Below are 72,089 nucleotides of genomic sequence, written 5' to 3'. Positions count from 1 at the left end.
GGGTCCTGCAGGGGTATTAAGGTATGGTTACTGCTTCTGTGTGTGGCATTTCGTGTGATGGGTGGGTGTCCGTGTACCCAAGTGCAGGCATTCCCTTGTGGGGGCTTTTGTGAGGGTGGCTTGTGGGGGTGATGTGTGTGTGCAGTGGGCATGCTTTGGTGATTGGTGTCCATGCTTTGGGGACGCATGCAGGGCTAGGTTTTGGGATGGGTGGGTTGTGATGGTGAGCCAGTTGCAAGGAGTTGGTGTGATGGGGGTGGGGGTGAGGGTGGGGTATGATTTGACATGCAGGTGGGGTGGGGGGAATGAAGTAGTGAAGATTAGACTTACCAGAGTCCATTCCTCCGCCTACTCCTGCGAGGCCCTCAGGATGCAGGATGTGCAAGACTTCCTCCTCCCATGCTGTGAATTCTGGGGGAGTAGGTGGGGGTCCGCCGCCAGTCTTCTGCACCACAATGTTGTGCCTTGATACCATGGAACGCACCTTCCCCCGTAGGTCGTTCCAGCGCTTCCTTATGTCATCCCGATTGCGTGGATGCTGTCCCACCGCGTTGACCCTGTCCACGATCCTTTGCCATAGCTCCATCTTCCTGGCAATTGTGGTATGCTGCACCTGTGCCCCGAAGAGCTGGGGCTCTACACGGACTATTTCCTCCACCATGACCCTGAGTTCTGCGTCACTGAACCTGGGGTGTCTTTGGGGTGCCATGGGGTGGTGTGGATGAGGTGTGGGGTGGCGTTTGTGGTGATGAGTGTGGTGCGTGTGGTGGTGTGTGGTGTTTGGTGCGTGGATTCTGTGTGGGTGATGGTGTTGTGTGCCTCTGTGTTGTGGGATTGTCTATTCTGTGCTCTCTCTCTAGCCTTCGTCAATATTTTCGGGTCGTAGGGGTTTGTGGGTGATGTGGGTGTGTGTTTTATATTGTGTTGGGTGTGTGGGAGTGGTGTTAGTATGTGTATCAGGTGTGTGTGTTTCAAAATGACCAATGTGGCTGAGTTTTCTATGTGTGTGTGGATTCGTGTGTCGTGATAGTGTGGGCGTATTTGTGTTGGCGTGACGGTGGAGGTTTGGTCATCGCCATTTTTTCGCCGACCTTTGGTATGGCGGACTTTTGTGGATGTCGGGTTTTTGGCAGGTTGGCAGTTGCGGGTCAGAATGACTGTGGCGGTTTACCGCGGCCGCGGCGGTGTTATGGCAGTCTTCTGACCGGCTGTATGCGCCTTTTACCACCGAGGTCAGAATGACCCCCTAAGTGTGCTCAGAAACATGTGAAATTTAGCGATTCACAAACGTTAGAACTTTGTGAACAGTATATAGACTATTTATTCAGTAAACTTGAATCATTGTTGTACATTGCGGTTACTGTGTGCTTTATTTGGCTACCAATTACCACAAGTTAACTGTTTCACTTGTGAGAGTATAAATTCATTGTATCATTAGTGTCTGTAAGAATTTGGGTGACTGGTTAAGTTTACTCAAGCAACAACCACAATCCTGGTCAGGGTGAACCACAAAGGACACTAAATTAACCTGTGCTTAAGCTCTGGTAACTTGGTGCAACAGCAATCAGGTTTATCTCAGGGGCAACGTATTAAGTATTTACGCAACACATAAACAGTAATAAAGTGAAAACACAACACAAGAAAAATCCCAAACTAGTTCAGAAAAATTGGATAAATGTTAATGAATAAAAGGACACCAAAACAAAGTAGCCCCCAATCAGTAAAAACTGATTTTTGATATATTTAAGATTAAGTGGTATCCAGCACCTAAAAGATCAAGTTACCAACTCGAGGTATCTGGTCGTGCAAGACTGGATTAAAGTCAGAAGTTAAGGCTGACTGTGATGGAGCATGGTTGGATACACAAAGTGGATTGGGCCCTATCTCAGCTTTCCTTTGGACTTGGAAAACATTTTGAAGAAAAGTCCAGGAGAAGCTAGAGATCAGCGGGCAAGACAGCAGGCGGTGTTCAATGAGGAGTAATTGTCACAGGGGAGCACTGAACAAAGTTTTGGTGCAGCTGTTGGTGATTGCAAGAGGAAGCTCTGACCAAGAGAAACCGGATTTTCAGGAGGTCGATACAGAGCCTTTTTAGCTTTGGACTTAGACAACTTTTTAGAAGATGACAACCTCCAGTGGGACAAAGCTGCAAGCTGTAGCCAAAGAGAGCTTCATGAGGCCTTTGCTCAGAGTCCGACTGAACACAATTTTCTGCTCCGAAGAAGAACGTAGTGGGAGTTTCTAAGAAGTCAGGCTGACTGATGATGTGTCTGGGTTGGAGAGGCTAGTATGTATTCTGTTGTTGCTTCTGGCAGGTAGTTAATGAAAATCTTTCCAAATTCCAACTTCAAGGTAAGGCAGGAGCAACATCTCTAACACAACTTCCAAGGGCCCAGGACCTGGGGTAACCAATTGGGGGGTCTGGACTCCCTCCAGCAGAGGCCAGCCAGGCTTCTTAGTCTCTGGAGCTGGTATCTCCATGTAGCTCAAACAAAAGGCCAGCTAACTAGTCCTTGGAGTCACTCTGGTAGTCCTAGGTTCAAGCAGCAAGACAGACCTCTTGCAGCAGGGTAGTCCTCTAGCAGCACCCGGGCAATTTTCTGGAGAACAAAGCAGGCCTTAAGCAGTAGTGCAGCCTTCTGGGGTTCCAATGAGTCATTCTGAAGTCTTCCACTGGCCCAGAAGTGGACTAAAGAGTTTCTCTGAGAGTCCAATATTATTAGACCTGGCATCCCCTGTCTTTTTTGCCTCTGCTTCCTTTGTTTTGACTGTGTGATGCACTCTGTTTTTGCTGTTTTTGGTACTCTGGGCACTTTACCACTGCTGACCAGTGCTAAAGTGAAAGTGCTCCTGTGTAAAATGTATGTATAATTATTTTTTCCATGATTGGCACATTTGATTTACTAGAAAGTCCCTAGTAAAGTGCACTAGAGGTGCCCAGGGCCTGTAAATCAAATGCTACTGGTGGGCCTGCAGTACTGGTTGTGCCACCTACATTAGTAGCCCTGTAAAAATGGCTCAAACATGCCACTGCAGTGTCTGTGTGTCCAGTTGTAAACTGCCAATTCGACTTGGCAAGTGTACCCACTTGCTAGGCCTAAACCTTCCTTTTTTGTATACGTAAGGCACCCCTAAGGTAAGCCCTAGGAAACTCCATTGGAGGGGTGCAGTGTATGTTAAAGGTGGGACATGTACTGATGTGTTTTACATGTCCTAACAGTGTGAAATACTGCTAAATTCGCTGTTGCAAGGCCTATCTCTCTCACAGGTTAACATGGTTAACAAGGTTTAAATAACTTTAAAGTGCGGATTCCCTTTGAGAACAGATAGGAATATGAAGTTTGGGCTCTCTGAACTCACAATTTAAAAATACATCTTTTAGTGAAGTTGGTTTTTAGATTGTTAGTTTGAAAATGCCACTTTTAGAAAGTAGGCATTTTCTTGCTGAAACCATTCTGTGACTCTGCCGATTCCCTGTCTGGATCAGCTGTTTGTGAATCCCCTCTAGACAGTGAGACAAAGGGAGCTGGGGTGTAGCCTACATATCCTGATGAACCATCCGTGCTAGAGTGGAGGGAGGAGTGGTCCCTTACCCCTGAATGGGCTGTGCCTTCAATCCCACAATGCAGTCTCCAACCCCCTGGTGTGTGTCTTGGGCCTGGCCTGGGCAAAGCAAGATCTTGCAAACAGGAGAGACTCCCCTTTGAAGTTTGCCAACTTCAAAGGCAGAAAGGGGTATAAGTATTGGACCCCAAACCCCTGAAAATTAGACCTCTTCTGGATTCAAGAGAAACCTTTGCCAAGGAGAAGAGCTGAAGTGCTGAGGAGAAGTGCTGCCCCTGCCTGTGACTGTGCTTTGGCAGGCTATCCTGCAGTTGCTGCTTCTGCCCGCGAAAGGGGACACAGACTGGACTTTGTGGTATATTCCTCTTTGTGAAGAATCTCCAAGGGCTTGCACTGAGCTTGCATCCTGTTTTGCAGTCTCAGAGCCATCAAAGACTTCCTCTGCCAGCAGCTGGACTCTCTGCTGAGACTCCTGCCATGCCAAGTGGTGTCCTATCCAGTCCCTGGGCCCTTGGAAGGTAAAGTTGGTAAAACAAGAGCTGAAAATCCTCGCACAGAAGGCTGTGCGGGGAAATTTTCGACACACCAGTTCCAGAGTGGCTGATGAACGATGCACCTCCAACTTTGTGGCTAAAATCGACGCTCCTCCTGCATCACGGCTGGGAGATCGATGCATAATGGCTGGAGAAACTAAGCGCAACACCCGCTTGCGACTGCTGATAACAACGCAAACCCCATGCAGCGTGGTTTTCTAACACTGTGCAATCGGATTTTCCATGCATCGTCCCTGGGCATCAAAGTCAACCCGACTCTGCAAGGATCCAGGGTGCCCCATCTGGAAATAGACACATTGCTCTCTTGTGAGGGAGAAAAATGGTGCATTGCCGACCTGACCGGAGAAGAAATGACTCACGGCCTCCCTTGCAAGGTAGGAATCGACGCATCGCTGACTTTTCCGATGCACTCTCATCCGTGCAGCTTTATTTTTGATGCAAACCAGGAAAAATCATCGTTCCTATGGTTTTCTACAGAGTAAGACTCTCATTCTTTTGAAAATTCATATTTTAACTTGTGTATGTTTGATTTTCGTGGATTTGCTCTTGTTTGATTTAAATACAAATTACCTATTTTTTAAAACTGGTGTGGTGTCCATTTTGTAGTGTTTTCACAACTATTACTGTGTGTATTGGTACAAATACTTTACTCATTGCTTCAGAGTTAAGCCTGGCTGCTCATGCCAAGCTACCAAGAGAGTGAGTGGGGGTTAACCAGGTGCATTTATCCTTTGCCCTGACTAGATTGAGGGTCCCTGCTTGTACAGGGGGTAACCTGACTGACTAACAAAACCCCATTTCTATCAAATATTTATACCTGGTGCAAACATTTGAAGTGGTGGAATCTTCATTTTGTCTCATTGTCTGGCAGGAATACAAAAACCATAACAGCGGAGTCATTCACAGGCATGTGAATGAGGACACTGGCAGAGGCACAATAATGGTTACAGAAGGTAAACATCAGCTTTCTAAAAGTGTCACTTTTTTAGATGTGCAACATGAAATCCATCTTTACCATTAAAGAGAATTTTAAAATAAAACCCATTTGAGTCTAAACATGGCATTTCTATGTGTTCCCAATTAAAAGTTAGCACTTATTAAATGTAATATGGTAACCCAAAGTTATCCTGTGGGAGAGGCAGGCCTCACAATAGTGAAAAACAAATGTAGGAGTTGGTTACTGCAAGAACACGTAAAACCTAATAATACATGTCTTACTTTTTTTTAATACAATGCATCCTGTCCCATGGGCACTTTTAGGGCCTACCTTAAAGGTGACATATGGGTATTAAAATGAAGCTTTAGGCCTGGCAAAAGGTTTATTTGGGAGATTAAAATTGCACTACAGGTTACAATTGCAGGACTCAGACATGTTTCAAAGTGATACTTTAGTAGTGGCACAATTGGTGCTGTAGGCCCTCAAGCAGTATTTCATTTACAGGCACTGGGTACATGCTGTACCATTTTACTAGGGACTTACAAGTAAATTAAATGTGAGGTTTGGGCCTGGCAATAGTTTTTTTCCCAGGTATTTATTTTACAGGTCTTGAGTACATGTAGTACCACTTTATAAGTAAATTAAATATGCCAGTTGGGGAAGAGCCAATATTACCATGTATTTTAGCACTAGCAGTGGTAAAGTGTGCAGAGGCCTAAGGCCAGCAAAAACTAAATCAGCAAAAATAGAGAAGGCAGCAAAAGGTGTGGGGGAAGACCACCCTAAAGCTGAAAGATCTAACAGTACAAATCAGCTGTAGGCCGATTTTCAGATGCTTTTACTGGGATATGTACAAGCAGTTCTGCAATGCATAGCAGTGGTAAAAACAGTTGAAATGGCAACAAAAAAAATCAGAAAGTAGGAGGGGTGAAGGAAAAACGTTTGGGGGTGACCCTGCAGAGAGGGCCAAATCATCATTGTCTCACATTTATATGTTGTGTTTTGCATGCCTTTTATTTTCCGCGTGTTGATTTGACTGTTTTACTGTAAATATTTGTAATATTGATGAGATGTTCTTAACCCCTCGGGTGCCCAGGACAAACTGGTCTTGCCCTCGGCGCTCCGGTGCCGTGGACGAGACCAGCTCATCCTGCTATGGGCCCTTGGGGGGGAGCGCTAGTGCTCCAACCAAGGGCGTGGCACCCCTTCTGGGCAGGGATGGAAGGGAAATCACTTCAAAAGCATTTCTCCTCCGATCACGTAGGGGGGGCGAGAGAGGCATAAAATGAGAGGAAAGGCCTTTCATCTCCTTTCATGTCTCACTCAGCATTTCTGCTGCCCGATTGCGATGCGATCGGGCAGCAGAAATGCCCACTAGACACCAGGGATTTTTCGAATTTTTTTTTATATCCATAAGGATCCCTTGGGGGCAGATCGGCTTATTTTTATTAGGCGATCTGCCTCCAAGGAGGGCAGAAACCACTAGACACCAGGGATTTTTTTTTGCGCTAATTTCACACAAGGGTAGCGACCCCTTAGGCAAGGGTCACTCCCCTGGCGGGGCAAATTTATTTTAGACCATTTCTGCTCCCCTTGGGGGCAGAAACCACTTAGGCACCAGGGATTGGTGTGTGTGTTTTGTTTTGAGGGGCAGCTCCTTGGGTAAGGGTCGCTCCCCATGGGGGCACATTACTGTTGGCCATATCTTCCCCGACCTACTTTTGAAAGGCCTATCTGCCCCCCAGAGGGGGCAGAAAGCCCACCAGAGACCAGGGAAGATTTTCTTTTTAAAAAGAGGGTGGGGGTATGGCCATACCCCCCCCCAAAAAAAAGGGGCCAAAGTTGTTCTGCCCACCGCTGGGCAGATGAGGCAATTACCCCCGATCCACTCCCCAAGGGGGCAGAAAGCCTACTAGAAGCCAGGGAATAATAACAAAAAAAAATAGTGGGGTGGTGGCTACCAATCAGTATGGGCATGGTTATGCCCCCACCCTAACTGAAGAGGGTAACAGTATTTCAGCTCTCCCCCAAACACTAAAACATTTTATCCCATGGCAAGCAATAGGACATTTGATTATTTTGGATTTTGGTTTTACATTTGGGCCATGAGAGCTTGTCTAACTCTCAAAATCGTCCCATTTGGAATGGTGAGGGATGCACTTTTTGGACTTTGGGACGCTGCCATGTAGAAAAATCCACAAGACCTAGACACATCTGAAAACTAAAGATCTAGGTGAGCCCAGGGTGGTGTGCTTCACATGCACGCCGTACCATTTTCTTACCCACAATGCCCCGCAAACCTCCAACTTTGCTGGCAATCTCACATTTTCCCCACATTTTTGTGATGGAACCTTCCGGAATCTGCAGGAATACACAAAATTCCTACCACCCAGCACTGTTGCATCTATACCGATAAAACTTCTGCCCCACTTGTCAGCCTAAAAATGTTTTTTTCAAACTGCCCTTTTGGACCCGCTTTGGTTCCCCCTCAATTCCAACATGTTTTTGGCTCTTCCTTGTCACAGGCACTTGGCCCACCCACACAAGTGAGGTACCATTTTTACCGGGAGACTGAGGGGAATGTTAAGTGGTAGGACTTTGTCCCGGTGCGATGATCCCACACAGAAATGTGGGAAAAATGTGATTTGTTTTAGCTAAATTTGAGGTTTGCTGGGGATTATGGGTAAGAACACACTGGGGGATCCATGCAAGTCACACCTCCGTGGATACTCTCGGGTGACTAATTTTCAGAAATGTTTGGGTTTGGTAGGTTTCCCTAGATGGCTGCTGAGCCACTCCCCTGGCGGGCAAATTTATTTTAGGCCATTTCTGCTCCCCTTAGGGGCAGATCGGCCTATTTCTATTAGGCTGATCTGCCAGGGGTGGGGGGCAGAAACCACTTAGGCACCAGGAATTGGTATGTGTGTGTTTTCTTTTGAGGGGCAGCCCCTTGGGTAAGGGTCCCTCCCCATGAGGGCACATTACTGTTGGCCATATCTGCCCGGCCTACTTTTGAAAGGGCTATCTGCCCCCGAGAGGGGGCAGAAAGCCCACCAGAGACCAGGGAAGATTTTTTTTTTTTTAAAGAGGGTGGGGGTATGGCCATACCTCCCCCCCCAAAAAAAAATGGGGCCAAAGTTGTTCTGCCCACCATTGGGCAGATGGGGCAATTACCCCCGATCCACTCCACAAGGGGGCAGAAAGCCTACTAGATGCCAGGGAATTAAAAAAAAAATAACATAGTGGGGTGGTGGCTACCAATCAGTATGGGCATGGTTATGCCCCCACCCTAACTGAAGAGGGTAACAGTCTTTCAGCTCTCCCCGCACACTAAAACATTTTATCCCATGGCAAGCAATAGGACATTTGATTATTTTGGATTTTGGTTTTACATTTGGGCCATGAGAGCTTGTCTAACTCTCAAAATCGTCCCACTTGGAATGGTGAGGGATGCACTTTTTGGACTTTGGGACGCTGCCATGTAGAAAAATCCACAAGACCTAGACACATCTGAAAACTAGAGATCTGGGTGAGCCCAGGGTGGTGTGCTTCACATGCACACTGCACCATTTTCTTACCCACAATGCCCTGCAAACCTCCAACTTTGCTGGAAATCTCACATTTTTCCCACATTTTTGTGATGGAACCTTCCGTAATCTGCAGGAATACACAAAATTCCTACCACCCAACATTGTCGCATCTATACCGATAAAAATTCTGCCCCACTTGTCAGCCTAAACATTTTTTTTTCAAACTGCCCTTTTGGAGCCCCTTTGGTTCCCCCTCAATTCCAACATGTTTTGGGGTTTTCCTTGTCACAGGCACTTGGCCCACCTACACAAGTGAGGTATAATTTTTACCGGGACACTGAGGGGAATGTTAAGTGGTAGGACTTTGTCCCGGTGCGATGATCCCACACAGAAATGTGGGAACAATTTGATTTTTTTAGCTAAATTTGAGGTTTGCCGGGGATTCTGGGTATGAAAACACTGGGGGATCAACGCAAGTCACACCTCCCTGGATTCTCTCGGGTGACTAATTTTCAGAAATGTTTGGGTTTGGTAGGTTTCCCTAGATGGCTGCTGAGCCCAGGACCAAAAAGCAGGTGCCCCCACCGCAAAAACAGGTAGTTTGGTATTTGATGATTTTGATATGTCTACATAGAGTTTTGGGTCATTTCCTTTCACAGGCACTAGGCCTACCCACACATGTGAGGTACCATTTATATCGGGAGACTTGGGGGAACGCTGGGTGGAAGGTCATTTGTGACTCCTCTGAGATTTCAGAACTTTATGTCACCGAAATGTGAGGAAAAAGTGTTTTTTGGGCCAAAGTTTGAGGTTTGCAAAGGATTCTGGGTAACAGAACCTGGTGAGAGGCCCACAAGTCACCCCACTTGGATTCCCCTAGATGTCCAGTTTTCAAAAATGTACAGGTTTGGTAGGTTTTCCTAGCTGCCGGCTGAGCTAGAGATCAAAATCCACAGCTAGGCACTTTCCGAAAAACATGTCAGTTTTAAATACAAAAATGTGATGTGCCGATGTTGCGTTTCCTGTCGTAGGTATTAGGCCTACCCATGCAAGTGAGGTACCGTTTTTATCGAGAGACTTGCAGAAACACAGACTAGCAGAACAAGTATTATTGCCCCATGTCTTTCTGTACATTTTTCCCTTCCAAATGTAAGACAGTGTGTAAAAAAGACAACTATTTGATAAATGCCTTGAAATTCACATGCTAGTATGGGGAACCCGGAATTCAGAGATGTGCAAATAACCACTGCTTCTCAACACCTTATCTTGTGCCCATTTTGGAAATACAAAGGTTTCCTTGATACCTATTGTTCAATCTTTATATTTCACCAAATGAATTGCTGTATACCAGGTATACAAGGAAAACCCATTGCAAGGTGCAGCTCCTTTATTGGCTCTAGAAACCTAGGGTTCTTGATAAACCTACAAGCCCTATATATCCCCGCAACAAGAAGAGTCCAGCAGATGTAACAGTATATTGCTTTCACAAATCTGACATCGCAGGAAAAAGTTACAGAGTAAAACGTGAAGAAAAATGGCTGTATTTTTTCAGCTCTATTTCAATATTTAGTTATTTTAGCTGCTATTTTCTGTAGGAAACCTTGTAGGATCTACACAAATGACCCCTTGCTACATTCAGAATTTTGTCTACTTTTTTAGAAATGTTTTTCTCTCTGGGATCCAGCATTGGTTTCATACCCATTTCTGTCACTAACTGGAAGGAGGCTGGACATTCAAACCATGTAGCAACATTGATAATTGTGTGCTATATAGAGGCTCACCCCAGACACTGCCCTGAGTTAAGGCTTGGCTGCTTGCTCAAAGCAAAGATAAACAGGTTCAAGTGAGGCACTGTGCTTCACACTGTGTTCGTGGGTATGTGCTCCACATATATGACAACGTGTACATGAGTATTACAGCATATTTCAAATCTAAAAAGACTGCCATTGACATATTGATCTTCCGAAGTAAAACTAGATATACTGCAAAAAGTGACATTTCCTCAGTTCATCCTCAGTCTATGGAAAGCAATTACCACGCTGATATTTAATTTAAGGGTGGTTGTATATGATTCAGTATTATGCAAGGTGCCTTTACTCCTTTCAGTAAATTAGATTGTTTGTATCTGAGTACTTTTACTAGGTATACTGCATAGGCAGGTAACATGAGTATGCATTCTTCAATGATATTTTTGCAGGCTGTCAAAGGAATCAAGGTGCTTCACTGTTTGTGATGGAGTCTTGCCAAAGGGACACACTATGCAAAAACACCCTGTTATTAATTGAAAGTGGTATGGATTAGGGGCCAGCCTGTTTCAGTTAGATCGGACAAGAAATATTCATGGAAAACATTCCAGACTGTCACCCAATGAAAGAAACAGACCAACAGTAGCATTCAAAGGGGAAGCAAGAAATATGGTCTAGTTCCCTTCATGACAGAAAGTCAAGCAATACAAATGAATCTCGCACCTCCTATCCTTAAGCTTTCTAGTGACTAGATACCCATAAACTACTAGTGGGTGAAGTCACACTTGGAGGTGAAATTTCTCATAAAATACTAAAATCAGTGCAGCAAGTCAGTCATGAAATCAAATGCACCGGAATGAGCAAACTGCTCCAATCCTTTTGTGCTTTTGGAAGATAATGTTTAGCATTTTTGGATTTGCTATTTTAAAACAGTTAAACTTATCCTCACTTATGAAGTCTCTATCCCTCCAGTTATCTTATCTAATTTTGATTAATGGCCTGATTTAGATCTTGGTGGTAACAATCCCACTGTCGGTTTTACGACTGAAAACCTGTCAGCCACCATAAAGGTCTGCCCACTACCTTTATATGTTGGTGGTCCCACAGACTTTAACCTGCCTGAACCACGCCGATTCTGCCAAGGAATCCCATCAGCCACCACTGTGTCATTGGGAAGAGTGGTTAACAGCGGGACTCCAGCCAGACTTACCGCCGAGGTAGATTTGGATGTGCCTTACCGCCAAGCTAAAAGTGGTGGTCCGACCTTCATATCTTACTTGGCAGATTTGGGGGAAAAAGGGGAGAAAACTCACCTTTTCTCCCGATTCAACTCCTGTTTCTGGCTAAACACGACTGGACAGGATCCTCTGTCGCTACTGCCACAGGACCCCAGAGAAAACACCGTCCCCCCTGTTGCTGGACATGAAGGTAGGCAACCCGCATTGGCTGTGTACATTGGGGGGTCACTGCATATGGACACGGGACAAATGCAGACATACATTTTACAGTTATTAAACTACAGCACATTCAAAACACCTCAGCCAGACTCATCCTGAACATTCCCCACTGCAAACACATCACCAATCACCTAAGAGACATCCACTGGCTTCCTATCGAGAAAGGAACTAACTTCGGACTCCTCATCCACACATACAAGGCCCTCCTCAACCTAGGACTTGCCTACCGCAACCACCTCATTACTGTCCACTCCCCCAGACCTCTCCGCACTGCTCAACAAGCATTAGCCATCGTACCCCGCATACGGAAGGTCTTGGCTGGAGGAAGATCCTTCACCTAGCTCATGGCAAAGAGCTGGAACACCCTTTCCCTGCACCTCAGGCAGTCACCACTGTTACCTCAAATCAGGAAGGTCCTTAAAACCTAGCTCTTCAACTGTAGCACAGATGACAAAGCCCCTCTGTGCCTTGAGCCCCCTATGGGAGAGTAGTTGTACTCTATAAATCCTGATTTGATTTGACGACAGTAATGTTTTTGAATTGCTTTCACATGCAAATGTCGGGGACATGGATGGGTCAGAAATGAGTGGGGACACACTGGTACACAAGACATCTCGAACTCATACACAACTGTCATAATGGCATTAGTACTTATTGCCAAATGAATTCTGGCACCAGAATGATGGTACATTCACACTTGTCAATTGTGCTGATGTGTGCACATTGCAAGGGAACCTGTACCTATCATGTAGTGCTTGAGTTGTGTATGTGAGTCAGTGCATGTATATGTGTGTGCGATGGGAATGGCTGGGTGAGGTGACGGGTGGTGTAGTGGGTGATGTGATTGAGTTAGTATGTGTGCCACTGCATATGGTGTGGATGTTGTTGTGTATGTTGTTTTGTGTGTTGTGTTGCTGCATGCAGAACTCAGATGCATGTTGTGTGATGGTCGCTGCTGTGATGTGTGTTGCTGTTCTTGGGTGTGTGTGTGTTTGTGTAGATGAGTGTGTTGGTTGTTGTGGTTCTGTCATGTTTGGGTGCAGTGTCACTAGTGTGTATATGTTGTGTGATGGATATAGGTGCATGTGTGTGTGGCATGTATGTATTGTGGTGTAATGGCAATGGATAATGATGTGTATGTGGTGTGTTGTTTCGTGTGTATTGTAGGGGGACACATATGCGAATGATAAGAGTGTGTGTGTGTGTGTGTGTGTGTGTGTGTGACTTATCTCTTTTCCAGACCCATTGGTATTGTCGGATGTCCATTGGGTCCAGTGATGTCCTACCTCTGTCAGCAAACTAGCGCCAGTACACCACATGTCCAACTGTGACATCTAAATATGGCCGGTGGGAACCCACCTGCCTGCTATGAAGAGCACTCTGTCATGGTGGTCTTTGGCTCAGCCACAATACATCTAAATACGGTGGGCAGAAGACCGTTGACTTGGCGATCTTCTAGGGTTCGCCACTAATGTATCTTGGTGGTGCAACATTCAAGATCTAAATCAGGCCCTAAATCTTTACTTGGTATGTGGAGTTGGGTTTTCCTCAATGTTGCATAATATATTTTACCTGCTAACTGGTGATAGATTTCGTTCACATATTGTTTTTTTTTGGGAGGATTAGGACAGTCCTAATTTCATCAGCAGGTTTGACAATAATGTTCTCATCAGTTTGAAGATTAGCCTTTGATATTTGTTCTCCCTTAAATAAATTCTCAATTTTGATGTTGGGAAACGTCTGACGTTTACATATATCTTTCCTCACACATTCTAAAAACACATAGGCCCTCATTGAAACCCTGGCGGTAGGTGATAAAGCGGAGGTAATACCGCCAACAGGCCGGCGGTAACAAAAATAGAATTATGACCACGGCAAAAACCACTCAGACAAACGGCCACTTTAACACACCGACCGCCACAGAGGAATCAATAAGCACCACAGTGGTAACCGCCAACAGCAAGGTGGAAGACAATGTACTGCCCACACTATTACGACCAGCATATCCACCACCTTTCCTGGGGCGGTACCAACGACATCAAAAGCCTGGTAGAAACAGATCTAAGAAGTCAAAGGACTCTCCTGTGGAGACTCAGGGAACAACCACAACACCATGGAGCCCAAGCCGCAAATATTCCCCATGCTCGTTTACCTTCTGCTGCATTATGAACATCAACGCCGGTGACGACGACCATGGTGAGTACTGCCACCTAGCACACAAGGAAGGGGGGAGGAAAAAGAGAGTGACACACACGCAACATGAAACACCCCCACCCCCAACACCATACACACAACCAGATACAGTAACATTACATATTCACCCCACTCCCCTCAGGAATAATGCAAGGACAAAATGATTTGAAGAAAGTGAGTGTAATACGACAAAATACTATGAATCAGTGCATCAGAATCCAAACGTATATACATATTTACAAATGTAGGGACACTGCGCCACAGGGCCACATCACGTAGGCCAAGGCCGCACCTCACTCCTGCAACAACACGGAGAGAACACTGGTGGGGCATCAGGTCGAAAATAGACAAGCACCTCAGTGGGATGGGGAACAGGGGGGGCACCTCAGCCTGAAGATGGTACAACGCCACTGGTCCTGGATGGGGCTAGATGCCCACTCCTTGGTCCTGGGGAGTGCAAGGCCACAGTCTCTCAAGTGGGTTTTTTGCCCACTGCTTGGTCCTGGGGAATGTAAGCCCACAGTCTCTCAAGTGGATGGTTTGCCCACTGCTTGGTCCTGGGGAGTGCAAGGCCACAGCCTCTCAAGTGGGTGGTTTGCCCTCTACTTGGACCTGAGGAGTACAAGGCCACAGTCTCTCAAGTGGGTGGTTTGCCCACTGCTTGTTCCTAGGGAGTGCAAGGCCACAGTCTCTCAAGTGGGTGGTTTGCCAACTGATTGGTCCTGGGGAGTGCAAGGCCACAGTCTCTCTAGTGGGTTGATACTTCCACTGGTTCTGGGGGGAGCATTTTGCCCAGTATGCTTCATCCTGGGAAGGATGGGGGGAGTGGATGGCTTCTCCACTGGTTCTGGAGGGGGCATTGTGCCCAGTGTGCTTCATCCCGGGATGGATGGGGTGAGTGGATAGCTTATTCCACTGGTTCTGGAGGAGGCATTATGCCCAGTGTGCTTTATCCTGGGAAGGATGGTGTGAGTGGATGGCTTCTTCCACTGGTTCTGGAGGGGGCATTGTGCCCAGTTTGCTTCATCCTGGGAAGGATGGGGTGAGTGGATGGCTTCTTCCACTGGTTCTGGAGGGGGCATTGTGCCCCGTGATTCAGATCTTGGGGAGTGCAGGGTCAAAGTCCCTCACCTGGGTGTCAGACCCACAGGATTTGCATGGGCCAGGCCGCACAGCAGCCCATGGAGGCATGACTACACACTGCCTGCCGGCGGTGACAGCTGCTCAGTGGCGGTTGTGGCGGTGCAGGTTTCACTGCTGGCAGTGGTGGGGGGAGGCCCCAGCCCTTCTCCTGCAGCCTCAGACGGCTGCCCACTGGGGATGCTGCTGCTGGTGGCGGTGGTGCTGGTGGCTGTGCTGCCGGTGGTGGGGGGAGGCTCCAGCCCTTCCCCTGCAGCCTCAGACAGCTGCCCACTGGGGCTGCTGTTGCTGGCGGCAGTGCTGGTGGCCGTGCTGCCAGTGGTGGGGGGAGGCTCCGGCCCTTCACCTGCGGCCTCGGACGGCTACCCATTGGGGCTGCTGCTGCTGGCGGCCGTGCTGGTGGCGGTGCTGGCAGTGGTGGGGGGAGGCTCCAGCCCTTCCCTTGCAGCCTCGGATGGCTACCCATTGGGGATGCTGCTGGCGGTGCTTGTGGCAGTGCTGCCAGTGGTGGGGGAGGCTCCAGCCCTTCCCTTGCAGCATCGGATGGCTGAACCACCATGGTTGATGGTGGGGGCTCCAAATGAGTCCCAGCACCATACCTCCTGTCCTTCCTGCCTGCTGGTGCAGGCCACTTGCTCTTCCTGTCAGCAGCCAGGGATTGCCACTTGCCCTTCTCTGTAGCAGCTGGGGGTGCCTCCTTGCCCTTCCTAGACACAGCTAGTGGTGCCTCCTTGCCCTTCCAAGCCGCAGCTGGTGGTGCCTCCTTGCCCTTCCTTGAAGGACCAGGTGCAGGCACCCTTTCAGTGTGGCTGCCTGGTGCCTGGGATCCTCTCCCACCTGGAGTAGCTGTCGACACTACTGTGGCCGTGGCCTATGTGGCTGAGGTGCTCGCCTGGGTTCTGACCACCCTATCCTCACGTGAAGGACGGGGGGGATTGGTAGAGAAGAGGTCAACGGTGGAGAGGAAAAGCTTCTTAGGGACATTGGGGCGGGAAGAGGATGAAGGTTTGGGAGTGGAGGAAGAGGAGGTGGTTGTAGGAGGTGTCTGTCTGCTGATTTTGGGTGCAGGTGCATGGGCTGGATGCTGTTGTGAGGTGAGATGGTTTTTGTTGGGTGTCTGAGTGCTTGCGCCTGTGTACTTTGGGAGGAGGGGGCACAGACACAGTGGAAGAGGACACAGGGGACGTGTGCATGGATGTGGTGACTGCCAGTGAGGGGCGTGTAGTGTTAGCGTGATGGTGGTAGTGGATGAGGATGTAGTGCGTGCAGGTGTGAGTGTAGATGCTACTGGGAGGGAGGTGGACGAGGAGGAGGAGTAGGACACAGTGGAGGCAGTGGATGTTGGTATGTCTGCATCTGGATGGTGTTTGTGTGAGTGCCTGTGGGATGATGTGTGGTGCTTGTGTTTGCCTGAACCACTCCTGTGTGTTGTCCTGTGTGCATGCTGGTCTGCCTGTGTGCTTGGGATAGGTTGGGGTTGAGGGGAATGGGATTGGGTAGAGGAAGTTGGAGGGGGGAGGCTACAAACAGGGACAATGGCTGCCATCAGAGAGGAGGCCAGAGCCTGGATTGATCTCTGTTGAGCCGCCATGCCATAGTGAATGCCCTTCAGGAATGCATTTGTCTGTTGCAAATGGGCTGCCAGCCCCTGGATGGCATTCACAATGGTTGACTGCCCAACAGAGATGGATCGCAGGAGGTCAACAGCCTCCTCACTCAGGGCAGCAGGGCTAACTGGGGCAGGGCCTGAGGTGCCTGGGTTGAAGAAGATGGCCACCCTCCTGGGTAAGCGGACACGGGAAACACGCTGAGGGGCTGCTGGGAGGGCGGTGCTGGTTCGGGGGCGGCAGCTGTACCTGTAGTTGGGGTGGGCACAGAGGTATCCACCACCACCAGGGAGCTTCCATTGGAGGAGGAATCACTGTCCGAACTGTCCCCTCAAGTCTCCGCCGTGGTGCTCCCTTCGCCGCCCTCCGTCCCACTGGTGCCCTTTGCTGTCGGTGGATTTGGCCTCCTGGGCCCTGTGGGATGCAGCTCTCCCCATCGCCGGTGCCTCTGCTCCTCCACCAGATGATGCTAATGCACATAAGGACAGAGTTACAAAAGAAAAAGGGGGGGAGAGACAAAGGATACACTTGGTCAATGGTGGCAAAAACACCACCATTGGCGTACCTGACACACACACACAAGGATCAGCCCTACGCACTAGGCAATGCACTAACAGTCACAATGCTAGTCACCAGCTTATGGACACGGACACCTAATGCCAATTGCAGCTTACCTGAGACCCACAGACCCCTGCCCAGTAGTGGATGCCTACTAGCTTGGGTGGAGGAAGTTTACATCAGACCCTGCCCAACATGGGACCCACCCTGCAATGTCCGGTCTGGCCTAGGGGCACCCACAGGCCCACATCCCCCACTGGATGCCACCCCACAACACGCAAGTAGTATATTGAGGCACTGTACTTACCCCCTTGTGGCTGCTGTGATGCCCCCAAGCGCCCATCCGGCTCTGGATAGGCCACTGCCAGTATGCGGGCCATCAGGTGGTCAGGGTTCGACGGGCACCCCTTCCTTGTTTGAAGGCCATCCCCAGCTGGGCCTCCGCCGTCTTCCATGTCAAGCGTCTCAGGTCCTCCCACCATTTCTGACAGTGGGTGCTCCCCCTCCCGTAGACCCCCAGGGTCCGCACGTCCTTGGGGATGGCACACAATATACCCTTTTTCTGATGGGTGCTGGCCTGCAGAGAAATACACATAGGAAAAGGTATCAGTCAGACCATCCTGCCTGTTACACTCATGTTCCACCATAGCCCTCACATCCCCTTATGCACAGACATGGCCCACCATACATGCAGCACGCTGCCCATGGCGATTCCACCAACCCCCCTCTACACGTGGCCTTCACACACCACTCCATGCATTTATTCTCCGTGCATCGTGCTCACAGAGTACTCACCTGTTGGTCTGGAGGACCATACAGCATTCAGTACTGGGGTAGGACCCCATCCACCAGTCTCACCAACTCCACCGCGGTGAAGGCAGGGGCCCTTTCCCCAGTGACACGAGCCAAGGTCAGTTCCAGACACAGGTCACAGCAGCACATGCAGTGTAGGACCGTCCTGTTGAAGGCCAGGTAGCAAGTGAGTGAACAGATAGAAAATGGCTGGCACGTCTGGGGCGGTGCATACGGTCACCGCCAGCGTACGTCACCATTGGCCACTGTAACCCATAGGGCCCAATGGTAACCAATGAGGAGTTGCACTGCGGTTCTCAACCGCCTCTGGCAACGTCGCACAACGACTGCGAAATTACCTCATTTCCACATGTCCCTCCCAACAGGACAGGCGGACGACATTTCGGGGGGGGGGGGGCAGGCCATAGCACCTAACTGCATCACAGTACACATAAGCACCATTTGGGCCTATCCAACAATATACTGTTACAGTCACAACATGCAATGAAGTGTAGTGTTTGGAAATATGGGATACTGACCAGCTGCTCACCGTTTTGCCCCCTAGATTGCAACCACTGCGGATGAATAGGAGATGGAGACATCCCCCATGTACAGGCCCCTGGTGGACTTAGCAACAATGGAGGACAGGCACATTATCCTCACATATAGACTGGACAGGGCCACAATCACAAAGCTGTGTGCCCAATTGGATCCTGACCTGATATCTGCTATCCATCATCCCACCGGGATCCCCCCTCTAGTGCAAGTCATATCTGTGCTCCAATTTTCTGGCAAGTGGCTCCTTCCAAGTGACAGTGGGCCTGCAGCAGGAATGTCACAGCCAATGTTCTCAATAGTGCTGACCAGAGTGTTGTCTGCCCTGATTAAACACATGCGCAGCTACATTGTTTTCCCCCAGGTGGAGGATTTATCCACAGTGAAAGCTGATTTTTATGCAATGGGACATATCCGAAACATTATTGGGGATATTGATGGTACACATATTGCATTTGCCCCCCCCCCCCTGGAGAAATGAACAAGTGTTCAGAAATTTAAAGAGCTTTCACTCAATGAATGTGCAGATAGTGTGCTGGCGGACCAGTACATCTCCCATGTCAATGCAAAGTATCCTGGGTCTGTGCATGATGCCTTTATCCTAAGGAATAGCAGCATCCCATATGTGATGGTGCAACTCCATAGGCACCGGGTGTGGCTTATAGGTGAGCCCTAGTTCCCACCCAGTGGATGTTGGTGTATGGGTATGGTGTGGGCCCTAAGGGTTAGTGTGTGTCTAACAGTTTTCCCTAGATATTTGCAGGTGACTCTAGTTATCCCAACCTCTAATGGCTACTGACCCCTGTGTGGAATACCAGGGTAAGGGCAGAGGAACCTTACAATGAAGCACATGGGCGAACAACAAGAATCATAGAGAGGACATTCGGCCTCCTGAAGGGCTAGATTTAGTTGCCTCCATCTGACAGGTGGTTCCCTGTGCTACTCACCCAAGAGGGTCTGCCAGATCATCGTGGCATGCTGTATGTTGCACAACCTTGCCTTACGTCGTCAGGTGCCTTTTCTGCAGGAGGATGAGGCTGGAGATGGGTGTGTGGAAGCAGTGGACCCTGACGACAGTGAAGATGAGGAGGCAGTGGATGAGGATGAGGACAACAGAAGTGCAATCATTTGTCAATACTTCCTATGACACATAGGTAAGACAGTGTAACTTCACTTCTAATTGACAGTTTTGTGTTTGACATTGTCACTGGCAGGCTCATTTTCCCACTTCTATGGCCACTTACTGTACCCTTTGGCATCTCTATTTGCAGATATTTGTGCCCCACTATCACTCCTGGTGGTGTGTTGACTGCAGCCAACTACAGTTCATTCATATGTATACATTACTGTAAAGGTGTATTGCAGTGTTTAAAGCTTGTTAAATGAATACATAGTTCAATTATTTGACAGACTCCATACTTTTTTTCAAATTATGTTTATTTAAGTGCTAATAAGTAGAGGGGGTGTGCAATGGGATGGGGTGATGGTGGAGGAAAGTCCAGGATAGAGTCCAGTCTATGTGGATCACAGGTGTATTGTCCAAGGGGGCATAGGAAGTGGATCAATGGCAGTTCAAGGTTGACAGGGTGACAGGGTGGGACACAAGGGTGACAATCAGGAGAGTCTTATTTCCTGGTGGGGTCTTGGCAATAGTCTCTGGCTTCTGCCTGGATCACAGGAAACATTTGCAGGGTAGTTCTCCTTCTACAGGGTGAGGGGTGCTAGTGGCCTGTTGGTCCTGTGGCGGGGCCTCCTGTCCACTAGCGGCAGTGGAGGTGGAGGGCTGTTCATCGGTTCGGCTAGTGGGAGGGGCCCGGTGATGTGCTACTGCCTCCCTCATACTGTTGGCCATGTCTGCCAGCACCCCTTCAATCGAGACCAGGGTGGTGTTAATGGACTTCAAGTCCTCCCTGATCCACAGGAACTGTCCCTCCTGCAGCCGCTGGTTCTCCTGCATGTTGTCCAGTATCTGGCCCATCGTCTCCTGGGAATGGTGGTATGCTCCCAGGATCTTAGTGAGTGCCTCCTGGAGAGTCGGTTCCCTGGGCCTGTCTTCCCTCTGTTGCACAGCAGTCCTCCCAGCTTCCGTGTTGTCCTGTGCCTCTGTCCCCTGAACTGTGTGCCCACTGCCACTGATCCCAGGTCCCTGATCATCCTGAGTTTGTGGGGTGGCCTGGGGTCCCTGTAGTGGTGGACACACTGCCGATTGACGTGTCCTGAGGGCAGAGGTATGGGCCCGCTGGGTGGGTGCTGTGGTGGTGTTTCCCGAGGGGGGACGGTCTGTGGTGGTATGGGACTATACCTGGGTAGATGATTGTCCGGAGATCCCGGATGCGCCAGGTTGGTCATCCAGATCCAGGCGTCCAGAGTTGCTGTCATCACTGTGGGCCTCTTCTGGGGGGACTGGATGTTGCTGGCACCCACTCTCCAGTGTTGTTGGCTGGGGGACCTGTGGGGATGTAAATGCAGTGTTATTGTTTCTGCATGTGACATCTTGTGACATCTTGTGCATGGTGTGTTGCCTTCTATGGTTGTAGTTGCCCTGGCAGCTTTGCCTTGTGTGAGTAGTTATTTGGTGGGCTTGCTGTTTCCCTCTAGTATGCATGCTTTTGTGATTGGTGTCCATGCAGGTCTGTGATGGGGGTCCATGCATTGGTAGAGCATGCATGGTTTGGTATTGGGAGGGGTGGTTTGTGACGTGGAGTGTGTGGGAGGTGGTGGCGTGATGGGAGTAAGGGTAAGGGTGTGGTATGTGATGACATGCAGGTAGGGGGGTGATAGTAATAGAGATTTGACTTACCAGAGTCCAGTCCTCCTCCTACTCCTGCCAGGCCCTCATGATGCATTATTGGCAAGACTTGCTCCTCCTATGTTGCTAGTTGTGGGGGAGGAGGTGGGGGTCCACTGCCAGTCCTCTGTACAACTGGTGTCTTGCTGCCACGGAACGCAGCTTCCCCCGTAGGTCGTTCCACCTCTTCCTGATGTCATCTCTTGTTCTGGGGTGCTGTCCTACGGCATTGACCCTGTCAACTATTCTCCGCCATAGCTCCATCTTCCTAGCAATGGATGTCTGCTGCACCTGTGATCCGAATAGCTGTGGCTCCACCCGGATGATTTCCTCCTCCATGATCCTGAGCTCCTCCTCTGAAAACCTGGGGTGTCATTGTGGTGCCATGGGTGTAGTGTGAGTGGTGAGGGTGTGTGAGGTGATGTGTTGGGGTGTGTGATGTAAGGTGCGTGGATGGTGTATAAGTGATGCTGGTGTGTGGCTGTGGTCTTGTCTGTGGTCTTGCTATCTCTCCTGTGACACTTGTTTGTAGTCATAAAGGGTTGTGGGTAATTTGGGTGTGTGTTTCATAGTGGTGTGGGTGTGGTGTGTGTATGGGTGTCAGGTGTGTATTATTTGAATTGTCCAATGTAGTGTTGTTTTGTATGTGTGTGTATTTTGAGCATGGCGGTATGTAGCGGCAATGGTTTACTGCTATTAAATGTCCACCGCGGTGATTAGTGGATCATAATGTTGTGGGCATAGTTCTGTTTGCGTAACGGTGTGGGTTTTGCTACCATCAGTTTATCACTAACCTTTGGGCTGGCGGACTTGTGTCTGTGGCTGTAAAGTGACAGATTGCTTTGTGTGTGTCATAATATAGGTAGCGGTAATCTGCTGCGGCGGCTGTATGTTGGCTACAGTCAGCATGTTGGTAAGCGGTACTTACCACTAATGTTGTAATGAGGGCCATCATTTTTAATACCTGCTGGTTATGGTGGATTGAATCTGGATTTATCCCTCACACCATGCAGTCATCTAAGTTTAAATCAGCCAACATTGTATAATATGAATACATTGTCTTCATCAATTATTTGGTAGGATGAGCTTTGTAACTCATCCATTACTGTCAACACCAGAGCAGTACGCGCTCTATTGGCGACAAAAATGCAAAAACCCAGCACTCTCAAAACAACGTAATTTATGCATTGTGCTGATATGGTGTGGTTTAACCTTTGGCATTGCAGAGTTCAATCCTGAAAACTTATTTTTAATATGCTTACAAATACTGTTCCTTTGCAATGTATTGCTGCAGGTTTTCAGAGTGTGTTAGGGTGTGGTCCCTTTCCAGGGCCTTCCAGAGACTTTCCCTGCAACATGCCTGGGCGTGGTTCTGGGCTGGGCCAAGACTCTATAAAAGAGAGCCAGCCCAACTCCCAGTGCTCACTATTCAGAGGTCCTGGTGCAGAGCAGCAGCTTCTTCCAGAGCTCCTGTCCCGGCGGCCTATTTGGATCTTCCAGTCTTCTGCCCTTCATCCTTCATTGGTGATCATTGTTCCAGGCAGTAAGACGGTGGTTGGACTATCCCGACACTGTTATTGAGAATTTTCATATTCTTGGTTTAATTCTTAAATGAGTAACAGATTACCTGCGCGCTACCATTTCTTGACATTTATATGGTAGTTTACAAATAGGCAAGACGCGCGATTTGTTTTATAAAGGTTTGACTTTGTTATTTATTGCGTGCTACCATTTCTTTATATTGGCATGGTGGCTTAAGAATCGGCAAGACGCGCAATTCGTTTTATGGTGTTTAAACCTTGTTGTCCATTGCGCGCTACTATTTCTTGACATTTACATGATGTTTTACGAATTGGCAAGACGCGCAACTCGTTTCATGAGGATTTAACTTTGTTGTTCATTGCGCGCTACCATTTCTTGACATTTACATGGTGGCTTAAGAATCGGCAAAAGAAGCGCGATTCGTTTAATTGTACTTTGATCTTGTTATTTATTGTGAGCTGTTATTTCTTGACATTTACATCGTGTTTTATGAATCGGCAAGACGCGCGATTCGATTAATGATGATTTGACTTTGATATTCATTGCGTGCTACCATTTCTTGGTATTTTACATGGTGACACTCGAATCAGCAAGACGCACGATTCTCTCCTCAAGTTTAATTCATGTTGTTTATTGTATGCCACTATTCTAAGATATTTATTATGTAATATTCAAGTTGACAAGTTATGTGATTTGTTTCCTGAATCCATATTGTGTTATTCATGGTGCACAATCCTTTTATGGTGTTTACTATATATATATATATATATATATATATATATATATATATCTGCAATATGCGCAATTTGTGTTGAAACATTTTAAGAGTACACAGAAGGCCAGAGTTTCTAGAAGCAATATTGTATGGTCCTAGTATACATTCTCAAAACAGGATTTATATGACTGGTTTAAAATTTAGTCAGATAGTTTTTCTGATTCTCATGTAAAGGAAAGTACTTGAATAAGAAAGTTTTTATTTAATTCATCTTGATTCCCCTACAGGTATCCGGCTATCTTGAAACTTTGTCATTTTAAACTTAACTCTTAGATTGTTCATGTTTTCAGAGTGACTAGGCTTAGAATCATAGTCTAGTATTGATTTCAGGAGATATAATTTTCTTATGTGTTCTAACCTTTTTTCTTACTACAGGTCTCCTTCCCAGCTGTTCCCTTCCTAATCCCCTCTTCCCCTCTTGAACTCTCTCAGTCTCTGTGATTTCTCTATCAGATCTGGTGACTCTGACAATTACCTTCAGGGTAAACAGGTCTTAAACTGCTGGGTTAGCTTTTCCTTCTTTTTCATACTTTTACTTGTAGAGAAACCATGTGCTTTTTAAAAAATTGTCATGATATTTCTTCAATTTTAATTTTTGAATGAACTTACTTCTATCAAAGGTCAGATCAACAAGACTGACATGTTTGAGACAAACGTGTGACAGTTTCTTGACTACACTTTGCTCCTCTTGTTAGAGGTTCTTAAATGATGAATTAATGACAGCCCTTTTTAATTCCCATTGGCTCCCATTTCCCACATGAACTTTCCATACTTTAATTTTCAATATTTAGATCTGGATTTGTCTGCATGTATTGTTTTTCTTTGCAGTATCTACCTCTTGCAATACTTTGCCTGGTTTCACATCCCAATGGAGTAATCAAGTCTTGCCTAAAAATGTCAACATTAATAGTTACTTTCCACCTCTCTTGATGTCACTTCATCTGTGAAATCCACATCAGAGATGCTCACAATTTCATAACTTTCTTGGAGTTTACCAGCGTGTCATGCTGCTTTATTGAGTTGAGCCTAATGGAAAGCCGTGTAGATTTTCCTTTTTGTGTATTAATTCTTGTCATGCATAAACTTGCACTGCCTTCACTCTTTCAGTTATTCCTCATACCATTCTAAGTGTCCCTCCATCTCTTTCAAATGTTTCTTTTCACTTCCTGTTTATCCATTTTATTTAATTCACTTCCAATTTGCACCTCTGTTTTTGAAATTTAGTTTGATCGGATTTCACATATTATTTCAATCTTTTGCTTCAAGCATACCATGTTGTTCTCTCTCAATTCTTTCAACATGGCTAAGCAGGTATCCTAATGAACATGTATGAGGAATATTATCAGACCTCTCAGATATCTGCTGAATATAATGTATCTATTCCGTGATTTTATGTACTACCACTTATTTATTCATTTTTTTTAATTTTTCCAACAGGTTAGCTTTTTGTTTACAGTTTGACATTATTTTTTTTTGTTTTTAAGTTTTCTTTTTTTTATGGTCTGGCTTGACAGAGCATCTGTTGCCAGACCTTTATGTAAGGACATCAGTAGAGGGACTTTGGCTCCGTCCACATGTTGGGAGCCAGGTGTACTTGTTTTGATTGGACAGTAGTTGTGTGCTTCCACAAAAAAGTGCTTGCTCTCCACACAAAGCAGCGTTCATTTTGTTTAGCAATCCAAATGCCTGAGGTTGAACTTTCAAGGCCATACACATATACCAAATTGTCTTAGTAACTAGATAATTTACAGTGTTTTAATCCGGCAGTAGCACAGAAGGGAGGTGGGCAATCATCAACCTACATGAAATTTTAGGTCTGGCTTGACAGTGTAAATGTCACCTGATTTTATAACATACACCAATATTAATCTAAAATGTTTTGCTTCTGCACAAATACATACACATTCCACACTATCTACTTGTAATTCTTCATGTTACTATACAACATTGTTGCAAAGACAGACCTATTAGCATTGCCAGTGCTTGTTTCTTTATTGGTATCTATTCATCAAATAAATCATCTTCTACTTTGTCTTGTTTGGCTTCTCATGGTTCCATGCTGTTTTCTTTATCAATTAAAATGATGTAATCTATCCCCTGTTTTCCACACTTCCCCTTGCTCTGAAGAGGCTGAAGAGGTGTAATGGCCAGCTTCTCATACACCTTTACTAATTCTTCACCCACACAAACCCAAGGAGACAGTTAAACTGGATTTGCCCTCCTGCAACAACACTCCTGTACTCAGCTGGATGACTGAGATTACCTCCACTTCATTTCCTGTGGTATCACTAGTACTACAGTACTACTGATTGTTGTGGTCAGGCATTGTGGTAGGCAATTCCACTGTTTTGCAGTAGCGGTGCTCAGTTGTACAATGCTCTACTTCTCTGAACACCGAATAGCTTACTGGTGACACCCTCCCTTGTAGATCCTTAGCTACTTTCTTTCATCTAAGAAATTGTAGCACCACGAACCATATGGTTAATTTATTTTCTTTTAAAAATATTTTTTACCCATGGTGCACTTGAAACATTTGTTCACCACCTGCTGATGAAGCGATTGTATCAGATTGTTTGCTGCATGACATAAACAATAAATCAATCAATCAATCAATGTTCTTATATAGCTTTACTATTTACCCTTTAGGGTCTCAAGGGGCTAGGGAAGTGCAGTTGCAGTTCGGTCAAAGAGCCAGGTTTTGAGGTCCTTCTTGAATTGAGGCAGTGAGGGTGATTGCCTGAAATGTAGTGGAAGACCGTTCCAGGTCTCCGCAGTGTGGTAAGAGAAGGATCTTCCTCCTGCTGAGTTCTTCGTGTAGAAGGACAGGCGATGGTTGAGGTCCGATGTTGTGGAGGGCCTTGTAGGTGTGCATGAAGAACTTAAAGGTGATTCTTTTGTTAATCGGGAACCAGTGAAGGTCTCTCATCTGAGTGGTGATGTGGCTGCGGCGGGGAATATCCAGGATGAGTCTGGCCTAGGTGTTCTGGATTCTTTGCAGTTTCTTTTGTTTTTTTGGGTGGTGCCAGCTTAGCGTGTGTTGCCGTAGTCTAACTTGCTGCTGACGAGCGCCTGGCTGACTGTTCTCCTGGACCCGATGGGTATCCATTTAAAAATCTTTTGGAGCAGGCAGAGCACGTGGGAACAGGAAGATGAAATGGCGTTGATTTGGTGGTTCATTGAGAGCGAGGAGTCGTGGATGATGCAGAGGTTGCGTGCATGGTTGTTGACAATGTTTGTAAGCAGGGCCATGTATATGTTGAAGAAGGTGGAGCTCAGAGAGGAGCCCTGAGGAACTCCGCAGCTGATCTCCTTCTGTTTTGAGGAGAACTGTGGGAGCCTGACTCTCTGTATTTGGCTGGTGAGGAAGGAGCGGAACCACTTTAATGCTTTGCTGCTGATGCCGGCATTGTGGAGTCTAGTGCAGTGGGTGTGGTGTGAGACAGTGTTGAAGGCAGTGGAGAGGTCCAAGAGGATGAGGGCTGCAGCTTTGTCTTTGTTGAGGAGAGTGCAAATGTCATCTGTTGCGGAAAGGAGTGAGGTCTCGGTGCTGTGGTTGCTTCTGAAGTCTGATTAGAAGGGCTCCAGGGTGTTGTTGGTTTCAATGAATTTGGTGAGCTGGGTGATGAGGGCCTTGTCAATTACTTTGGCTGAGAAGGGGAGCATTGAGATGGGTCTGTAGTTTTTTAGGTCTGTCGGGTCGACGAAGGGTTTTTTCAGCAGGGGGTTGATTTCTGCCTGTTTCCAGTCTTCTGGGAAGATGGTGGATTTAATACAGCAGTTGATGGTACAGCAGAATTCGGGCACAACGGTGTTGCAGGTTCTGTTGATGATGTGGTGGAGCGTGTGCAATGAAAGATTATAACATGATTTTATTTATCACAAATTCATGAGAAAAGCAAGACGATATGCTCTGCCTTGCGTCACTCTAGGTTCATCAAGCCACTCAGGGCAACACAAGATGACCTTGCCCGGTTTAATAAGTCTCATTTAGGTTTTGCATCATACTTGCGTCCCCTTGCGTAGCGCAAGGGCAATGCAAAACCTTGATAAATGTGCCCCGAAATTTGCAGTTTAAGCAAATGCAGTCTTTTTGGTTTCTATCCAATGGATTTGAATATATATGAGTGTTTTTCAATTTGCGTACACACATGCAGATCTGAAAATCCAATCAAAGTTTGCCATGACGTTTTTCTTATTTCATTATATTTCTATTTTGATTTCAGCACATTTAAGGGCACTTGTGAAGTACTATATGAATGTTCAGACCATGCACATAATTTAATTGATTATGACAATTATCTAATTATTCTCTTAATGAGGATGAAAGAGTTTTTAAACACCTGTTAGATCTGCAACTATTATCCCCTCAGCAGTGGTGTGAGTCATCAAATAGCTGATAAAACAGTTTGTCTATGTAGAATTAATTTGGGCTGGATCATTGAGCTTATTCATTCAAACCTTATTGTAGCTGAATGACATACAAGCTTACATAACCTTCCAATTTGTAAACATGCCTTCAAATGAATTTGCTTATGTGTCTATTCTAGTATAGGATTGTGACACATGTTCAGTAACATGCATTATGCACTCAGAGATCAGGCAGTGATTGCTATATCAAAAGAAATGATTTACGATCAACTACAGGTGAAAAATCAAAATGTTGCACTTTGGTTTCTAATTGACACTATCTACCAGAGAGAATAATTACCAGAAGCTTAAACTGCACCATCACAATTGTATTCCAGGGATCGCTGTGCCTAACATACATTATGAATGTCAGTCAGTGTCAAAGATTTTTTTTAAATGTGAACTTTTGTGTGACAAATTATTTGTACAAATTCATAATTTTGATGATGCAGTTGCTGAGGAAGCAAACATATTATTTTTCTTACCTTAAGAAATGGATTAGTGCTAAGGATTTTAGTTATTAAGAATTTGCTTTTGATTTGTCCTATGTGAGCTAACCATGATCATGTTGTGCTGAATCTGCAGATTTGCCAATTATTCTTGCAGAAAATGTGTAAACGCCCCTGATTTTGATGGTTTGGGGGCAAACTTGTTTTACCTCAAGACTGCCCGATTTACTTGAGACTTATTTTCCTCCATGAGAATACTGTCAGTACTCTTTATTAGTTTGACTCTTAGAATCTGGAGAGATGTAACTGCCTAAATAAGTAGTATTATTCTGTTTTCTGATTTTGTACTCTGCATTTGATCCTTCATGACATGTACTGCATTTTTCTGTATAGTTTATATTAAGACTTATGTAATGAACCTTTTAAACTCATTTTAAGCTAGAACATGGTTATTGAGTGGTCCCAGTTTCTAATTGATTTATACTCTGTTAACTAATTGTTGATGTCTGTAGACGGTGGTGTCTCTTGCCACTAGATCGACAAACATGAAAATGGAGCTGAGGCTCGGAGGTAAAAACCTGGGTGTCTAGGTTATCCGCGTTCTATAAATTACTGGGGTTTGGCTCCAACATTAATATTTAACATTGTGGAATGCACTGGCAGGCCTCTTTTCTGTGTTCTTGAGCTCTCAACTGATCCACATTTGGAGGAATGGACTGTCTTTTCATTTTCTTGTTAATTGATCAAATGACTCATCTCTTGTTGTGATGTTCAAAAATAGAAATCTGGAGAAAAATGGCTTTAACAATTCCTTAAAACAAAGAGGCAATTTTATTCTTTATTTAACCTTCCCCCTACAATATTATGACAGTTTTAAGTGATTGATTTATTTAACAATAAATATTGAAAGAAAGCAACACCAAAGTAGCAATTGCCCAAATGTTTTGTTGTGCCAAAGGTGACTGTTGGCAGTAATTTCATCATAGAAACTTACCCCTTGAATAATATTGCTTAACAATTAGGGAGTGCATATTGTAAATGAAAGTATCTCTAGAAATTGTATACTTTTTAGTACTAGCATCTGGCTCCAATTTCTCACTGTCCAAAGATGAAAGTCCTGCCCTGTTTAAAAACTATGACCAATAGGTAAGCACTCAATCAATTTGGTTGTCATACCAGCCCTCCTACGTGTTTTATAATGTGGGTATGCACATAGTCAAAAATGAACTCACAAAGTTATAACTTTTCACATATTATGCACTTTATATTTCAATGTACATTTTTATTAAAAACTAATTTATTGTAAAGGGATAATGCCACATATGTTGTCAATAAATAAAAAAATAACCAGATCTTTCCTTCTTTGTTCAAATGAACTCCATAAAGCAGAATTATGTCAATTCCAGATACCACTGAAGAGATAGTAGAAATGTGGGTCTGGCTTAGATCTTGCTGCGTAATGTGGATTTATATCCTATAGAATAAAAATAAAGGGAGAGGCTGGATCAAAATGTGGAGTAGGGCTGGTGTTATGAGAACTGGAAGAAACCTCAACAGTCTATGATATATCCGGGAGAGATGGTCAAACACAATGCTAGCTTCAAATGTAATTGGTTTTATTGAGCCCTACCTGACTATCAGATGCTGCAATGAGTAAGGACATCTCTCAATGTGCTTATGGGAAAGCTGGACTGCAGGCAACCGCTGGCGACCAGTTAAGCATTGTTTTACTACTCCAAAGTTCTGCAGAGCATGTGTCCTTGCTTTGACCTCATCATTATATGCAAGACCTCATTGACGTCATTGGCGTCATTAGGTTCTAGGAGCAAAGTGAAGAGAAGAAGGCAGTGACATTGTTTGTTCACCATGGCCGTATTAAGTGTCTACTGGAGACAGTTTCTGCGTTTTAGCCTCTTAACAGAATTGGCAATAAGTGCCTTCAGTCCCGCAAATTAACAAAGTCAAGCTTGTCTGTGTCATTCTGTTCTTGGATCCTAAACCAGCCATTAATCCTGGTCCTATCACTACCTAGCGTTACTCTGCAGCAGTCCTCCTCTTGCTCAACCCAGAATACCATTCTGCCAGCTGTTGCTGTCACATCGCACTAGATGATAGGAGCTTTCACATTCACCCACTGCCAGTGCTTCTGCAGCAGCACACCCACACACACCACTCAAGCACAAGCAGCTCCACCAGTTGCTAGAATTACCACCACTATATGTGCCAAACCCACACCCTAACAGCCACTCGCATGCATGCTTCTTAACATACGATCTCACAGCAAACATACTACTAAGATCACCTCAGCAACAACACACCAAACCTCCTTTTCCTCACTGAAACCTGGCTCAACCCCGCATCTGCACCCAAAATCGCCATGGCTATCCCAACAAGCTACATGCCTGCACAACAGGACCGCTTGTACTCACCATCGGCCACAAGGCCACTATCAAATGCTTTACATTCACAACGAACAACACCCCCTTCCTCTCCTTCATGGAACACTTGGACTTCAAACTGCAAATTGGTGACAGCTTCACCCTAAAGGGAACCCTCACATACCAATCACTTTGACTGTAAACCAAATTCTGCAGCCTCATCAGAGACTTCATCGCCTCTTCACCATCAACAGGACTTTATACTACTCAGTGATCTTAATTTCTGCCTAGAGGACCAAAAGGACCCATGCTGCACTGCCTTCCTCAAAATCCTGGGCAACATTAGACTCACCCAGCTCATCCCAGAACCAATATTCATCACATGGCACACACTAGATCCAATCTTTGCCACCAGCAGCAGGATCATATACAACTCCACTTCACCGCTGACATGGACAGAGCACTATATCATCCACTTCCAAATCACCACCCTACAAGCCAACACAGCTACCAGCCTCACCCTACCAAATCACAGTTGGGGGAAAATCTCAGAAGGGGACTGGCTCAACGTCCACAATATGGACCAACTGAACATCACCAACAACCTCCAGGAGAACATCAATGAATGGAACAAGAACTGTGCAGACTCTGTCACATCCATAAAAACCAAGAGACAGAGAAGAGGCAAAACCAAGCCAGCTGGTACACAGATGTCATCTGAGAATCTAAACGTCACTGCTAAGAGCTAGAATAGAAATGAAGAACCAACCACAAGACCCCCACCAGAACCACATAGAAGGTTGCACTCAGATGCTACCACAAGCAACTAAGAAAAATCAAACAAAGAGCACTAGCCAAATGCATTGAGGCAGACACCAACACTTGCAAGGAAATCTCCTTCATTGTCAAAGAATTCACCACCCCTGAGGCCACAGTCAACAGCTTTGCCCCCTCACAGGAGCTCTGCGACAACTTATCCAACTTCTTCCACAGCAAAATAACAAACATATACAGTAACTTCAAACACCAACCGAACCCCAGAGACGTAATCACCAATCTGCTTACCACCAACCAAGATGGACACTTGATCGAATAGAAAACATTTACCAGAGAAGATCATGAAGACTGTCCACTTCGGGGCCCCAACAGATACATGCCCACACCACATCTACAACATGGGAGGATCACCAAACAACAAGGACATCACTCACATCATCAGCACCCTCATCAGATCTGCCCTCTTCCAGAAGTATGGAAACATGTAGCAGTCAACGCCCTCCTCTAAAAAAACAATGCCCAACCCAAACAAGCTGAGAAATTTCTGTCCTATTTCACTGCTCTTCACAGCCAAAGTGATGCAGAAGGCGTAAACAAACAACTCACAAGCCACCTTGAACTACACCATCTTCTAGACCACACCCAGTCAGGATTCAAAGTAACGATAGCATTCAAAACTGCAATCATCATGGCCTGCGATGACATTAGAACTATACTTGACGAGGAGAGACTGCAGCCCTCTTTCGATTCGACCTCTCCTCAGCATTTGACATGATCGCTGAATACACTGTCATCAGTAGACTTCACAACATTGGCATCCAGAACCCCTCCCTCAGCAGAATAGGCTCTTTCCTCATGGGAAGAAAACAGAGTCAGACTACCACCCTACACATTGGGATCCAAAAACCTCATCTATGGCATCTGTGAGGGCTCCTCTTTCAATCTCACCCTGTATAACATTTACACAAATCCACTTGCTAACATCATCAGATTCCAAGGCATAATCATCATATCCGATGCTGGTGACACTCAACTTATCCTATCCCTGTCTGACAAGCAACTGCCTAAAACTCAACTCCAACATGACTGAAGAGCTGGTCTTCAGAAACAAGAACTATCCCTAGAACTCTACCTGGTGGCTGATGAAGCTAGAATGCACACCAAAACCCATTTATCATGCCAGAATCCTGGTCATCCTGGACAATAAATGTAACGTGACAGCACAAGTCAATGCAGTTAGCTCCTCCTGCTTCCACATCCCATGCATGCTATGCAAGATCTTCAAATGGCATCCCCAAAAAAACAGATGCACCATCACACAAACACTTATCACAAGTAGTCTTGGCTAGAGCAGCGCACTCTAAGCCCAGTATCTCCAAACTGCTCCTACAAAGACTCTAGACCACCCAACACCACAGCAAGAATCATCCTCAACCTTTCACACAGCACCTACATATCAACACACTTTTCAGAGCACTCCACTAGCTCCCCATATACAAATGCAGCCAATTCAAACTTCTCATGCACTAATACAAAGCACTGCACAGCACTGGATCAACATACCTAAACAACCACATACACTTTCACCAGCTGACTAGACACCTATACTCAGTCACACCACTCTCACTCCCATTCAACCCCCACAACAACAAATTCAGAACTAGAGGTCACTCATTGTACTACATCTCATTCAAAATCTGGAAAGACCTCCCTCAACACATCAGAACCTCCTTCTTGTTTCTTGACTTCCGCAAAAAGCTGAAGATCCGGCTCTTTGATTAACTCTGCATGTCCTAGCACCTACACATCTGGTCAAATGCTTGGGTACCCTCACACATGATTAGCATGCTGCACAAATCCACATAACATACACATACACATATACACTCATATGAGCATTGCAGCAACTAAACACAACAAGCTCAGGCACTCTGCTGAAGCCCACATCTAATAAATCAATTAAGCTAATGTCACATAACATGAACCAATGTTTTCTACATGCCCTCATAATGGTAGAAGCTGTGGCACCAATGAACAAGGCAGACACATATATGCCAGTTGTCCCACATACATGTAACACTGCTATCGGTGATTTTATAAAGAGGAAATACAAACAGGTGGATGGTGCAACAATAAACCAGCTCAGTAATTGAAGATTTCACAAGGACACATTCCAAATGTATGACATTGTGAACATCTCTAGGTGCTATACAGAATTTTCGGCAGCTATTTGTTTTCAATAACAATTTACCTATTGTTGGCTAGTAAAATGTGTGCCTTACAAACTTTTTCACGCCACTGCAATCATTTATATTTTCTTGGTCTGATCCTTCCATGAAATGAAAGAACTGGAAAGACTACTTTATAAATTATGGGCCTGAATACGATCTTGGGAGATGGGATGCTCTGTCACAAACATAACGGATATCCCGTTCACCTTATTACAAGTTCTATAGGATATCATGTAACTTGTAATACGGCACACAGACTATCCGTCACGTTTGTGAAGGAGTAACCCATCGGCCAATATTGTAATCAGGCCCTATATATCTACTTCTGAGGAGGATAATTTGACTCAAGGAAAGGAAGAAGAAAAATAATACTTCATTGCTTAGGTCCTGGTGGTCTGGAATTATATAGCAGGATGGAAAAGAAATCTAGACAATCTGGAATGCGAAAGGTATTGATCACACCCTGGAAGAAATAGATGCACACTTTTCTCCTACTGTTTGTGTGGCTATAGAGCATTTAAAACATTTTCCCAGGAAACAAAGAAAAAACGAAGAAATTGATGACTATGTTGCTTCCCTTAAAAAATTTGCACTGTTGTGTCAATATGGAAATTTACTTGACAAATTTATTACAGATCAAATTGTAATGCATACTAATGACTCTAGTATACAAGACAGACTACAGGTAAATTGTCAATTATTGATAAAGGATGTTATTGTGTTAGTTCAGAAAGTAGAATTGAGATATAGATGTGCAGAATTGAACTAATGAAAAAAGTTGCTCCACAGAGCGCAATTTATTTAGTTTAATGGCATCAAACCAAAAAAGGAACTAAGGGCCAGATGTACCAAAGGATTTTACCCATTCTGTGTCTATAGGAAAAAGCTTTCGTACATATGGCCCTAAGTGAGTATATTCAGAATGCAGCAGCTCCAGATGTAAATATGATTTTAGGGTGTTCTTAGGACTAACTGAATTTGATGCTGAATTCATGAAGAATTTTGTAGAGCAGATGTGGTATAAGGCAATTGCTTAAGAAGAAGACAAATATTGAATGGAATCAGAATAGTCAACATGCATTTGATGGTATCAAGAACAACACATGTACTGCACCATCTATACAAGATTTTGATCCTACTTTGGCTAGTTCTTGTGACAATGGATACTAGTAATAATTGCTGGGAATTGTGCATGAGGAGAGTAATGCTAAGGAGGTGGTTACACCATTTTCATTCCTATCCTTAACACCAGCAGAGATCAAATATTCTGCAATGGAAAAAGAGACTTTCGTTTGTGTATAGGAATTGGAGCAATTTTGACAGTATATGTGGTCTTTGCCAGACATTTTGAGAAGTTACTATAAACCTTAAGCTGAGGTAGACTCTATAAAATTACTGGAAAACGTGATACCTTCAATCGCATGTATGTCATTGAGGTTGCTAAATTATAATTATGTTATTGAATATGTGCCTGGAGTGAAGAATAGAGTGGTGGATTTTTTAAGTTGTATGCCCTTGCCAACTAATGTAATTCCACTGAGTGTATGGAAAGAATGTCATGCAGCTAGTATTTGGGAAGCACAAGTGTTTGGATCTGACAGAGAATAATGGAATATTAGAACAGTCGCGGACAGGGATTTGTATCAAGAGAAGGAATATGCTGAAAGGAGATGGCCAAAAAAAGATCTACTGAGAACTTGTGCAATCTCTGGGAATATAAGGATGAACTGAGTCCTAATAATGACTATTTGAAGAGAGGGATGTGGAAAGCTTTTCCCATGGCACTGAGGAAAAGGATTTTGAATATTTTCCGTGAAGTGCATCTTGAGGCAGTGAAAACTAGAAGAAGGGTTAAGGAGGAGTACTGGTGACCAGGGTTATATACTGAAGTAGAAGAGTTTGCGAGAAATTGCATGTTGTATGAAAATTCGAATAAGCCACAAGTAATGTTTAGAACTCCACTTTTTCCTATTACATGTCTTAATTTGCCTTGGAAGAAAGCAGAAATCAACATAATGGGGCCAGTGTGACATGAGATGCAAAATAACCACTACATAATAGTTTTAGTTGATTTGTTTCAAAGTGGCTTGAAGTTGAAATTGTAGAGGGAGTTGGTGCAATGACAGTAATAACATTTATGGATAAAAATGTCTTAAGAGAAAGGTTACCCAAGGCCTTTTTAAGTGATAATAGGCCTCAGTTTGAATTGGAAAGTGACACAAAAATTCTAAAAAGGAATTACATTATTACAGATATAAATACCTCCAATTGTCTTTTGGAAGGGAGTAGCAAAGGGAGGTGGGGTAACAACGTTATTAAGAGAGTTGTAAAGTTGGCTAGAAAGAATGAGTTGGAGTGGAAGCCCAAAGTGCCTGAAATGGTAAGATGTAACAGAATCACATTTAGTAATATTGCAGGATTTAGCCCTTTTGTGCTTATGAAGGGTAGAACACCTTTCACTAAGGATAATTGGAGTTGGTTAGCCACAACAAGGCAGGTGGGAGGGTCACCAAAAGAGATAACGTGGATACGGAGAATACTTGAAGTGTTTAATAAAAGCAATATGATAAAAGACATGGTGTGAGAGAAATTAATCCTAAAGAAAGAGAATGAATCAGAGCTAAAAGGAGTTGTATGATAAAAATGGAGATTACAGATTCTCAGAACCATTGAGAGCAGAGGTGGTACACCGCAATTCTGCATTACAGAGTGATAGTGAGATGTGGCATTCATGGGCATGATATGTAGATGCAGTAATAGTACTAATAGAAAACTAGAGTCTGCCTGTAAATATAATTGGTTGGATGAAGAATGATGTTGTTACAGAGGCAAGTCCCCCCTTGTAAATACCCGAAGATTGTTTGAGAGGAATAGTAAACGTAGGTGACTTATCAAAAAGCCAAAAACAATTATCAGATTCTATTTGTTATTCAAATTTCTGTGGAAAGTTGGTTTTGACTAATGGTGTTATTGAATGTTTACGTTCCGGTGGCGTAGTGTGCCCCTCGGGCTTTGTAAATGAGGGCCTGGGTTCAACATTATGGAGGTGACTAGGAGTAAAGTCAGTCGATCTAAGAGAAGCAGGCAACAATAGTGTGTATTTACAGGGGCTGTAATAAATGTATAATGAAGACTATTCTGGCTCATAAGTATCTTTACAATCATAACAACTTTATTTTCTTAGAGATATATTAATTCCATAATCTTTAATATCTTGTTATCTGCATTGATACAGAGAATATCAAAAATGTCTTGGTCTCTTGAAGCTTTCAAAATTTGGTGAACTTTTCGCCTGGTTTTGGGTGTTATCACTGACCAGAGTCATGGTGCGGACGATATTGTGTTTTATCATTTCACTGCAGATTGTTCTGATTGAAGTGTTGTTTTGTTTTGGTCAGAGCACTGGAATTATGTGATTGTGCAGCGACTTTTGCATAATTATAGATTTGCTGCATCTGCCACATAATTCATCATCTGCTGTATACTTTGCAGATTGAAACAAAAAATATTGGTTTGTAGCCCAAATGGTTCAAAACTTAATAAAAATGCAAGGACACATGTTGACGCACAGTAGAAGGCCCTTTGAAAAGATGGACTTATCTTCTTTCTGTTGCATATTGCTATACTAGAGTATTAAACTTGTACTAATGGGGTGCAACCAATGCCCAGGCAGTGTTACCAACTTTAAACATTTTGAAATAATGAGGCAATACTGCTACGAAATGTGCTGCATTGTGCCACATAATTTGTTACATATATTCAGTGGTTTTGGTGCACTACGTGCAAAGCCATAGGACTTTGATGTTTCATTTGTAAAACAGAGTTGAGTAGCATTTGAAAACATTTCATACAATCTTGTTATCTACAGAGATTTACTCATCCTTAGCCTCATGTTTATTCTTTTAAATTAATCAAGCTGAGGGATGGTAAACTAGCTAACACTTTGCTGCTAAAACATACAGAATTACTCATGCTCAGTGGTATAACAAATGCCCCCGCAGCCCCTGTGGTGTGTGTGTGGGGTGGTGGTGGTGCTCCAGGGAGCCCCTTCAGCATAGCACCTGGTCTGAGTGAGTCTGGAGGGAGGCCCCTCTGTATTCTTTGCAGGGGGGCTTCCAGTTTCATTATGCCACTGCTCATGCTGTTGCACCAAGGGGAGCCAACATGTAATTAGATGTACACAAAATGATGTAATTACTTTATCATTAAAACAACATTATTGTATATGTTGGCGAGTATGACATGCAGTTAGCTAGCAGAAGAGTGGTATGTGCCCCTTTCACATGGCTTCCTAACTTATTCACATGACACCTTTTTTCTTCCCTTGTCAAGTTCAAATGAATATTTCTAGTGATGACATAGGGTCTAATGGTGTCAAACATAAAAAAACACATACAATATATAAGACAAAGAATTAATTGAAATGGCATATTGTATATGAAATCAAAACAAGTCATATGACTCTTAGCAATAAATGGCAATAATAGTACCAATGTATAGTTGCAGAATTGCCCTCTCTGAAGGGCCACCCAAAACCTTTTGCCTTCCCTCTCCTCTTTTTCTGACTTTGTTTTGTTGACTTTAGGACTCTGGGCACTTTACCACTGCTAACCAGTGCTAAAGTGCATGTGCTCTCTCCAAAAAACATGGTAACATTGGCATACCCCATTGGCATATTTAATGTACCTATAAGTCACCAGTAAAGTGAACTACATGTTCCCTGGGCCTGTAAATTAAATACTACTAGTGGGCTTGCTGCACTGATTGGTCCACCCACATACGTAGCCCCTTAACATTGGCTCCGGCCTGCCATTGCAAGGCCTGTGTGCAGTTTCACTGCCACTTCCACTTGGCATTTAAAATAAATTACATGCCAAGCCTTAAACTCCCCTTTTATTACATATAAATCATCCCTAAGGTAGGTCCAACGTAGCCCATAGGGCAAGTGCTATGTAAGTAAAAGGCATGACATGTACTTATAAGTTTTACATGTCCTAGTAGTGAAAAAATGCCAGTCATTTTTCACTACTGTGAAGCCTGCTCCTCTTATAGACCAGCATTGGAAATTCCTTTATATACTTTTATGTGGCAATTTCTGATGTGAAAGGAGTGGCATTGTCATGTTTGGTATGGTGGGAATGATAATGAGCAATTCTGCTTACTGGTGAAGCTGGATCTAACATTACTATTTTAGAAATGCCACTTTGAGAAAGTATGCATTTCTCTACACTTACTGATCTGTGTGCCTTACAGCCTGTCTTCAATCCACTTCTGGTATGTGCTGGTTGACAGGTTGTGCATTCCACCCAGACAGCCATAGAAACAGGATACTCAGCTGCATCTGCATGCATCTGCATACTAATAGGTCTTTCTGGGCAGGAAGGGAGGAGGGGCTGCCACTTCCACTTCAAAGGCTAGTGGCCTGACCCCCCACAGAGGACTGAAAACCTCCATGGATCTCCTGGCAGACATGACTAGGTTGAAAGGGGAACTGATGCACTTAAAAACCACTTTTTGAAGTTTCCCCACTTCAAAGACACATTCGGGAATATATACTGGGTCTGTGACCCCCTAAAATCAGGCACTTCTTGACCTACAACGGGACCCTGTAAGAAGGACTGCAATGCTGTCCCTAGGATTCAATTGGACAGCTTTTCTGCAAGGACTGTGCTTCTGCCTTTACCCTGCTGCTTGTTGCTCCCTGACTCTGCTGGAAAGACTTTGCTTTCCAACCTCAAGTGTTCTCCAATGGGTTGTCAGCTTACCTCCTGCTAAGAAATCTAAGGGTCATTAAAGACTTCATCTAAGAGAGAAAATCCTCTGTGAAGGAAAAATCAATGCAACACCTGTAGAATCAACGCAGCAGCTGTCTCACAGATGGAAAACCAATGCAGAACCTGCAGAATCGATGCAGGGCTTGTTTCATCATCACAATGTGCTTGGATTTTCCACACATCGTCTCTTAGTGTCAATGTGTCATCAAACCCTGCACCGCAGTAAGGAACAAAGGCTGCGTGCCCAGAAATCCACTGATCACCTTGCCTGCAAAAAAAGAATTGATACATCTCCTCTTTTGACAGCAAGGAGGTTTAGCAAGACAAAATGGTTATGAGACACCAATATTCATATACAACTGCTACTGATAGTCTTTCCCTGATGTCTCTGAAGTGCATTGCATGACCTGAAGTTCCAAACACTGCCCAGCCACCACACACCACTATCAAGATTTGCCACTGTTGGTCTCCCTGTAGGTGTCTTTTATGCTTTTTGCTTCTATGGTGTATCTCACAGTTGACTGAGAAATGAGAGCATGACCTGGCCCTAACACTTATATGTTTAACATGTACATCAGTGACCTTAATAAATCCCTTTCCTGTGTAAACACCAAGCTTACTCAATTAGTTTGAAATAATATACCTGCACTATATTATTTAGGCAGTCTCTTAAAAGTAGATCATATTACTCTGGCCTCCAAAGGGTACTTGATATGCTCACCAAGTATGATGAAGAAAAACAATTCATATCAGCTTGGCGAAACAGCAAATCACGTTTTTTGGTTTCTTCATCTTTAAGGTTCTTGGAAACATTTATAACCACTGGTTGTCAGCACAGAATGTTATTATGTAGGCCTTGCATTAGATGAAAAATAATATGTAAATTGTTCCACAACAGCACAAGAGTGGTCCTAATCAATGTAACAAATAAGTATTTACTCTTGGAAAACACGTTTGGGGGAGTACATGGTGTGGACCCCTGTGAAAGCATACAGTGCAAATGCTTTAACAACATTAAATTATTAACGCCAAGTGTATTTCCCAAACCAATTGATTTCTTCAAAGAGATCACAAGATGTTAGCGAGGAGCAATGTACTCCAATTGAGATCTTTATTCAGTTAAACTGAACAACAATTAGGGGATGAATCAATTGATGCTGCCTTGCTATTTTGAAATGGTTGAGGCCCCTCCATATCACATAGGTAGATGAATTAAGAATGAATTATTAAACTTAAAAAATGTTGCATAGTAGGATTTATTGTCATTAGGAATTTGGCAGACAGAAATATCCGTCTGCCAAACTCCTGACGATGAGACCACAATGGTGGGGCTCAGTAGGAAAGGTGCAGCAGCATTGTTCCCGGCTCATAATTGATCCAGTGGCAATGCTGCAGCACGCAGGGTGCACCAGATGCGCACTGTCTGCACAGCAGACAGTGTGAATTTCAAGGGTGCTGGGTTGGTGGACCCCTGCATCCTTTGGCATGGGCAATGCAGGCCCCCCCTTGCGGCCCCCTGCACTTGTTCTCCACCAGCCTTTTCATGGCAGTCAGACTGCCCAGAAAAGGCTTGCGGAGAACAAAGTTGTAATTAGCCCAGGGGCACTGACTTAAGTGCCGCCATAGCTGATTACAACCATGACTGCCATCATCCTGTCTGGATCACTGATCCTGGCAGACACATCGGTCTTTTGGTGGTCCGACCACCAAACTCTTAATTTGACAGTTGGACCGTCAAAGCCACAGCGTTCCGGACCACCACTGCGAGTCTGGCGGTCACTAGGCCCTAAGTTACTTTCTGTAGGCCTCCATAAACCTATTGGGCACTTAACTGAATTTTAATAAACAATCAACAAATAGGATAAAATTTAAATTTGTGGTTAAAACATTTATTGAGGAATGGTCTGTGTTTCTTAACAGTGCTATATCAGTCAGTGAAAAATCAGCTCTTTGCAATCTCAGCAAAGTAAGACATTAACCAATGCTAAATGTTCATGTTGATAACCTTGTATTACAGAATATCATCATGCAAATGATATTTTTAGACCCATCAGTCTTAGGGTGGTCTTCTCCTCAAATGTCTTACCTTCCTCCTCTGTTTTTTGGCTGATGTTGTTTTTCTTGGCCTTAAGACTACACACTTTACCACTGGTAACCATTGCTAAAGCTAATGTGCATGTGCTTCCTCCTTAAAACTTTGCTTATCCCCAACTGGCATATTCAATGTACGGTTATATGTCGGAACCACTGGTGCTTCAAGCCCCCGTGGCTCAACAACGAGGTCGGAACAACGACCTTGTTTTAACCACTAATGCCTTTACCACGAATGCGTTTACAATGATTTTACCATTGTAAACACATTCCTGGTAAAGGCATTAGCGATAAGCATGCACAGTTCCAGCATGCTTCTCCCCCTCCGCCCAAACCCTAATCACCCCCAGCCCCCCACCCCACCCCACCCCAAAAACTAAAAATACCCAGAGTCCCCACCCCGTCCCTAAAACCTAAAAACCCCAACCCACCCCTTAAACCTAAAGCCTGCCCCCAAACCCTAATCACCCTGAGCCCCCCACCACCCCCACACGCCCTCCCCCAAAAACAGCCCCAGTCCCAGCCCAACTTCCCTCCACCTTCACCTCGACTCCGACTCCCTTCTTCTGTACCTTAACCATGCATGTACGTTGTTCAGACATGCGTGGTTCAGGTATCGAAACCAGGAAGTCGTGGAAAATGAAACCGTTGTTTCTCTTTTGTTTTTCACAACTTTGTGGTTTCGTAGTCGTTGTTCCGGGTGTTTCCCTCAATGTACTTGTACATCCCAGGCAAAGTGGCACTACCTGCACCCAGGGCCTGTAAATTAAATGCTACTAATGGGCCTGCAGCACTAATTGCACTACCCACTTAAGTAGCATTTTAAACATGTCTCAGACCTGCCATTTTGTGGCAAATTTAAACTGCCACAAAATGGCAGGCCTGAAACAAGTTTTAAACTGTGCAGTTTTAAACTGCCATTTCGATCTGGCAAAATAAACCTTCAGCCATACCAAAACCTTTTCTTTTAATACATATAAATCACCCCTAGAGTGGGGCATGGACAGCCCAAAGGACAGAGTGCAGTGTATTTAAAACATACACTTTCAAGTTTTATAAAACCTGGTAGTGAAAAACTCCTAAATTTGTTTTTCACTACTGCAAGGCCTACCTCTCCCATAGACTATCCTTTGAGTTTACTTATTACATTTAGTACCTAATCCATGTGTGCAGTCTTTGGAATTGTAATGAAAAATCCTAACTCATGGTGAAGTTGGATTTTCAATTAAGTTTTTCTGCCTTAGCTGTTTAGTGCCTGTAGACTATCCCTGGGTCACATGGTGTGGTGTAGCTGACAGTTGAGCTTTGAGTATTCCGCCTAGACAGCCACACACAATAGAGAGCTTAGGTGTGCTTGGATAGACCATCACTGGCGGGATGGGAGAGCGAAGCTGAGGAGCACTGCTCTACTTACACTTGAATGGGCTGTGTCCTGCCTCAACATAAAGGGTGGCATACCCCTTGTAGTTAGGCTGGAGTCGGGACAGGGAAACCTCTAAAAGCTTCTCCCCCACTTCAAAGGCATAACTGGGTATAAATACTGGACCTCAGACACCAACTCTTCAGTACACCTGGATACTCTGCCAACAAGAAGGACTGCTTTACTGCTGAAGGACTGCCACTCTGCTGGACTCCTGCCCTGCTGGGCTACAGTTTTGCTGACTTGCTGCCATCTTGCCTGAGTAAGAAGGACTGGACCTGCATCTCTTGAACCAGAAACCCCAGAGTGACTCCAAGGGCTAGTTAGCTGACCTCCTGATCTGAAGCCTCAGGGACACATCAGGCTTCCTCCAACTTGCACCAGCACCTGGACTCTGCCATCCATGAGTCTACACTGCCAAATGGTACTGCCCTTGGGTTAGAGCCTAAGGTGCTCTGCCAGCAGCTGTGGATTGGGAGGATCCAACACATCTCCTCAGCTGTGCGGTGCAACCCAGAGCAGAACCAACACATTGTCGCCGCTATGTGGAACTGAACCATCGCAAAGACCTATATTGCATTGTAGCTTAGTGCCTCATCGAAACTGCTGCTGTGTGAGGCATCCTTGGTGCAGGCCCTTGCATCCCTCATTGATAGCAGCCCCGTTGATGATGCCGGAATCTGCATCAAAGCCTCTCAGTTCCTCAGGACGGAAACATTTTCCCAACTGCACCAATGCATCCTTGACGCCGGACTTTGCATCACAAGCCCTCATCGACAGGATACTTGAAGAGTCTGTAAGACCTTGCACCACTTCCATGCCACATCTCAGAACTAACGCATCATTTCAGCTGCCCCATGCATCTTAGACACGGATCCTCACAACAATCCGCAAACTTGGATTTAAGGTACTTTGTGTAGTGGGCCTAACTTGGTCCCTGTAGCCAGCCCATGCTCCATTGCGGTCACCTAAACTTGTGACTTTAACTCGGTCTGGCGTGACCAGATATCCACAGTTGGCGCTTTGTGGTTTTTGGTGCTATTTTTACTGAAATCTTTAAAATTGAATGCCTCTGGTTCCACTGCTTGTACTTTTGTTAATTCAGTCTTGTTTTATTTATTAAAAAATTACACTGTTTTCCTAAACCACTGTGGGATGCTTTTGTGGTAAGTTTTCACTGTGTTACTGTTTGAAGTGTTGCGCAAATATTTTACACGTTGCCTCTGAGTTGAGCCAGGCTGCTCTATGCCAAGCTACTCAATGAGGGAACACAGGTTAATTTAGAGTTTGCTTGTGACTTCACCCTCTGAAGAATTGTGGTTGCTGCATCAAAAGAGTTTTACCTCCCCTCAACGTGTAACCCAGTTTCTTATAATATACAAACATACTCTAACAATTGAATTACTTTCCATAAGATAAACACAATTGTACATTTTAGGCTGTAGTTTGGAGTCAATTTTTTCATGGCATACTCTTCTACAAAGGCTTAGATGAGTCATGTTCAAAACATTGTGCATGCTATGTCATTGATAATAATATATGTACCGAACTGAATTGTTAAAAATATTGCTATACACTGAACAGTGGTCTATCTGTAATTCAATAGAAGATTTTTAATTTTAGGGTACTATGTACATAGATGTAAAAACTAGCTCCGTGTTTTATTAAAATCTTAATAAAATTATATTAAAAAATATTCAGCCACCAAAAGGATCCCAATTGTGATCTATTAACATGCTATGGTTTGCTGAATTTCGAGATATTTACTAGGGGTGGGAAATGTATATTTTATCTGTACAGTTAGACGAATTTGATAAACAATATTTTGAAAAGACTGAAAGAATTTTCACCGTCATAAACTTTAACCTGCGGATAAAAATGTCAACCACCAAAACATTTGGCAGAAATATCTTCCTGTATTTTTTTACAAGGCAGTTTTCCCTACTAACCTATTCATGTGCAATATCAAATTTGGGCATACTGTCAGGAAATAGAGAGATCAACATGTCACTTTACCAAGGGTGTCAAAATCATTGGTCCATATATTGCGGCTCACAATTACCTTACAAAACAAATTATTACAGGTTACTGTCCATACAGTAGCGAGTGCTCACGTTTATTATGACCAATTGACAAGATGGATCATATTTGGAATATGCCTCCATAATGAAATAGATTCCCCTAGATGGTGGTATGAAATCAAACTGCAAACCCAGGAACACATTCAAAAGTGACTACATATTGAGGACTACTGAATACATTGTTTGAGTGCTTTGTTAACTAGGTTACCTTGGAAATGTACTATGTTCTTTGCTAATAGAAAAATTGTAAATGATGTTGATCTATTTGAAGTGTATATATAAACATTTTTCGTGACGACTGCGATTGTAGTACAATTTTGAACAGAAGGAAAATAGATGGCCACATGATTAATAGACTTACAAGAACAATTAGACACTGACAAGTGAGCCAAAGTCTGTAATAGGACATGTAAAAGCACTGGGATATTCAGGAAAATGAAAATGCTATCATTGTGTGCTACAATCCTAAAATTTGTATGGCAGCATCCATCTGTTGTTTTCGTGTCTCATGACAAGAATACCCAGGAGAATGAAGAGAGTGAACAATGCTGCCAATAAATTGAGATGATCATCATGCCAATTTGGCGAATTTGGAAAGGCCAAAGATAATTTGTTGGAAATGGCCCTTTTTGCAAGGTCAGCCCCAGTCTTTTTGCCTCCTTCCTCCTGTTTTTTCTGATCTGTTTTTGTTGGCTTTAGGACTCTGGGCACTTTACCACTGCTAACCAGTGCTAAAGTACATATGCTCTCTGTGTAAAGTGTACTGTTGATTGGTTTATCCATGATTGGCATATTTGATTTACTGGTAAGTCCCTACTAAAGTGCACAAGAGGTGCCCAGGGGCTGTAAATCAAATGCTAGTAGTGGGCCTGCAGCACTGGTTGTGCCACCCACATAAGTAGCTCTGTAATTATTTCTCAGTCCTGCCATTGCAGTGTCTGTGTGTGCAGGTTTAAATGTAAATTCGACTTGCCAAGTGTACCCACTTGCCAGGCCTAAACCTTCCCTTTTCTTACATGTAAGGCACCCCTAAGATAGGCCCTCGGTAGCCCCAAGGGCAGGGTGCAATGTATGGTTAAGGTAGGACATATAGTAATGTGTTTTATATGTCCTAACAGTGAAATATTGCTAAATTCGTTTTTCACTGTTGCAAGGCCTGTCCCTCTCATAGGTTAACATGGGGGCTACCTTTAAATCAGATTAAAGTGTAGATTCCCTTTGGGAGCGGATAGACATGTGGAATTTGCGGTCTCTGAGCTCACAATTTAAAAATACATCTTTTAGTAAAGTTGATTTTAAGATTGTGTGTTTGAAAATGCCACTTTTAGACAGTGACACAAAGGGAGCTGGGTGTAATCTGCATTTCCTGATGAGCCATCTGTGCTAGGAGGGAGGGGAGGAGTGGTCACTTACACCTAAAAGGGCTGTGCCTGCCCTCACACAATGCAGTCTCAAACCCCCTGGTGAGTGTCTGGGGCCTGCCCTGGGCAAGGCAGGATTTCACATTCAAGAGAGACTTTGCTTTGAAGTAGGCCTACTTCAAAGGAGAAATTGGATATAAGAAGGGCACCCAAAACCACAGACTTTAGAATCTTTCTGGAATCAAGAGAAACCTCTGCCCAGGAGATGAGCTGAAGAGCTGAAGGAGGAGTACTGTCCCTTTGCTGTGTTGCTTTGCTGGACTGGCCTGCAGTTTCTGCTTCTGCCTGAAAAGAGTGCAAAGGGTGAACTTTGCTGTGTGTCCTGCTTGAGAAAATCCTCCAAGGGCTTGGAGTAGAGCTTGTCTCCTGTTGGAAGTCTCAGGGACACCAAAGACTTAAGTTTCCTCAGCCTGCAGCACTGGGAACTGTGTGTGTTTGTGCTGTACAAGAGGAGAGACCACCGCGACGCCGCCAACGACGCCGCTGGCCTGCACCGTGACCTGCCAATGCCACACGGAGTCGCATTGTCCTGCTTCGCACCGCGACCCTGGTCTCACCGAAGCCGTCATCGGACGGCTTCACTGAGCTGCTACTCGCACCGCGACCTGTGGGCCCCACACTCCGGCATTGCCTGCTCACACAGCAGCCTGGGCATCCTTGACGATGCTGCTCCTGCTGACACCGGCGCCGCTGCCTGCACTGAGGCCTGTGGACACCCTCGTGAGGTGCACAAAGCACCGTCCCATCCCGCACCCAGCCCCGGTCCTCTGACGCCAGCACCATTGACTCCTGTGTCGTCACCAGGCATCCTGCCTGCACCGTGGCATGTGGGACCGCTCGTGAGGGTCACGAAGCACCATCCCATCCCACACCGATGGCTTGGCCATACCGACGACAGTGCTTCAGCAATGACGACGCTGCTGCCTGCACCATGACCTGTGGACAACGCACGTCGCACCGCCCCGCTTCACACTGCAGCCCTGGTCTCACCAACGCCGCTGGATGCCGTCACCGAGCCGTTGCCTGCACCGTGACCTGTGGGCACCACCCCTTGCATCATCCCACTTCGCACCGCAGCCCCGACGCCATCCACGCCGGCGCACCTGACTTCATCAGCCTGGATTTCGATCTGCAATGCATGAGACCTCAAGGGCCTGACAACTCCTGCACCGACTCTGGAACCGACACTGCAACGTCAGTGACACCGCTATCCGGAGCTCACCGCGAGGATCCCGATGCCCTGCAAATACAAGGTACTGTTTGCGGGTCTCCCCGACACCATAGCTGGCCCGCAACGCCGCAGCTGGCCTGAACTGTTGGTTTTGTTGATCATGACACCTTGATAGCCCCAGGTGGAGATATCAACTTCAAGGAACTGTAGTTTTGAGCAAATCTTGCAGAATTCATATTTTTCTTACTGTATGTTGGATTTTTATCATATTTGGTCTTGTTTTATAAAGATAAATATTGGCTATTTTTTCTAAAACTGGTGTGGTGTCCTTTTGTGGTGTTTTCACTTATTACTGTGTGTTATGTGCAAATGCTTTACACATTGCTTCTGAGATAAGCCTGACTGCTCGTGCCAAGCTACCAGGTGGTGAACAGGGGTTATCTGAGCGGGTATCTCCCTTATCCAGACTAGAGTGAGGGTCCCTACTTGGACAGGGTGCAAACCTACTGCCAAATAGAGACCCCATTTCTAACACAATTAGTTTTAGTCTGTTGTTCGCAAAGCAACTATATAACAGATATGTAAAAACAGCGCATGTTTCTTCCCAAACACTGCAGTTGTTGCCAAGTGCTGCTTGGCTATGAATCTTTGATTCCTCACTTGACAGAATCTTCATCTGAATTGTTTTTGGTTTTTTTGTGCAGACTTCATCGTTATGAATTATGGTGATGTACGGCACCGATAAACACATCCTTCAGAACTAAAATTTTGTGAAACTAAGGCGTATTATATTTTCAAGGAATTTTGCAGGAACTGACTTACAAGTGATGGGACCAGTATTTAAAAGCTTAATCTAGTGCCTTATGTATTTTGGGATGAAGTACCCTAAGAAGACTTGCCAAGACGGATCTACGAAACATATATTTGGATGGCAACAACTGTTTTCCTTGTGAGATGCTTTTCAAATACAAGAGTAAAATATAATGATTTACGGTTCAGAAAAACTTTCTTCCGGGTGTTGATCACAATTGCAAAGTCATATACATAATTGACTACATACACACGTGTGCTAGAAAGATTTATTAACACCCATATTGTTACCAGAAAAGACAGAGTAATACAGCCAAGATATTGTAGTGTTAAAGTAAATTTGTTAAATTATGAATACACATAAGTGTTAATCAGCTGAATATTTATTACTGTTCTATGTTTGTCTAGCTCGGCAATATGCCAGACATTGACTATCTCTTGGCTGGTGTTCTCTCTTTCTTTTCTTATTTATCTTGGGCTCTCTCCAATTTAGGCATATTTTTATGGCAAGGAGATACAGTGAATGAGGTGTGCATATTTCTGCAGCATGAGATTCGGGTATTCAATGCCACTTGCAGGTCGGTGGAAGACCTGTTCTGTGCTCCCCTGCTGGAGTACCACCTGCCTTGTTGAGAGATCCCCCCACCCCCCACCCTCCGCTTGATGGGGATGCCTTTGCATTAAGTCCATCCTCTTTTGTGGCAGACAATACTGAAGCAGTGCTGAATGCTTAAATGCATATTTTCTATCTCCAGCTCTGCATTCATGTGTTGTATTACACAAACTTACAAAGTATGAGCTCTTTTATGAGTTACAAAACAAACAGTGACCTTGAGATTGAAGGAGTTTTCTAGTCCTGCTTTAGGGTCACTCGTTGTTGTCCATGCATGGGACCAAATATCTATCAATGCCTTCTGAAGTAGGACAGTGCAGTGTTGGTTGCTCCTCGCTAGATAACGCAGTTACTTCAGCTGTGCCCTAAAGGTCCAATGGTGGACAGATTACTGTGTTTTGTGGTTTGCACAAGTAGAGTCAGGAGAGGCTTCACTGACAGAAACCCCGTGGATCCGCATTTCTAAATAAGCTGCAAGGTTGGTGGCTGTTGAATTAGCTATTTTTGGCAGAGGCCCCATATCTGCTGACCTTTAATTGACCTCTTTATTGAGTTGGTTTAGGACTAACTGGGAATTGTGCTGTTTATTTACGCCTGTGCTAATCGAGTTACCTAATACCATTTAATTTGAACTAATTACCTGTTGGATGCCCCGGATTGTAAAGATTGATGGTCACCAGATACACAATATGCGTCCTCTCCCACTAATAGGAAATGTTTTAAAGTATTGGCAGGCAGAACTGCCACCTCTCAGCAAATACATAAAAACACACTGCCCAACACTTACTAAAATTCCAAGACTGCCTTTGCTGCAATAAAGTCAATTGCATTGTACAATGTGATGTTATGGTGTACGAGCAGAAAAGGGCTATAGACCTGCATACGTTTACCAACCTTCTTCACCACTATATTATAGTCTACAAATAAACATTGCTGAAATATACAGTCCAGTGAGCCATCTCTATCCCCGGATGCGCATAAAAGGTGATCTTCGACCATTGACGCTGTGCCAGCATGATACCTGCATAGTTAAGGCGATCAGCTACCGTTTTTTTAAGGTCAGCTGTTCCACCACGCTAGAGTTAATGGAGAAAAACTGCCTGGATAGCAATCTTGCAGGTAAGAACCCTTTGAGCATTAATGATGACAGCAATTAGACCCTTTTCATCCACACATAAAAGTTCAGGCTGCTGTCAAGTACTCTGCTCGCTGTACTTTTAAGAGTCGGCTCTAGGTAAAAAAAAAACACGCGATTCCCTAAAGAGATGACGGGCTCTGCAAATGCAATAATTCAGATAAAGCAATCAGTGGCGCCCTATAATGAAATGTATGCATCATATCTTAAAATATGGGTCACACATGCAAAACATTCACCACCCAGCAACCTTTCCTATTATACATGTATACGCTGATGTGCACTGAAGAGCGCGGCTTTAGCGTTTATTCTAGGGTACATATCATATTATTGTACTGCAAATACTGAAAATTAAAATGGGATACCAAATCAAGCTGTTTGTGTCCTACAAAAAAATTACTTAAAGCATATTAAAATTTTCACACTTAGCAAAGAAGATTCAAATAAATTTACAAGCAGGTACCGCATTACACAAGTTCAAGCATACAACACACAAATAAAAGTATGCATCTATATAAAACACTGGCCAACATATTATTGAGGTAAAGTAATAATAAACATAATTACGCTGATGTGCTATATACAAGTGTGAAAGAACACCTTTTTGCAATTTTTCCAATGTTCTTTGGAATAATGTGTATTTTCATGAATGTTGGTTAAAATCGTAACTTGCGCGCCATTGAGTGTGTCGTATGGCCTTAATTAACACTAATAACATGGTGCTACATAAGTCAGACTTCAGGGAAAACACCGTTCTTCTCCTGTGTGATACCAGTGGGTTCAGAGAAACACAGATGAAGTAAACAGTACAGAACATTTTTGAATACGTGTTTCAGCTGGTTTAGATTTCAGTGAAAATGATCTGTTTAAATTGTGGAAATAATTTCCCCATTTCAAAAAGTTTACAAAATTCGTTTAGGAAGAGTACAGATGGATGTCGTTACCCACCCCCAGAACAAACAACTTAACACACCCCTCTAAGAACGTTACGGATTGCCAGGCCAAAAATACCAGCCCTATCCTTTGCCAATAGCAACACTGCAGACAACACATCAATCAATCAATCAATGCATTTATAGAGCGCGCTACTCACCCGCAAGGGTCTCAAGGCGCTAGGGAGAGGGGGCAGGGTTACTGCTGCTCAAAAAGCCATGTCTTGAGGCGGTTCCTGAAGCCGAGATGGTCCTGGGTGGTTCCTAGGTGGTCGGGGAGGGAGTTCCATGTTTTGGCTGCCAGGTAGGAGAAGGATTTACCTCCAGCGGTGGTTCTGCGGATACGTGGGACGGTGGCGAGGGCGAGGCTGGCTGAGCGAAGCTGACTTGTGGGCGTGTGGAAAGCGAGGCGTCCATTGAGGTATTCGGGCCCATGTTGTGGAGGACTTTGTATGCGTGGGTGAGGAGCCTGAAGGTGATCCTTTGGTTGACGGGGAGCCAGTGCAGGTGTTTCAGGTGGGCGGATATGTGGCTGTGGCGCGATATGTCGAGGATGAGGCGTGCGGAGGCGTTCTGTATGCGTTGAAGACGTTTCTGTAGCTTTGCGGTGGTTCCTGCGTATAGGGTGTTTCCGTAGTCCAGGCGGCTTGTGACGAGGGCGCGGGTAACTGTTTTTCTAGTATCAGCGGGGATCCATCGGAAGATGTTTCGGACACATGAGCTACAATTTATCCTTTGGTGCCATCGACAGTGCTTGCAAACGTTATGACTTGTGCTCAGTCTTCAACAGCTACAAAAGATGTAATCAATGATGTTGTGTACTATGGTACCCGCGTTTTTATATGTGCGATCAAACAATTTCTTTTTACCAGAGCTCACAACCATGGACGACCATGGTTGGACTATGTTTTTGACTGCACTCCTGACAGGGAAAGTGAGGATTGGAGTGTGTGACACCTTGCATTACACATTTTATTGCATTATTTTGTATTACTCTTACATATTCTAGTAAAGTTTTATACCATTATTTTGTGTCAATAGATTTGAGACAGAATGTTATTTGTGAGTCCCACATCTTTAAAGAGTCACTATGGTATATACTGTAGTTAACCGTATGTTTGGTGGAGAGTGAATCCCTCTTATGGAGTTGTATAGCCTATCATTGGCCTAGTGATCATCAAATGCTTTGTACACACATCCACCCATGAGTAGAGGAAAGTTATCAGTCGATGGCATATACAATTTGGATGAGAGTGGTAACAGACAGACAGTCTTAATGCCAGGTTTATGATTGTGTAACATTTTATTTGACAAACAGGAGGTACTATCTAACAAAAGTATAGAGTGGACATAGGGGCCCTATGCTAGGAGCCGCATGTGTTGTGCATCAGTCACCTTACCGCTGGATCTCACACTGCGGCCGGAAAGTTTCAGAGTGTCTGGAAACACATCCATGGCTCACAGTAACGATTGGTAGACTCCCTAATGTGCGACTGTAACCCTTTTTCTTTTGCAAATGTTATACTACTTAGACTCTCAGTGTACACCTGAGCTGTCGCAATCTCTTTTACTAGGAGATGAAACACAGGCTATAATCACTATGCAGCACAGAACTTGATTGTTTGGTCGTCTTTTAACAGTAATCCAAAGCTGCAAAAATGAGTCACCTGCTTCTGCTGTTACACCTATTCCTCTTGTTTTTTTTGGAGTTATTTATTAGCTGAAAATGTATTAAACTGATTTTTTTCAATTCTCTGTGACTGTATAAAGGTCAATAGTTGTGTAATTTAGCTTTGTGTGAAGTCAGTTCACTTTTTAAACACATCCCATTTTCCTTAAAGGAAATGGGCTGCATTAAAAAAATTGCGTTATTAAAAAGCAGTCACAGATATGGTGGTCTCTTGACCCCAGCAGGTCACCATCTCTGTGATGGTGGCGATTCTTAATGGGTCGCAAATTGTGACCTACATCATTAATATTTATGAGGTAGATCGATTTGCAGACCAATAGGAAATTTGGGAATACACAAAATTCATACATTGAATAATGATTTTCTAATTACGATTCAGAGATAATCACAATTAGGAAATCGGCATTCCTAATGTTAGTACCTTTGCCCCCAAACCTCTTCCTCCAATCAGGGCACCCCAATGTTTATTACATCTATCCATGGGAAATCCCTGTGGGTACAAATGCTTGCTATCCATGCTTGAGCACCAAGGGCTGCATTCTGTAATGCCAAATCTGTCTTGACATCTTGCTGTCCCTCACAAAACGTCCAGACTCTTACAAGGATTCTTTCTACAATAATCAGGAGTATACCTGTAAGGCCCCACAAAATTATTCATCTTAAGTCCTAGCTACTCTATTGAGTGCTTTTGTGAACTTTTGGAATGGGGATTTGTGAAGGCAATCTTTTTTGTGGCCATCAAAGAGAATTTTAACATTCAAAAGGGGAAGGGGTCACAAAGCGACCCCTTCACATTTGTGAATAGGTTACCACCACTTTTAAACTGGTAGTAAAGTATTACTGTTTTGTGACTAGAATTCTGTCATAAAACAGTAATTCATACCATACCGGTTTGGTATTTGGAAGGGATGCCCTAAACAAGCACCTTCCAAATATTAAATCCCAAATGCAAACTGCAATTCGGTAACAAGCTACCGAATCACATTTTGCCGTATGTACATTTCAAACTCGAATAGGGCCATTTGCAAATGCAAAAATGATCTGTACATCTGGCCCTTTGTAAGGATCTTTTCCAGTCCCTTTGTTCAATGTGAATGTGGCGGTGAACCAAAACTACCATAGCGCTCTCAATCTTAAATTGAGATATTAAGAGTGGAATGATTTGAAAGGACTGCAAAGTAAACAGGCTAAGGGAGGGTATCAGTTCCATAATGTGTCCCAGACAGGAATCAATGTGGCTGCAGGAAAGCAGAGTACAAACATGGGAGAAACTGAGGACACAGCAACCATTTTGGGTGTCCCAAGGAGGCAAGAGGGGGCAAAAAAATCTGCTTTATACAACAAACTCTGAGGATGTGGAATGCCCTCCTTGGTCATGAGCAAGGAAGGAAGAGTAGGAGGTAATGTTGTTGACCAGTGCTATCCCATGGTCTTTGTTGTAATTTAATTCCAGTTGAGTTTCTAAGTTTGTGCGATTAACTCTAAAGGCATAGTCAGTTCAAAGATTGTCCTGCTTCTTTCAAGTACATAGATTAATAATAAAAAGTGGAAATGTAACCTTTTCAGTGCAGTGGAAGACCCACTGATGCCCACTACTCTACCTTCACAATACACTTCTCCCAATCCAATAAAAACTGTACCCCAGTTGTGTGGCTCTGCCTAGAACCTGCAACACCAAGGTTCCCAATATGCAACTTCGAGATATTGGAAATGGTGCAGCTGCAGAATTTGGGGCAGGGCTCGACCGGTACTCAGGGAAATCTACCAAAAACATATATTTTAAAAAAAGTAACATCTGGGTAGGTTCCATGAAATTTTCTTACCCATAATGCCCTGCAAGCTTTAAACTTTGCATAAAATCACACATTTCCCTCATATTTTGATGATGGAAACTCCCAGAATCTGTGAGGATCTACAACATTCCTAATTCTCATATTCCCACACTTCCTCTGATAAAAATGCTTCCCTGTTTGTGTGGCTGAGCCTAGTGCCTGTGACAGAAATGGATCAAACTATAACAAAGTGAGTCCTTCAAAAGGAGTTGCATTGTCCATGTTTTGATCCATTCCTGTCATGAAGACTTGCATACTATGTTAGTTTGTTCTAATTTATCTAATAATTCTTAGTCTGGCCATTACACAATATTGTAAATGTAAATTTGTTTTTATCACAGAGCTTCAGTTAAACAAAAGTGATAAGATAATTCCATTTTGTATTCATAAAGAATCAATTTAATTAAATTTAAGGTAAACAAGACGTGCCATATTTCCTCAATTTGTGCATATTAATACTCATAGTAATCAAAATCAAGTATACTGTTCATGGAAATATGCTGTCAGAGGACACTTGTTGTGTTTTCATATCATGACCATTAATTAATGTTACATGGTGTAAAGGTTGGTATTGTTTAATTATGCACACAATTTTATACAAAGCTGTACATTTAAATAAATAGTTCCTATAAGTCTCAACAATAAAATTGCTGGTACCCTTGGTTAGTACTGCATATTTAAAAAAATTTATGAAATAAAAACAACTAGGATTTTCTGAAGTGATATGGACAAACAGTGGCTTTAGACATGGACTACTTGTGATGTTTACTTTATGGTTTTCTTAAATGGCAACCAATAGAAATTATATTTCTAAAAATGGTACAAAATTGTCATCATTCATTACCTGGAGTGCATTGCAGAAAATCATAAGTGTTAGGTCCCTGATGGTACTCTAGATATGATGGCAAGGTTCAATACAAAAAAGTAGTTCTTAATGTAGCAGTGATTAGATTTTGCAATTTTAGCAACTTCTTAAAAAACATTTAGCTATATTTATAGAACATAATCTCACTGCAATTGGAAAATAAAGTTGTAAGTATTTATTACTGCAGAGTGAATACATTCATACCATACTATTTTATTCCGAGTTTATTAAAACACTGGAGTTGACATTAGTATCAGTATTTTGCATTATTTATGAATAACATATGACTTCATAAGTTTTATGAAAGAACACGAAGAACAGAACTATCTCAATTCTTAAAAATAATTTGTCCTTGATACCCAAAAAGCATACCACTTCGTGGTAGTAAGTTTTGAGTAAAATAGGATTATGATTCACATCAGTTCTTCTGTAGCAACAACATAAATCTATATCATCATAAGGATGCAAATTTACCTACATCATGCTATCTAAAATGTAATTTCTATCTGCTTAGTATGTGCTGATTGCCTTCTCACTACGTTTATTACGCATGAACACTTTCTCTCCTCATCATTCTTAACCTTAAATTTTACAAAGTAATTATTTTTTGTGTCTTTGTAATACTATTTTAATGTAAAAATTAGTAAATATTGTGCCCTTCACCCTTCAATAAATGTGCAAACATGTCATGATACGTGTTAAATCAGATTTTGATGGCTTTCATCTTCAGTATCCCAAAATGTTCTTATTCTATAGTTGGAGATCTCTGTACCTCCCTCATTTGGGAATCACATTGTCATGTATTATAATGAAGAAAACGTTCAGGGTGTCCTTGTGGTGTTTTACATTATTCTATCCCCACTGACTTCATATTGAGATTGTTAGAAATTGGCCTCGCTATGAACTATTTTCTTTTCAATGGCCCATACTACAAACAATGCAGAGGAACATCGATGGGAGTACTTTTTGCTCCAAAAGTAGCCAGTCTCCAGATTTACAGGAGTGTATTCATGTCAGATGCCAGTCACTTCCAATAATGCATTAGATGCTGGAAGAGATGAATTAGTGATATTTTTATCATGTGGACTAGAAATTTCTATTGAGTTTTGTACAATATTTAAATAAGACTATAAACAATTTGAACTTTGCCAGCAACACTCACAACTAGCAGAAACCATGTTTGGACCTTATCATCAAACCTGACCTAGGTGGAAAGATTACTACACTAGCAATGGATAAGAACACCTTGTTAAAATACCACTGTTTTCAGCAAAGGGCAACAAACGATGAGTTCCCTTTTGTCAGTTCCTGAAGCTTTAAAGTAATTGCACACCCAAAGCATTACAGAAGCAAAGATCGTAGTAGATTGGTTGATTGAGAAAAGATACCCAACAAAACTGGAAAAAGTAGCCATGAACTACACTTCGGGGCATATTTAAGAAAAGTGGAGCTGCACCCAGTGCAGTGCCACTTTCCTTGCAACCCTTATTGCCCCCCCTACCGCCACCATGTGTGCACCGTATTTAAAAATTGGTCACCATGACGCAGGGTAGGGGGCAGTAGCCCTGATCAGTACATAGGGGCCCATTGTAACCAATGGTGTGCCCCTTTTTAACGCCTGCACGGAGCAGGTGCCAGAAAAAATGCCATGTTTTCAGCCCCTCCAATGAGTGAATGCCCTCTTTGCATACATTATGCTAGTAAAGATGATAAAGAGACACTGACATGTTTTACAGCCAGGAAAGTCAGGACCCAAGAAGTCCTTCGATTGGCCTACAAAAGAGACCGAAATGTGAGAGACCATCTTCTCCAGTCTGTAGGAATGCAGTAACAAAACAAAATCTCCCTTTTAAAATCTTGGGGGCAGCTGCCTGTGTTGGGGCATCATAAATGTTTTTGCTGCGTGGTCAGTAAATTTACATCCAACATGAAAACTATTGTTCACGAGCAAATAAAATATGACCTATAATTTTTCACAAATTGCAACTCTACCAACGTGGCTTACTGTATATGGTATCCATGTATTATGATCTATTAAGGAGAGACAATACAGCAAGTGAAAGCAAGTATTTGTCAACATAGGAAATGAATGCAGTACAAAGCGACCACTTCTCCACTGGTTGCAACCTATCTGAAAAAAGACTATTCAGAGAATGACATAGGCTGACAGATCATCAATATGGTGAATGGGCCAGAAAAAGGTGGAGATGTAGGAGCAATTCTCCAGAGACTGGACGGTAAGTGTATTCAATACTTCGAATCCATTGATCATGGGCTCAACACAATGAAAGTGTGACTGGGCATCACTGCTGTATGCAACTGATCTTGGTGCTGCTGATATAATTAAGATTTGGACTTGTGAATTACATGACTTTGTGGAATGATGATTATTTTTGTGATCAGCTGTCCCCTTCTATCTACATCTGTACACTCGAATATTGCTTTTCCATCACTAATTGACTGAATATTTTGAGATCAATAAGCCTCAATATGAATAATGATATGGCAAAACAATGGCCCTTTTTTGCCATTTATTGTAGAATGCATACTGCTTTTATCATATGTTGCATAATATTCATGTATTCATTATTCACCATGAACTGTAGACTGCAGTCTGTGTTTTTTTTTCTCCTCCATGGGTGAGTCTTTTTGTATTTTTTAATCGTTCATCCCCTCTCCGATATGTCATACTTAACAATTTTGTATACTTTTTTCATCTAATTACCAAATTTAGAAATAAGTATGGTCATTTCATTAACTTGGATTGCATTTACAGATATTCACTACAGTCCAAGTCTCTCCCTCATTCCCTCAGCCATTTTTATGGTCAGTTCTCTTAACTAAGCCTTAGGAATTAACTGCTTGGCTGACAGTGATGGCCCTCCTGGCCCATGTCCTCAAACTCTCACAGCAGATTGCACATATGGGAGACATTTCCATACTCCTCCTCTGCAGCTTCCTGCTTGGTAGGTGGCACATTAATAGGTACACATTGTTGTTCTCTGTGGGTTTTTTGGACTGAATGTTAGGGTCATGTAGAGAACTCGGTAAGGAAGGATCCTTCTCTTTACCAACCACTTGCTCTGGTTAGTGTATGAGTAAACTTCCCCAGCAAGTGATTGGCTAATATAGTTAATTGCTTTGCAGTAACTGTTTTAAACGTTATGTGTTTTTATGACAGGTTGGTCTGGCCCAAAGAGTGCTGGTTTTCTCTAACACATTGCAGCATTAATCCTTGGGCACTATGGCTTTTTAGAACCACCCCTGGATAAGCACGCACCACGCTCTCCTCAGTAGAAACATGCATTTTCTCTTGGGTACCTCAGAATACAATGTCCACGAGAACCTCATATTACCATTATTCCACAGCCTCTACAAAGATATATATTAGATAGCCTAGTCCAGCCTTAATATCATTGGTTCTAAGACTCTTTTTCATCTAGACGTCCCTTATCCTGTCAGTCCAAATGAGTCTTCTATACCCCAAGGGAGGTCAACACATTGTCGGCAGCACGATGCAAACTTAACTAATCTATGCTAATTATTAGGGTTGTTAAGATTTGTGAATATCCCTTAGGTGCAAACGGATTTCAGCTGTGTCTCCTTTGCATCCATCCATTTTGTGAGTTCTCCTGTAACTGCTTTCTTCCCTTTTTTCTGCACAAGCACTAGATACACTAAGCACTTTTTTTTCTAATTCTATGCCAAATCCTTTGAATATTTCATTGATAACAATTAATATATGTATTTGTTTGTGAATAGTTTAGGCTAGTCTCTCATTATTCTCTTCACATCAATTTTGTCCAGTGATTAAGCTGCTGATTATTGATTGTTTCTCTGCTGTTTATTAGGTCCTTGTTGAATTATTGTATTTTGTGCAGAGGTGGAAAGTGACACACGTGAACTTGGTCAGTAAAAATGTTTTTGCAAATTAATCTAATCATACCTTACAGAAAGTGGGGTGTCTTGCACTAATGTGACCCGAACTAAGCTGGAGTACTATAGTTTCCTAAAGAAACTAAAACTAGCATTTTTTCCTTTCTAATTGTCCACAACAATTATCGGGAGAATGTAAATAAAAGGTGTTCAAACTTAAATCTAACTGTCTTGAATATTTTGATAAATAATACACAAAAGCTCTGATTTGAACTGATTACAAACCATGAAAAGTGCACCACAATCTCAGTAAAATAATTGAATGTTTCACTGAAGTTAAGGAGTACACATGATATTGGAATTTGAGTGCTGACAAGGGTGGAGATTTTTGAGGTGATAAACCAAACATTATATGAATCAGAAGTGGACAGTTAAGTGATTACAATCATTTTTGCCCTTACTGACGTGCCCAGCTAAAGAAGGGAATCCTTTGAATGAACCTAGCTCCCTAAGCTGTGTACAATTGTTGAAAAATCAAAACTGAAATACACACATGCACACTTCTTAGTACTTTTTAACTCCTCTGTGTGGCCTACAATGTGTGCAGAAATAATCTTTGATATAAAATTCGAAGATCCCTACAAGAACAAATAGCTTCCTGAACTATGCATATCAAGCAGGAACTTCAGCCCGTGAAAAAGACTAGGGCCCATATTTATACTTCTTTTAGCGCCACATTTGCGTAATTTTTTGACGCAAAAGCGGCGCAAACTTGCAAAATACAATTGTATTTTGTAAGTTTGCGCCATTTTTGCGTCAAAAAGAGGTGCAAATGCAGCGCTAAAAAAGTATCAACATGGGCCTAGGTGCTAAAGATAGCCATATCTCTTGCTGCTAAGGCAAAACAGAGCTACCTAAAGGGATACAACCGGTGCATTATATATACACTAATATGACAGTTCAGATACGCAGTATAACATATCACATCATAACACAAAATTACTTTGTACATTGTGTAGCTTGTCTGTAATTAGAGGGCGAACGAGATTATGTTCAATAACTAAAGAGCATGCAGGAAAAGACAGTAGGATTGCCCTGTAAGAAGATAGACCATGCCTGGAGCATGAAGGGAGCCAGAGTGGAGATCTGCAGAATTCCAGCTCCTTGAGATTATGGCAGTCCAAATCAAAATTTTGTGCTCATGACACTGCTTTCCCCCTCTGGCTGACATCAAGGGGCGGGCATATTACTTGGACTTCAAGTGTGGGAAGCAGATATACTGGTTCACAAAACAAGAAAGCACGACCAACTCAGTGGCTTCAATTCAAAATGCTGAAAGGGATTACGTGATAAACGCACCTTTTTATAGCAGGTGCTTTTGTAGCCTTTATAAGCTTCTATATTCTAAACGCACACCCTTATGTCAGGAAGTACATCCTCCTTTTCAGACACAATTGATGATCCGCTCCTTACCTGTGGCAATCGAGAAAAGGTGGATGCACCGCTGACCTGTGAAGAGTTGGGGGAGGCCTTAGCTACAATGCAGAACGGTAAGCTTCAGGGCTACCAGTAGAGTTTTTAAAGAAACAACTTTTCCATCTTATACAGCCCCTTCTCGATATGTATAGTGAGGCTTTAGAGCTGGGAGAGCTTGGTCATCTTATTTCATCTGTCCAACTCATTTCTCATTGAGAGGGACACACATCAGGGATGCCCCTATTTCTCTAGTTATTCGCCGTTTTTTATGGGCCCCCTCCCCACGGTATGGGTCAGGAAGTACAGATTGGTACAGAGGTTCCAGAGGGATTGAGATGTAGAACATGTCTCTTTATGAGCAGATGATATACTTCAGTGCTTTGGGTAGACCGGGCAGAGATTTATGACAATTTAAGGCACCTATGGCATGGCCTCTGGACTCAATGTCAAATGAGAAAAAAAACATTCTGGGACCTCTGTGGGGGGCCAGGGGGATACAATTTGCAAACCCCACCCCCAGAGCTCCTATGGATCAAAATAAAGCAGACCCTTTTAAATACTTGAGCATCTTCAATACTGCTTATCCAGTATTATGTTGGGAATTTAACCTGACGCCGCTACTGATTAAGATACTGACACATTGTCAATAGTAAGGCATGATGCTCACCTAAAGATGATTGATCTCTTCAGTTTTTTATATGTATTGCAAAACTACCCATTACTGATACGTGCACATTTCTTCATTGTCTTCATGTCCATTTCTTCTGTTGACGTGCAAAACAAAATCATTAATATGAGGTGGCAAGACTTCCCGGACAAATGGAAAAAATCCATTCAAACCCCATTGAATGGCAGTCTAAGGGTGGAGGATAACAGACTATTCTACTAGGACTCCCTTTTGCCTGATTAACAATATTACAACAGGTGACCTCACAATTCCCTCAAGTTCGACTCAATCGACTACATGGCCAACTTAACGTTCTGTACAGATCTAGGATCCCTCAATCATTACCATCCCCCACTGGAGCAGTTCTTGAAGCTTGTATATCCAAAAGAGATGAGTAGCTTGGCATGAGAGATTCACTGGTGAAACATCGCTACGGTACAACACTCTGCTATCGGAAGTAGAGGCACTACCGGGATTTAAATGCTGGGAGAATTTACACCACAAGTCATCTGATAAACTTACACACAAAATCATTCTTCACCTAAGTAATTTTTTTCAGATTTTTACAGTTGAGACACACCTTAAGTGTCTACAGTCCGAAACTAGAAACGTTTTCAGAATAAAATCCTTAAGAGGTGAGGGTCACCCTTAAGGTCCTTGGAAAGCAAGGAATGTTGCATGTTTACTAAACACGGGTGATCAGCATTTCTGACCTTTAGAGCAATAAGAACACAATAAGAAAGGGACATCGGACCACTTGAAGGCCATGAATGGCTTGAGCAAAATGGAACCCAAAAAACTGGCCATTTCTGCAAACCCGAGTCTGTTACAGCTCAACCTCCTCCACATAATATATAAATATGCACCAATACACCTGCATAAATTAGGGAAATTATCAAATGCACAATGCCTGAGATGTAAATTAGACCCTTCTAGCTTTCTCCATGTCTGTGGGAGTGTACACACCTTAAGAAATACTGGGCAAACATTCAGGCGATACCTACTGTCCTTTCTGGTCCGGTAACACTTACACATCAAATACCGCTGCTCAGGGTGACAGATGAGGGGGTACATAAGGGGAGGCTGTTTAGCTGCAAAAAGGGGCAGTGACCATTACTCACCGTTTCCTAGATTGGCAGAGGGAGATGGATAGATGTCTACAACCAGAAGAACAAGTATTTGTGCCCGAGAATGCCCAGGATGAACATGAGAATCTATGGGGACTCTGACTTAGGTTCTCTGAGCTGGGCTCATAGTGAGCTGCCAACAGTGGGTTAAGTGGCAGCGTACAGAGGATGAGAGTGAGGGATATGCTACAGGTAACAACCGAGACTTTCAAATATCTTCCACGATGTTGTAGTCTGCGTAAGAGTGCGACATGACTGTGCAGCATTGGTTATATGTGTTTCATAAATTTTATTCTGTTCTATTTGAAAAAAAAAAAAATGTTGTTATACATTGTATAGCATGTAATGTATTTCACTCATCCACAGAGCGCGGGTACAACTGTTATGCACACCAACTGAGTTTCAGCAAATTAAGATGTTTTTCGGGGTGCACAAGACCAGCGCCAGGTGTGGCAGTGCTGGGAAAGGTGGTCATCTGTGAATGGATCTAACATTGTTATCAAAAGAGTTCAAATAACGTACACTACATTGAGCTCTACAACTATGCACCAACCCCAACATACACTAGCAAACAATGGCTCTTCCAGATATATATGAAAGGACTCCCAAGATGAATGAAGCACTAAAGTGTAACATTAACGGTTGTATGCCAATAGCAGAACATAGCAGAACAAGAGGTGGAATTAAGAAGTTAAGAAAATAAATCAGAGCCAAGAGGTCTAGAATTTGGGATATGAGTGAATTGCTGGAGTGCTTCCATATATTAGTGGTTTGAATCAAAAACATTGCATAGGTCCGAGATATGGGTGTTATGACTTGCCGGGTTAAAGGTCTTCCCCAATGAACATTTGGGAGCTGTAAGATTACCATGTACTTTCAAGGATGCTCTCTCATTGTGGCAGCCTGCTCAAAAGATTGGAAAATTCAAGCAAGTACACGTGGGCTTTTATGTGTCAATGAAGTTTCTGAATGAAAATACATGTCCCTTCATTGGATGATGGCGAGGTTAGGATAACCACTGGTCTCTGGATGATGGTGTTGTTTTTTTAATTACATATTTTTTAAAATACTTATTTTCTATAACTGCGACAATGATAGCCAGCTAGCCTCATGATGGAATTATATTTTGGTCCAAAAGTTATAAAAAAATAATTTGTAACAGAATCTTAGCGTGACATAATAGATGCTTCTTGGACCCCGATTGTGGGGGGGGCGCTTGTGGGGTGCAGAATTAACAATACCATGCAGTAACCGTTTGTCAGTATCATGTAAATACGAGTTAAGCCCACTGAAAAGGGAAATAATTGTGCAGATTGTTACCAAGCCGAATTCCACTGAGTATATTTAGTCTGGGGGCAGTGCTTAATTTGAGCCGATGGTTTCCAGTGGGGGAGCACCAGCACTTTATTTTGGGGACCTAAATATATTCCTCTGCATCATTTATTTACTGAGTGCAAGTGAGGGAAATTACACAGATCGGAAGGACAGAGGAAGAGAAATACAACACAACCATCACAAAAGGAGAAATCTTGAACATGTAGGAGTGACATAAAGGGGAAGGGAGTATTTGGTGGTGGATTAAAGAGGTATGAGGTGATTTTAAAATGACCAGTTTTGATATTCCACACGCAGATGTTTAATTGCACTGTTTGCAGGGCTTCTGAGTAGAGTTTGCGTCTGTGGCACTAATTCTTTCACAAATTAGGCACTGTGTAGGGGGAATTAGCAGTCACATTTACCACCTGCTCTGGTCAGGTGGTAAATGTGAGGCGGGGCTGGGCAGTGGTGAACAGAGGCAGAGGTGGGGCTGGTAGTCAAGGGAAGGGGAAAGCAGTGCATTACATACCCACCCTTGCTGAAAGAAATGCTTGGACAGGGACATAGGTTTATCTACTTGTATTGACTGCATTCATGTTCATGATCAGTATTCCCTCAATTGGGAATCAGCAACACCAGGCCACTTCTTATGGGTTAAGTGAAATTCCATATGGGAATTCTGCTCCACCTGACTCAAACTGAGGCCTTTGGTATCAGGCCTGTTTGTTTTTAATCTTTTAGGTTCACAACTTCAGAGTGATCCCATGTAGGCTCTGGTCACAGGAACAGCAAACTCACCTCAAGGGCGCTGAAACACTTTACATGAGCACCAGTTACATTACATAAGGTGAGACTCATTTTTAGGCAGAGGCAGATTAAGAAACTGATTTAGAGTTTGGCTAAGGGTCTTACTCTGTACACGTTACTCTATGGTCCTCCAGACAAACAGGTGAGAACACTGTGAGCATGATGCGTGGGCCATGAATGTATGGACTGCTGTGTGTGTAAGCCACATGTGGGGGGGGGCAGATGCGTCCTGGCCAGAGTGCTGCATGTAAGGTGGTCAATCTATGTGCGTCAGGGGATGGCAAGGATCTGGTGGGCTATAAGTATGACGGTCCAAACGGTTGACTAATTCACTTTTCTGCTGTCTTTTCCATGCAGGTCAGCGCCCACCAGAAAAAGGGTATTTGGCGTGCCATCGACAAGGAGGTGCGGACCCTGGGGGTCTTTGACAGAAAACACCAGGCAAGGCACTTCAGCTGTCGGAGCTTGCAGGTGAAGCCCTGGTGGCTACCACCACAACCGCCAGCACTACCACTTGCACCGCGGCCAGCACTGGCAGCAGCCCTGCCTCAGGCATCGCCGCAAGCACCGCCACCTGCAGCGCCACTAGCACCACTACTGTCAGCAGCAGCAGCCCTAGGGGGCAGCTGTCCGAGGCTGCAGGAGAAGGGCTGGAGCCTCCCTCCACCACTGGCAGCACAAGCACCTGCACCATGGCCAGCACCGCCACCTGCACCGCCGCTAGCACCGCTGCAGGCCCCGCCACAACCACCGCCACCTGCACCGCTGACAGAAGGACCACTACCAGCAGCAGCAGCCCCAGTGGGGAGCCGTCCGAGGCTGCAGGAGAAGGGCTGGAGCCTCCCTCTACCACTGGCAGCATGGCACCTGCACCACGGCCAGCACCGCCACCTGCACTGCCGCTAGCACCGCCGCAACCACCGCTACCTGCACCACTGACAGTAGGACCACTACCAGCAGCAGCAGCCCCAGTGGGCAGCCCTCTGAGGCTGCAGGAGGAGGGCTGGAGCCTCCCACCACCACTCGCAACACCCCCACCAGCGCTGGCACTACCACCAGTTTGCAACCTTAGCTGCCGCATGATGGAGTCTAGCCCTGCCTCCATGGACTATCATGCATCCTGTTTCCTGCAAATCTCTTGCCTCAGACATTCCAGTTAATCATGTGTTTCCTTCTAAAGGAACACTTTCTCACAGCTGAAGTCTGATAAACACACCTGATCTACTGTGAAGAGGTATGTAGTGCACAGGGCCACAAGAATCTCTAGAGACAAGTTAACTACTCCATAGTGTAGCACATAGAAGTAGCATTGGGAAGGTAGGCTGCCATGAACATTCTAAAAACATGTTAGAATTGTTCATTTAATTTTGACAGCTAGCAACATGCATAAGTGCTGTTTTAATTATAGTATGTGTGGTTTTTATTCATGTTCTAAGCAACAGAATGAAACTGTTGAAATAAGCACTTTAAAATGTATAGTGTCTTTCGTAGTGCTATGTTTGAGTGTGCTATTCTAAGCAAGAAACTGGATTTGAATTACCACTGTGACCCCGCAACCTTTATGGGGCTGTTAGTAACCCACTTTTTTGTGCAAGAAGGGGCACACACAGAAAGAGAAAATAACAAGGAGAAATAAAGATATTTTTCTACCTTATGCCTCTCCTGGAGAGTTATATCCTTTTGGCACAGTCCCAGGTTTACCAGGTTTGATGAATCTGACATTGCATTAAAAACCATGGGAGTTGCTTGGGGGCACGCAGTGCCCATGGGACGCTTCCCTTGTGCTGAGTAATGCAACACAGCGATTTGCGCTGCATTGCATTACTCCAGATATTTGAAGCCGTTCAAAGCCACACAAAGTGGCTTAGTGGGATGTCAATAGTCTGCCTTAGAGGTTTTCATCAGGCATGTACCACGTTGCGAGATGCAAGCTTGATGCAAATCTCTCATAAATATGCACCTAAGTACATGGTGGGTTAGGAACCCAAACATACCCAGTCCTAGGACCCAGAATTAACAGCACATTCAGCTGGTGATTGCAAGTGGGGCCCACCATCACTCATTTTTGAGAGAGAAAAAGATACCAGATTGTAAGGAGGACTAATCGAAAGAAGGGCAAACGGTGACAAAGAATTGAAGACATGTTTTCATTTCTCCCTCTTTGCATGCGTGCTGCATTCTACAGCCCACATACAAAGTAGGGAATTCATTAAAGAATAGTTTTTGTACTATATGGTTGGTCCATTGCACAAACTGGGACCAGAATCAGGAAGCATCCAGAGAGAATTGCACTCTCGTTGGAGCCAGGTTTCAAGTAGAAAGAGATGTAAAGGTAGGCAAACATAGTTGTGTCCAAGAAGGCAGTCACATGACTGGGGAAGGGGGTGGGATCTGCCACGTTAGAAAGAACCGACTGCTCAAAACAGTGGCCTGGAGCCACAGAGCAGAAGAAACCATAGTGACTTTGGTCCCATTTTGTACAGTGGACCACTCTGCAGGCCCTCACTGGGAGTCTTGTGACTGCCACACATTCTGAGCAACTTTCAATGAGTTCTCCAAGTATGCTCCTTTTGGAATCTTTCAATTTTACTCCACTGTACTTGCCTTTCACATCCTGCTCAGCTCTTTTAAATGCCCACAACAACTGAAATCCCCTGTTCTGCTAATAGGATTCAAGCCTTAGCCAAAGGACTCTGAAATCCCTCAGTATGCTCAGACCCCCTTTAAGGTACTTAGCATTATGCCCTATTCTTTGCTGCTCCATTTACCACTGGGGTATTCCTGTCATGTTTCGCTTTTCCACACAGTAGGTTATACACTTGCTACTATCTGGATCCATTCCTTTCATATGGTCTGGGCTTTTCCCAGATAAGCCCTCTAAATGCTATAATCTTTTCTAGTCCTTTGAGCAGAGCTGCACAGGTTTTCAAGGACCTATGTAAATACTGTAAATGATGTGCATTCTGTATAATTTGTATCCCAACTATGTATTAGATTTTTCCTTTTCTTCACTTTTTGTTTTTGAGGTTGAATCCTAGCAGATAGTGCAGCTGTCTGGTTTATTAAATTCAGAAAGCGTCCCTGGGAATGCATTCCACCTGTTGCTTGTCATTGGCTTTGTGGTTTGTGACTCACATATTCTAGCATTCTGTTTGCTGGCTTTATTTGTTTTAGGCCATCCAGTTTCAGTTTTTCCCTCCCAAGGAGCAAAGCTTTTTCAGTCTACTTTGCCTTGTAGTCCTCCACAAGTGCTCCTTTCTGTAAACAGGCCTGCAAATCTTGTTATTATTTTGTCACATTCAGTGTCAGACCCTCTCTTCCAAGGGAGCTTGGTGTTTATTTTTCTTTCCCTGACTTCAAAGTGAGAGGATTTATGTGATAATCTTGCTTGATACTGGAAGTGGAAGAGGTTTGTTTTCAATCACACAACAGCAGTTAAATGAACTGTGCAAATATTTCAGAATATATATCAGAAACAGGACAACACAAATAAAGCACAATTTGTGTTAATTCTGAAGTGTGTTGGAAACAAATACTTTAATGTGATTGAAACAATCCAATACACTAGGTGGTGCCATTCATACACAGTATTGTTTGTGTGCTGTACAATTTTATTAGTACAACTTTAAATCTGTACAAATGTAATGGTTATTTCTATTGGAAATATGTTGTCTGTATTAGCAGTGCACTATCAAACCATGCATACTCTACTTCACAAGACTGCACTGAACTCTCAACCACTCCACTTTACACCACTTCATGCCATTCTACTCTACTCTATGCCACTGCACTCTATGCTACTTCACCCCGTGTCTCTCTTCTCTACTCTGCACCACTCAACTCCATGCCAGTGCTCTCTATGACACTCTGCAACTCTGCACTCTATGCTAATACACAGCATGCCAATGTACTCTACTCTGTTTGACTCCACTGTGCCCTCCTACACTCTATGCCAATCCAACTTACACCACTCTAATCTACTTTGCACCAATGCACTGTATGTCACTGCACTCTACACCACGTTATGCCACTACTCTCTATGCCACTCTACTCTAGACCACTGCACTCTACCATACACAACTCCAATCTATGCCACTTCACTCTACACCACTTCACTCTTGCACCACTCCAGTCTGTGCCACTCTACACCAGTGCGCTCTATGCCACTGCACTTTACACCACTGCACTTTACTCTGCACCACTATTGTCTAAGCCACTCTACTGTACACCACTCTACTCTACACCACTCTACTCTACACCACTCTACTCTATGCCAGTGCATTCTACACAGTGCAGTCTATGTCAGTTAACTATACTCTGCACCACTGTAGTCTACACCACTCCACATTCAAGCTATCTGTTTGGGTGTATCCTCATAATGCAATAACAAGAACAAAGGAAGGTGCGGTACTGGTAATGTTCAAGGTTTTTATCATTAATCTTCATTGTGGAAAGCTCTGTTTTCACTTGTGTCTTTCATTATGGTTCTCTCCCCGACTTCCTCATGTCTTGAGTTTAAATACAAACTTAAATTGGGAAGTAAGGTCCATATTCATACCTTTTTTGTGCCGAATTTGCCTCATTTTTTAAAGCAAAGGCGGCGCAAACTTACAAAATACAAATATATTTTGTAAGTTTGCTCTGCTTTTGCGTCAAAAAATGATGCAAATGCGGCACAAAAAAAGAATAAATATGGGCCTAAGCATGAAGGAAATGCACCTTGTAGGAAAAGAAAGGTAAAAGAGCAGAAATGCGTCATGCAGATTACCTACCTGACAGGGCAGGAGAGTCAAGAAGATACATTTTTGTAAACATCAGATTACCAGTGTTCAGAGAAAACCTTTAATTCTCTTACTAGAATCTGATATTATTTTACCAGATAGTGCTATATTAGAACCATGGAGGCTGTTGCATTCGCCATGTGGGCAGTATGATGCTGCAAAATACAGGCTCAGTACACTCGTAAGACACAGGCAAGGAATGGTGAAAAAAGTGCTGCATGCATCTAAGGATACAGCCCATCCCATGTTCGATTTGAAAGAAGTGCAGTAGCAGTAGTAATATTTTTGTGTTTTTATTAACACCACATGTGCAAATTTCATATGATATTATATATGCTCTATACATACAAGGCAGAACACGAGATGGACCCAAACAGACCATCCAACTGCTCCCCTACTGTCTTGGGAACTTAGCAAAGCTTTAATGGGAAAGTGGTCTACACCAGATGCAGGGAAATAGGAGAAAACAGAAATGGAAATAGAACATTGGACTTTCGAGCCACTTGGAACTAACTCCACCAACGTTAAAGAATTTGGTGGGTTATATCTCTATAAAGCATTGCCCCAAATTAATTGCACTGTAGATAGCATAAGCAGCGCCACAGTAAAATACAGTCACCGTTTACACAGAAATGTAGAACTTCATCTTCAGAATGAACTAAGGCCCATATATATACTCTGTTTGCGCCGGATTTGCATATTTTCTTTTGACGCAAATCTGGCGCAAACCTAACTCCATATTTATACTTTGGCGCTAGACCTGTCTAGAGCCAAATTTATGGCATTAGAGTCATTTTGTTACAGTGGAAACCCACCATGCGTCAATGAGATGCAAGGTAGGCATTCCTGGGCAATAAATGACTCAAAGGCATTTGTGCTTTATTTATACTCCTGTGCAAAAATGACGCACGGGAGGAGGAGGGCCTTAAAAAATGGCTCTAAGCCTGTTTAGAGTCATTTTTTAATGCCTGTGTCAGGGCAGACGTTAGAGGACCTGTGGGCTCATTTCCATGGTCTCAGACCCTGGAAGCAGTCCACAGGTGCCCTTCCCTGCACCCACGGACACCCCGCCACCCTCACCCATCCCTGGAGGTCACCCATGGATGGGGGGACCCATCTACGGTAAGTACAGGTAAGTAAAGGTAAGTAATTTTTTTGATTTTTTTAAGTGGCATGGGGGGCCTAACTTGGGCCCCTCTACGTGCCACTGTGCCAAATGGCCATGCCCAGGGGATAGAAGTCCCATGGGCATGGCCATTGGGCAGGGGGCATGATTCCTGTCTTTGCTAAGACAGGAGTCATTTCCATGGGGGTTGTGCATCAAAACATGACGCTAGTCAGGTTAGTGTCAATATTTTTGACTCTAAACTGACTTGCACCATTCTTTGACACACAACCCCCATTCTTCCCTACGCCTCTGCTGCCCGGTTAACGTAAATTATTTTGACGCTAACCAGGCCGCAGCACCGACTACCGTCATTCATTAAATATGACGCCCAGCCTGCACATTGGAATGGCAGTAGCCGGCATTAAACATTTTGACGCAAACCTGGGCTAGCGTTGGTTTGCATCAAAAAGTATAAATATGGGCCTAAGAGCTTCTAGGTGGCAGAGCTGGAAACCAAGCAAAGAATAAACATGGAAGAGGAGCAAGAACATCACCCGTCATACTCAATATAGGAGGGAACATGAAAATGACATGATAAAAAATGTCACCAATTTAAAAGCATTGACTAGGGAGAAAAAACAAGTAGTACCTATAACATAAAAGGTCCTGTCCCTGTCATATACCCTTTGTGGATTAACATGGTTAACTGCAAATGTCAGGAAAGAGACTTTCATTGTACACCCTGAGGTAACCCATTTTACATAGAAGAGCCTAAGTCCTTGAAAAAGGAACACAGTTATCAAAAAATCAAACTGGCACAATCTTTTTCTGGTTCTCTCCTGAAGTAAATATCCAACATATCTGAAGAAATAAATGCAAAAGTATAATAATTCACATATTTTGGTTGAAGGACACATAGGCCCATACTTATACTTTTTAGCGCTGCATTTGCGCCGCTTTTTTATGCAAAAACGGCACAAATGCTGCGCTAAAAAATTATAAATATGGGCCATATAACTAATAGCCTACTGCTTACAGTACTAAACTAAATAATCTAATAACTCATGCATGGCACAAAAAGAGTAACAAATAACAATAATAACATCATACTCGTTT

Source organism: Pleurodeles waltl, chromosome 3_1 (genome assembly GCF_031143425.1).
Source record: "Pleurodeles waltl isolate 20211129_DDA chromosome 3_1, aPleWal1.hap1.20221129, whole genome shotgun sequence".
In the NCBI taxonomy this organism is placed as follows: domain Eukaryota; kingdom Metazoa; phylum Chordata; class Amphibia; order Caudata; family Salamandridae; genus Pleurodeles; species Pleurodeles waltl.
The sequence above is the reverse complement of the archived record's forward strand: the minus strand, read 5'-3'. Positions refer to the sequence as shown.